The sequence below is a fragment of the Bubalus kerabau genome, chromosome X (assembly GCF_029407905.1).
Source record: "Bubalus kerabau isolate K-KA32 ecotype Philippines breed swamp buffalo chromosome X, PCC_UOA_SB_1v2, whole genome shotgun sequence".
NCBI classification, from domain to species: Eukaryota; Metazoa; Chordata; class Mammalia; order Artiodactyla; family Bovidae; genus Bubalus; species Bubalus kerabau.
This window is the reverse complement of record NC_073647.1, coordinates 77,783,789-77,855,877: the sequence shown is the minus strand read 5'-3', so window position 1 is coordinate 77,855,877 and position 72,089 is coordinate 77,783,789.

Here is a 72,089-nt window from a genome sequence, read left to right as displayed (position 1 = left end):
CTTTCAGGTGAATGTAACAATGGAAGGAGGAAATTTTCAAAGTTTAAGGAGAGTAGAAATATGAAATAGCAATTTATGAGAGTGGGAGAATGAATGGACTTGGGAAATGTAATATGATTCTTGAAGAACATTAAGGTTCTATTTGAAGTTGCAGAAAGTTAGATTTAACTGGAGTTGGGATTTTTTCCAAGTATGTACTATGTAGCAAGGAGGAATACAGTTGAGCTTAAATGTGAGAGGGTGATTATAATGACTAGCCACTGTGATGGAGAATTTGGGAAGTGGAACCATGAGGCAGTTGATGGAGTGTGAAGGTTGAAAGGCTGCCTCTGAATTCGGCAACACAATAAACTTTCCAAATCACAATACACTTACTGCCTGAGACCCATATTATTAATAAAAATTATATACTTATAGACAAATAAAGGAATTCCCACAGTGACTACTTTGACTATAACAACACTTACTTGAAAATATAAGTTCTAGCATGTGTATTGAAAAAAAAAAATCTAGTCACATCACTAAAGTAATGTCCCAGTCTCACCTCATTTATATGTTACTTTTCCTCTGAAGGGCTTTAGCTGCTGAACAAGAATCTGTCAAACACTAAACATGCCTCAGAGGTTGTAAGTCCTAAAAGAATGCAGATTTGAGTGAAAGCAGATGAGAGCCTAGAGATAGTAGGAAAGGGGATGAAGAAAAAGGTAGACTAGAAAGGAAGCAGCAGTCCCTGAAGATAAAAGTGCCATTGGCAAATCAAACTAGGCAAGAAATAATACATTAAAAGAATGAAGAGGATGAACAGGAATAACAAGGGAGCAGTGCAGCAAAAAAAAGTGTGAAAGCTACAGCAAGTATGGTAAAAGAATAAAACGCTATTACTGAGATTCTTCAATGATGCTTCTAATTGAATAGAGTTAAAATAAGGCATTTGGAAAGACTATTTATGTAGTGCTTAGTACATGCTAAGTATTTTACATGAATTTATTTGTACTACACTTTTGACATCTAAAGGATAGATGCCATTATATCGCCATTTTACAGACAAAGAAACAGAAGAATAGAGACTTACCTGAGTCCCACAGCTCATCTCTCTTATTTCAAAGCCAGCTTCCCGTCCATGTTTTCAAAACCAGTGCCCAGGTGGTTGAGACACTTAATATAAAAGTGTCCTTTTTAAAAAGTTATTCTTTGAATCCATATTTATTTTTAATTTTTATAATAATTTATAATTACCAAAAAGAACAGTGTGCTCACAATTGTGTCCATAAAGATAAATACTCTAGCTGAAAGCCACGCAATTGGAAAGGTGATGAGAAATCCAAACATAAGAGAAAATGTTATCTGAATTCGTGCATTTCAGTGACCATCAAAGTCCACTAATTACTCCTATTTGTGTGTATTATTCTTTATATTAATTTCATCTGGATGGATCTTCTCATTTTATTTCATTTTCATTTTTTTTTGTATGTTTGTGATTATTTCTTTTTTTTATTTTTTTTAACTTTACAATATTGTATTGGTTTTGCCATGTATCAACATGAATCTGCCACAGGTATACATGTGTTCCCCATCCTGAACCCTCCTCCCTCCCTGTACCATCCCTCTGGGTCATCCCAGTGCACTAGCCCCAAGCATCCAGTATTGTGCATCAAACCTGGACTAGTGACTCGTTTCATATATGATATTATACATGTTTCAATGCCATTCTCCCAAATCATCCCACCCTCTCCCTCTCCCACAGAGTCCATAAGACTGTTCTATACATCAGTGTCTCTTTTGCTGTCTCGTATACAGGGTTATTGTTACCATCTTTCTAAATTCCATATATATGCGTTAGTATACTGTATTGGTGTTTTTCTTTCTGGCTTACTTCACTCTGTATAATAGGCTCCAGTTTCATCCACCTCATTAGAACTGATTCAAATGTATTCTTTTTAATGGCTGAGTAGTACTCCATTGTGTATATGTACCATAGCTTTCTTATCCATTCATCTGCTGATGGACATCTAGATTGCTTCCATGTCCTGGCTATTATAAACAGTGCTGCGATGAACATTGGGGTACACGTGTCTCTTTCAATTCTGGTTTCCTCAGTGTGTATGGCCAGCAGTGGGATTGCTGGGTCATAAGGCAGTTCTATTTCCAGTTTTTTGAGGAATCTCCACACTGTTCTCCATAGTGGCCGTACTAGTTTGCATTCCCACCAACAGTGTAAGAGGGTTCGCTTTTCTCCACATCCTCTCCAGCATTTATTGCTTGTAGACTTTTGGATCGCAGCCATTCTGACTGGTGTGAAATGGTACCTGCAAGTGGCGCTGGGAAAACTGGTCAACCACTTGTAAAAGAATGAAACTAGAACACTTTCTAACATCATACAAAAAATAAACTCAAAATGGATTAAAGATCTAAATGTAAGACCAGAAACTATAAAACTCCTAGAGGAGAACATAGGCAAAACACTCTCTGACATAAATCACAGCAGGATCTTCTATGACCCATCTCCCAGAATATTGGAAATAAAAGCAAAAATAAACAAATGGGACCTAGTTAAACTTAGAAGCTTCTGCACAACAAAGGAAACTATAAGCAAGGTGAAAAGACAGCCTTCAGAATGGGAGGAAATAATAGCAAATGAAGCAACTGACAAACAACTAATCTCAAAAATATACAAGCAACTCCTACAGCTCAATTCCAGAAAATAAATGACCCAATCAAAAAATGGGCCAAAGAACTAAACAGACATTTCTCCAAAGAAGACATACATATGTCTAACAAACACATGAAAAGATTTATTTCATTTTCTATGTGACCTTCTCCATGGATTTTACCATATCATTAACTGCTGCTCTGGTGTTGAATATCTACTACTTAACATGGAGAACTTCCCAATCTCTTCTCCTAAATCAGCACACCACTCATACCCTTCAACTTGTTTTTCTAGATTGTAAACATTTACTGAATGGACAGAAAAAACAACCATTTGATTATATTTCCTACTACAATATGTCACATGAATAATATTTAAAATAAAAAGTGATTGATTTCTGAAACATTATTAGAAAAGTGAATAGTCAATTTAAGGCACTTTAGATGAAAGCTAATTTCAAAAATCTATACAAATGGCAACTGGTTCCATCACTTCATGGGAAATAGATGGGGAAACAGTGGAAACAGTGTTAGACTTTATTTTGGGGGGGCTCCAAAATCACTGCAGATGGTGATTGCAGCCATGAAATTAAAAGATGCTTACTCCTTGGAAGGAAAGTTGTGACCAACCTCAGTTCATTTCACTTCAGTTGCGCAGTTGTGTCCGACTCTTTGCGACCCCATGAATCGCAGCACGCCAGGCCTCCCTGTCCATTGCCAACTCCTGGAGTTCACTCAGACTCACGTCCATCCAGTCAGTGATGCCATCCAGCCATCTCATCCTCTGTCGTCCCCTTCTCCTCCTGCCCCCAATCCCTCCCAGCATCAGAATCTTTTCCGATGAGTCAGCTCTTTGCATGAGGTGGCCAAAGTATTGGAGTTTCAGCTTTAGCATAATTCCTTCCAAAGAAATCCCAGGGCTGATCTCCTTCAGAATGGACTGGTTGGATCTCCTTGCAGTCCAAGGGACTCTCAAGAGTCTTCTCCAACACCACAGTTCAAAACCATCAATTCTTCGGTGCTCAGCCTTCTTCACAGTCCAACTCTCACATCCCTACATGAACACAGGAAAAACCATAGCCTTGCCTAGATGGACCTTTGTTGGCAAAATGTCTCTGCTTTTGAATATGCTCTCTAGGTTGGTCATAACTTTCCTTCCAAAGAGTAAGCGTCTTTTAATTTCATGGCTGCAATCACCATCTGCAGTGATTTTGGAGCCCAAAAAAATAAAGTCTGACATTGTTTCCACTGTTTCCCCGTCTATTTCCCATGAAGTGATGGGACCAGATGCCATGATCTTCGTTTTCTGAATGTTGAGCTATAAGCCAACTTTTTCACTCTACACTTTCACTTTCATCAAGAGACTTTTTAGTTCCTCTTCACTTTCTGCCATAAGGGTGGTGTCATCTGCATATCTGAGGTTATTGGTATTTCTCCCGGCAATCTTGATTCCAGCTAGTGCTTCTTCCAGTCCAGCGTTTCTCATGATGTACTCTGCCTATAAGTTAAATAAGCAGGGTGACAATATACAGCCTTGAAGTGACCAACTAGATAACATATTAAAAAGCAGAGACATTACTTTGCCAACAAAGATCCATCTAGTCAAGGCTATGGTTTTTCCCGTGATCATGTATGGATATGAGAGTTGGATTGTGAAGAAAGCTGAACGTCGAAGAATTGATGCTTTTGAACTGTGGTGTTGGAGAAGACTCTTGCGAGTCCCTTGGACTGCAAGGAGATCCAACCAGTCCATCCTAAAGGAGACCAGTCCTGGGTGTTCATTGGCAGGACTGATGCTGAAGCTGAAACTTCAATAATTTGGCTACCTCATGCGAAGTGTTGACTCATTGGAAAAGCCCCTGATGCTGGGAGGGATTGGGGGCATGAAGAGAAGGGGATGACAGAGGATGAGATGGATGGATGGCATCACCGACTCGATGGACATGAGTTTGAGTGAACTCCGAGAGTTGGTGATGAACAAGGAGGCCTGGCGTGCTGTGATTCATGGGGTCGCAAAGAGTCAGACACAACTGATCGACTGAACTGTACCAAACTGATACAAAAGGAATCTTGTTTTAAATGTAGCAAGTCTACCTTTCACAGATTTTAGTCAAAATTTTGCTTTACTCCTTATAGAAGGGGAATTAGATCTTAAAGATGTAAGAGACAAATCAAGTATAAAGGCATTCATTCTTTTATTTTTATGGAAAGTTATTTTATGAGCTACAGATTGAATAGAATTAGTGTTTCCCTGGTCAGACAGCTACAAAGCAGGTCATCTTGATACCAGTCTTAATCATAGGAATCAGAGCATAAATGTATTTTGTCTGAGACCAGTTCAAGAACAGATGAAAAGATGATAAAAAGTCACCCAGATCTATCACTTCACCTTTATGTGGCATGTCGACATGTTTCAATTCCAAAAGCCTGTGGATGCCCCTTCCTGGCATTTGTTGACTGAATCTCACAACAGCAAGTGGAGCATGACATGCAGTCTAATGATTTTCCCTGTTGCAGACCATGCTAGGAAAAGCACTAGGTAACTGAAACATTTAAGCCAAGCAAGAAACTATTCACTAGTAAGTTAGAAAGGTCAAAGCAAGCTTGTTGAAAGCAATTCACTGGAAAAATAAAGATCTCAGTGTTCTGAACTTTAGGAATGAAAAAAAAAAAAATAAACCCCTATATCATTTACAACTTATCAATAATAAGTATATATTCACTTACAATTGCTGATACATGGAACGAGAAGATCACTTTGACTTTATCGTCTCATCATTCTTTTGATAAATGCTAAAGAATTTGTTGTCCTTGTTCCACATCAGGCTGCTTAATATTCATACTAACCAAGAAAGTAATGTAGAAAACGACCCATACACAGAATGCCATCAGGATCAGGTTATAAATCCTTCTTTGACCTCCTCAAACAGGAAATATTAAGACCTCATACAGGTGATAAAAGTTGAAAAATTGGAACCCTTATGTCTTACTTCATTCAGGCTGCCATAACAAGTAGACTTGGTGACTTTAAATACAGAACTTTTTTTTTTCCTCCTCATAGTTCTGGAGGCTGGGAAGTCTACCATCAAGATACTGAGAAGGTAGGTTTTGATCTGAGGCCCTGCACTTACCGTCTCACTGTGTGCTCACATGACCTCTCAGTGTTAAGAGTTGTGTAGTGGAGGGGAGGGCAACTTCTCTGATGTCTCTTTTTAAAAATTTTATTTATTTGGCTGCCTCAGATCTTAGTTGTGGCATGTGGGATCTAGTTCCTTTACCGGGAGTGGGACCCAGGCCCCTGCATTGGGAGCACAGTCTTAGCCACTGCACCACCAGGGAAGTCCTTGATGTCTCTTATAAGGGTGTAACCCCATCAGATCAAGGACCTGCCCTCATGACCTCATCTAATTACCTCCTAATTACTCTAGTTACCTCCCAAAGGGCCCATCTCCAAATACTATTACAGTGGAGATTAAGGCTTCAACATATGAACTTTCAGGGGACACAAATATTCAGCCCGAAATACTTTACAAACATATATGATATGGCTTTCAATACCAGTACTCATGAAAGTGTTTATTTTCTTCCGGGTACTAGGTCTGTAAATCAGATGCAGTGTTTTAGGAGATGTGATGGATCCTTGGTTATAGCTTCATTGTTTACTTAGCTAAGCTTCCCAGTAGTTTGGTGCATTAGTTGAGGTTGTCCAGTGAAACAGAACCAATAGGATATATATAGATATATAGAATGAGATTTATTATGAGGAATTGGCTCTTGGGATTTTGGAGGGTGAGAAGTTCCACAGTCTGTCATCTGCAAGCTAGAGACCCAGGAAAGCCAGTGGTGTGATTCAGTCAGAGTTTGAAGGCTTGAGAACGAGGAGAACCAATGGTGTAATTCCTAGTCTAAGGGCAGAAGACCCATATTTCAGCTCATGCAGTCAGGCAGAGATGGGACAAATGCTCTTTTCCTGTGCCTTTTGCTCTATTTCTCATCCAACAGATTGGATGATGCCCACCCATATTGGGGAGGGCAATCTGTTTTACTCATTCTACCAGTTCAAATGCTAATCTCACCAGGAAACACTTTCACAGACACACCCAGAAACAATGTTTAACCAGATATCTGGGTACCTGGTGACACCATCAGGTTGACACATAAAATTAACCATCACATTTGGTCATTAGAGATAAAGTGAGGGAAATACTTGTCTGTTGGTTGTTGACAGCTGGCATTGTACCTTATTGGTCAAAGTCCATGCTGTACAACTTGTTAAATATTTTGAATATCACTACTGGTTATACATATTTTTGTTTATTCTTTGTTAAAGCATATAAGTAAATAAAAGCATATAGAAATAGACTTAAAACTAATTAGCCTCTGTTCTCATTAATCTTTAAATGTTATTATTTTCTGATTTTGATGTCAAACTTTAAAAGAACTAAGTGACCTTGAGTATTGAAAGTTAGAGGTCCTTTGATTTGAATAAAACCTAATTTTTTTTTATTGAGATGAAGTTAACAGAAAAGTAACTAAAGTTAACAGTTCAGTGGTTCACAATATTGTACACCCATTATCATTGTCTAGTTCCAAAATTTTTCATCACCCCAAAAGGAAACCCCTACCCATGAAGTACTTACTTCCAAATTCCCCTTACCCAGCCTCTGGTTTCTGTTCATATGGAATTTTCTACTCTAGACATTTCATATAAACAGAATTATATAATATGTGACCTTTCATGTCTGGCTTCCTTTACTGAACTTAATGTTTTCAAGATTCATCCAGATTGTAGCATGTATCAGTACTTTGTTCCTTTCTTAATGTCTGAATCATATTCCATTATATGTATATGTCATAATTTGTTTATTCATTCATCTACTGATAAATATTTGGGCTGTTTTCATTTTTTGGCTATTGAGTTAGACTTCTAACAGTTCCATCCAGAGTTAAACCCCTGTGTATCTCCCTACCTTCCACATAAAGCTTAGCTACCCTAGAAGAAGCATCTTGACTGCTTCATGTATCTTGCGGCACTTGGCTCTGTTTCCTGGACCAGTCTTTCCTTGCCTGAGAGCCAAGGAAGAATCTATCTCATTCACTCAACCTCCATGACAGAAAAATTAATCAGTTCCTACAACATTAACTGCCCCTTCACTTCCTTCACCTCTTTGCTGACCAGTTCTTTCCTAAATAGAGTGCCTTTCAATCTCTTCTTTTGCTCTCCTGTTCTTTGCCATCTGTAATTGGCCATCCATGCACTGGCTCATCTTTGAGTGAGTTGACACATGCAAGAGCATTTATTTTAAGATCTACACCATCCTCTAAAAATAGTTTGATTTTATAAAATGCAGCTACACCTAAGCATAACTAAAAAACACGTTGAAATAGAATTAAAACATGAACCACATTTCAGCTTTATTTTCCTCTCATTGCCATCCTGCTCCATCGCAGTTGACCAGTCTTGCACATATCGTTGGATTGAGCTTGACTGGGTGGCAAAAGAATGTACTTTAGTTTAATAAACCAATTCATGAAGATGTTATTCCTCTGATATAACAGAATGCCTCAATCCAGATAAGCAGTTCATTTCTCATTAAGAAGAGCCATGAGGATTGAGTTCATGGTGAGTAATACAGGTCAGTAAGATCAGATTGCCCCAAGATTGCCCTCAAATCACACTATGTCAGCACCTGGCTTCTCTGCATCTCAGAAAGCCTGTACTGGTAGCCAGTATAAGACCTATATCTTTCACACATCTGCTCAAGGCAAGCTTATTTTTTGATGTTCCTCAGCTCTGAATTGCACTAAAGAAATATTGTCCTTAGGATTCTAAATCTAGAGGAGGCAATGTGAGTGTCTTCTTACAAAGTGCTAATAGGTAGTCTGAGCACATGTTTATAAACCTGGGTCACAAATTTCAGGGTGGCAGAACTTGGTTTTTATCACTTTATACAAGACATCCAGATAGTCACTATGGGAAAAATAGAATGTCTTTAGTTAGTTGATATTACATCATTCATTATTTTTCAGGCTATCATGTAGTAAAACTGACTTTTTTTTTTTTTTTTTGACTTTCTTTTTTTTTTTTAATTTTATTTTATTTTTAAACTTTACAAAATTGTATTAGTTTTGCCAAATATCGAAATGAATTCGCCACAGGTATACCTGTGTTCCCCATCCTGAACCCTCCTCCCTCCTCCCTCCCCATACCATCCCTCTGGGTCGTCCCAGTGCACCAGCCCCAAGCATCCAGTATTGTGCATCAAACCTGGACTGGCGACTCGTTTCATACATGATATTATACATGTTTCAATGCCATTCTCCCAAATCTCCCCACCCTCTCCCTCTCCCACAGAGTCCATAAGACTGATCTATACATCAGTGTCTCTTTTGCTGTCTCGTACAAAGGGTTATTGTTACCATCTTTCTAAATTCCATATATATGCGTTAGTATACTGTATTGGTGTTTTACTTTCTGGCTTACTTCACTCTGTATAATAGGTTCCAGTTTCATCCACCTCATTAGAACAGTTCAGTGAATTGTATTTTAAATTTTATATTATATGTAAAGTGAAGTCACTGTAATCTTTTCAGGGCCAAATGCCTCTAAGGGGTTTAATCCAGCCCTGTACCTCACATATTTATAGGTTAAAATAAGTACTGAAGTTGGAGAACATTCAAGATATCACTCTACCAACGGTCACTTTACATTAAAATAAATTTAGAAATTGAGTACTGAACTGTGAGCCTCCATTTTCCTTCTTGTGTCACATGGTAACCTATGGTAATGAGCCCATTACATGATAAATGAATAAAAGAAATAATTTCCAGGAATTCTCTGGCAGTCCAAGGGTTAGGACAAGGCACTTTCAGTCTCGTGGGCTGGGTTTGATCCCTGGTTGAGGAACTGGGATCCTGAAAGCCATGCCAGGACAGCCAAATTAAAGGAAAGAAAGAATTTCCAGAATTTTCAAAGATAACTGGCTCTGAGATGTGGAATATTTCCTATTTGCCTTTAATCCAAGAAAATTTGTTTTAAAATGGTGGAGGTGAGAACACATAGTTTTGGTGATGCTGTGATATATTAATATATATCTTACTTGAAACTTTGCATCATAAGTAGTTATTACCTTATTTTTCAATTTCCATTTTAGTGTAGCAATTTTCACATAGGGCTAAAATGATCTTTTTTTTTTTCAATGTTATTTTGACCTAGCACTTGAAATTAATGTGTACAAGCTTCCAGTGTTCCACATACCCTATAGCAAGCCTTTATTGAACAAAGAATATTTATTCCAAGGTGGAATTTGAATTCATGCCTTCTACTTTGGAAATTTGAATTTAGTTCAATTTCATGAATCTTTATTAAGCATCTGTTATGTACAAGACATTGTTAGAAATTGAGACAGAGGCAAAGAGGAATAAGATGATATGTTCCTAAGCATATTGCATTTTATTATGTATCTCATTTATTATATTTGTTAGTTCATGTGCTTTTTTTTACCCCTATGGCAGGAAATGTGCCTTATTTGACTTTGTATACAAGTGTTAAAAATATTTGTTGAACTATGTTTTTGGCTAACCCAGTGACACAGATGTAACCCATTATATCTACTACTGTGGGCAAAAATCCCTTAGAAGAAATGGAGTAGCCATCATACGCAACAAAAGAGTCGGAAATGCAGTACTTGGATGCAGTTTCAAAAACGACAGAATGATCTCTGTTCTTTTCCAAGGCAAACTATTCAATATCAAAATAATCCATGTCCATGCCCCAAGCAGTAATGCTGAAGAAGCTGAAGTTGAACAGTTCTATGAAGACCTAAAGACTTTCTAGAATTAACAACCAAAAAAGATGTACTTTTCATTATAAGGGACTAGAATGCAAAAATGGGAAGTCAAGAAACATCTAGAGTTACAGGCAAACTTGGCCTTGGAGTACAGAATGCAGCAGGACAAAGGCTAATAGAGTTTTGCCAAGAGAATGCACTGGTCATAGCAAACACCCTCTTCCAACAACGCAAGAGAAGACTCTACACATGGACATCACCAGATGGTCGACACCAAAATAGGATTGATTATATTCTTTGAAGCCAGAGATGGAGAAGCTCTATACAGTCAGTAAAAACAAGACTGGGAGCTGACTGTGGCTCAGATCATGAACTCGTTATTGCCAAATTCAGACTGAAACTGAAGAAAGTAGGGAAAACCACTCGACCATTCAGTTCAGTTCAGTTCAGTCACTCAGTCATGTCCGACTCTTTGTGACCACATGAATGGCAGCACGCCAGGCCTCCCTGTCCATCACCGACTCCCGGAGTTCACTCGGACTCACGTCCATCGAGTCAGTGATGCCATCCAGCCATCTCATCCTCTGTCCTCCCCTTCTCCTGCCCCCAATCCCTCCCAGCATCAGAGTCTTTTCCAATGAGTCAACTCTTCGCATGAGGTGGTCAAAGTACTGGAGTTTCAGCTTTAGCATCATTCCTTCCAAAGAAATCCCAGGGCTGATCTCCTTCAGAATGGACTGGTTGGATCTCCTTGCAGTCCAAGGGACTCGCAAGAGTCTTCTCCAACACCACAATTCAAAAGCATCAATTCTTCGGCAGTCAGCTTTCTTCACAGTCCAACTCTCACATCCATACAGGACCACAGGAAAAACCATAGCCTTGACTAGACGTACCTTTGCTGGCAAAATAATGTCTCTGCTTTTGAATATGCTCTCTAGGTTGGTCATAACTTTCCTTCTAAGGAGTAAGCGTCTTTTAATTTCATGGCTGCAGTCACCATCTGCAGTGATGTGGAGCCCCCAAAAATAAAGTCTGACAATGTTTCCACTGTTTCCCCATCTATTTAAAATGAAGTGATGGGACCAGATGACATGATCTTTGTTTTCTGAATGTTGAGCTTTAAGCTAACTTTTTCACTCTCCACTTGCACTTTCATCAAGAGGCTCTTTGGTTCCTCCTCACTTTTTGCCATAAGGGTGGTGTCATCGGCATATCTGAGGTTATTGATAATTCTCCCGGAAATCTTGATTCCAGCTAGTCTTCTTCCAGCCAAGCATTTCTCATGATGTACTCTGCATAGAAGTTAAATAAGCAGGGTGACAATATACAGCCTTGATGTACTCCTTTTCCTATTTGGAACCAGTCTGTTGTTCCATGTCCACTTCTAACTGTTGCTTCCTGACCTGCATACAAATTTCTCAGGAGGCAGATCAGGTGGTCTGGTATTCCCATCTCTTTCAGAATTTTCTACAGTTTATTGTGATCCACATAGTCAAAGGCTTTGGCATAGTCAATGAAGCAGAAATATATGCTTTTCTGGAACTCTCTTGCTTTTTTGATGTTCCAGCGGATGTTGGCAATTTGGTCTCTGGTTCCTCTGCCTTTTCTAAAACCAGCTTGAACATCTGGAAGTTCACAGTTCACATACTGCTGAAGCCTGTCTTGGAGAATTTTGAGCATTACTTTACTAGTGTGTAAGATAAGTGCAATTGTGCGGTAGTTTGAGCATTCTTTGGCACTGCCTTTCTTTGGGATTGGAATGAAAACTGACCTTTTCCAGTCCTGTGGCCACTGCTGAGTTGTCCAAATTTGTTGGCATATTGAGTGCAGCACTTTCACAGCATCATCTTTCGGGATTTGAAATAGCTCAAATGGAATTCCATCACCTCCACTAGCTTTGTTCGTAGTCATGCTTCTTAAGGCCCAATTGGCTTCAGATTCCACGATGTCTGGCTCTACATGAGTGATCACACCATCGTGATTATCTTCATCATGAAGATCTTTTTTGTACAGTTCTTCTGTGTATTCCTGCCACCTCTTCTTAACATCTTCTGCTTCTGTTAGGTCCATACCATTTCTGTCCTTTATCGAGCCCATCTTTCCATGAAATGTTCCCTTGGTATCTCTAGTTTTCTTGAAGAGATTTCTAGTCTTTCCCATTCTATTGTTTTCCTCTATTTCTTTGCATTGATCGCTGAGGAAGGCTTTCTTATCTCTTCCTGATATTCTTTGGAACTCGGCATTCAGATACTTATATCTTTCCTTTGCTCCTTTGCTTTTCACTTCTCTTCTTTTCACACCTATTTTTAAGGCCTCCCCAGACAGATATTTTGCTTTTTTGCATTTCTTTACCATGAGGATGGTCTTGATCTCTATCTCCTGAAAATGTCAGGAACCTCCACCCATAGTTCATAAGGCACTTTATCTATCAGATCTAGTCCCTTAAATCTATTTCACACTTCCTCTGTATAATCATAAGGGATTTGATTCAGGTCATACCTGAATGGTCTAGTGGTTTTCCCTACTTTCTTCAATTTAAGTCTGAATTTGGCAATAAGGAGTTCATTATCTGAGCCACAGTCAGCTCTTGGTCTTGTTTTTGTTGACTGTATAGAGCTTCCCCATCTTTGGTTGCAAAGAATATAATCAATCTGATTTTGGTGTTGACCATCTGGTGATATCCATGTGTAGAGTCTTCTCTTGTGTAGTTGGAAGAAGGTGTTTGCTATGGCCAGTGCATTTTCTTGGCAAAACTCTATTGGTCTTTGCCCTGATTCATTCTGTATTCCAAGGCCAAATTTGCCTGTTATCCAGGTGTTTTTTGACTTCCTACTTTTGCATTCCAGTCCCCTATAATGAAAAGGACATCTTTTAAGGGTGTTAGTTCTAAAAGCTCTTGTAGATCTTCATAGAACCATTCAACTTCAGCTTCTTCTGCATTACTGGTTGGGGCATAGACTTGGATTACTGTGATATTGAATGGTTTGCTTTGGAAATGAACAGAGATCATTCTGTCGTTTTTGAGATTGCATCAAAGTACCGCATTTCAGACTCTTGTTGACCATGATGGCTACTGCATTTCTTCTAATGAATTCCTGCCCACAGTAGTAGATATAATTGTCATCTGAGTTAAATTCACCCATTCTAGTCCATTTTAGTTTGCTGATTCCTAGAATGTCGACGTGATTCGATTATATGATTATACAGTGGAAGTGAGAAATAGAGTCAAGGTATTAGATCTGATAGTCAGAGTGCCTGAAGAACTATGGAAGCAGGTTCATGACACTGTACAGGAGGCAGGGATCAAGACAATCCCCAAGAAAAGGAAATGCAAAAAGGCAAAATGGTTGTCTCAGGAGGCCTTACAAATAGCTGAGAAAAGAAGAGAAGTTAAAGACAAAGAAGAAAAGGAAAGATATATCCATTTGAATGCAGAGTTCTAAAGAATAGCAAGGAGAGACAAGAAAGTCTTCCTCAGTGATCATTGCAAAGAAATAGAGGAAAACAATAGAATGGAAAAGACTTGAGGTCTCTTCAAGAAAATTAGAGATACCAAGGGAATATTTCGTGCAAAGATGGGCACAGTAAAAGACAGAAATGGAGTGGACCTAACAGAAGCAGAAGATATTAAGAAGAGGTGTCAAGAATACACAGAAGAACTTACAAAAAAGATCTTCAAGACCCAGATAATTACGATGGTGTGATCAGTCATCTAGAGCCAGATGTCCTGAAATGCAAAGTCAACTGGGCCTTAGGAAGCATCACTACGAATAAAGTTAGTGGAGGTGATGGAATTCCTGTTGACCTATTTCAAATCTTAAAAGATGATGCTGTGAAAGTGCTGCACTCAATACGCCAGCAAATTTGGAAAACACAGCAGTGGCGACCAGACTAGAAAAGGTCAGTTTTCATTTCAAATCCAAAGAAAGGCAATGCTAAAGAATGCTCAGACTGCTGCACAATTGCACACACCTCACACACTAGCAACATAATGCTCAAAATTCTCCAAGCCAGAGTTCAACAGTATGTGAACTGTGAACTTACAGATGTTCAAGCTGGATATAGAAGAGGCAGAGGAACCAGAGATCATATTGCCAACATCCTATGGATCATCGAAAAAGCAAGAGAGTTCCAGAAAAACATCTATTTCTGCTTTATTGACTATGCCAAAGCCTTTGACTATGGGGATCACAACAAACTGTGACAAATTCTGAAAGAGATGGGAATACCAGACCACCTGACCTGCCTCCTGAGAAATCTGTATGCAAGTCAGGAAGCAACAATTAGAAGTGGACATGGAACAACAGACTGGTTCCAAATAGGAAAAGGAGTACATCAAGGCTGTATATTGTAACCCTGCTTATTTAACTTATATGCAGAGTACATCATGAGAAATGCTGGGCTGGAAGAAGCACAAGCTGGAATCAAGATTGCCAGGAGAAATATCAATAACGTCAGATATGCAGATGACATCACCGTTATGGCAGAAAGGGAAGAAGGAATAAAGAGCCGCTTGATGAAAGTGAAAGAGGAGAGTGAATTAGTTGGCTTAAAATTCAACATTCAGAAAACTAAGATCATGGCTTCTGGTCCCATCACTTCATTTTAAATAGATGGGGAAACAGTGGAAACAGTGACAGACTTTATTTTGGGGGGCTCCAAAATCATTGCAGATGGTGACTGCAGCCATGAAATTCAGACACTTGCTCCTTGGAAGGAAGGCTATGACCAACCTAGACAGCATATTGAAAAGCAGAGACATTACATTGCCAACATACGTCCATTTAGTCAAGGCTATGGTTTTTCCAGTAGTCATGTATAGATGTGAGATTTGGACTATAAAGAAAACTGTGGGGCAGGTAGAAGATAGCGGAGGAATATGATGGGGAAACCACTTTCTCCCCCACAAATTCATCAGAAGAACATTTGAACGCTGAGGAAATTCCACAAATCAACTCCTGAACGCTTTCAGAGGACACCTGGCACCAAGAAAGGCAGCCCGTTGTTTTCAAAAGGAGAGAGAAGAAATACAGATCCACCCACTAGAACACTGATGCAAGCTTCCCTAACCAGAAAACCTTGCAAAGCTATGTCCAACCTCACCCACAGGGAGGAACTTCCACAATAAAGAGGAACCACAAACTGCCAGAATACAGAAAGGCAACCCCAAACACAGCAATCTAAACAATGTGAAAAGACATAGAAATACTCACAGGTAAAGGAGCATGATAAATGCCCACCAAACCAAACAAAAGAAGAGGAGATAGAGATTCTACCTGAAAAGAAATTCAGAATAATTATAGTAAAAATGATCCAAAATCTTGAAAACAAAATGGAGTTATAGATAAATAGCCTTGAGACAAGGATTGAGAAGATGCAAGAAATGTTTAACAGGGACCTATAAGAAATAAATAGGAATCAATCAATAATGAATAATGCAATAAATGAGATTAAAAAAACACTCTGAAGGGAACAAACAGTAGAATAAGAGAGGCAGAAGATAGGATAGATGAATTAGAAGATAGAATGGTGGAAATCAATGAAGCAGAGAGGAAAAAAGAAAAAAGTATTAAAAGAAATGAGGTAAACCTCAGAGACCTCTGGGACAATGTCACATGTCCCGATGTCACATGTCGATGTCACATGTCAATGTCACATGTCCCGATTCGACATTCAAATCATAGGAGTCCCAGAAGAAGAAGAAGACAAAAAGAAAGCCATGAGAAAATATTTGAGGATATAATAGTTGAAAACTTCCCTAAAATGGGGAAGGAAATAGTCACCCAAGTCCAAGAAGCCCAGAAAGTCCCAAACAGGATAAACCCAAGGCTAAACACCCCAAGACACATATTAGTCAAATTAACAAAGATCAAACACAAAGAACAAATATTAAAAGCAGTAAGGGAAAAACAACAAATAACACATGAGGGGATTCCCATAAGGATAAACAGCTGATCTTTCAATAGAAACTCTTCACACCAGGAGGGATTGGCAGGACATACTTAAAGTGATGAAAGAGAAAAACCTACAACCCAGATTACTGTACCCAGCAAGGACCTCATTCACATATGAAGGAGAAATCAAAGGCTTTACAGACAAGCAAAACCTGAGACAATTCAGCACCACCAAACCAGCTCTTCAACAAATGCTAAAGAATCTTCTCTAGAGAGGAAACACAGAAAAGGTGTATAAACTTGAACCCAAAACAACAAAGTAAATGGCAATGGGATCATACTTATTAATAATTACCTTAAATGTAAATGAGTTGAATGCCCCAACCAAAAGACAAACACTAGCTGAATGGATACAAAAACAAGACCCATATATATGTTGTCTACAAGAGATGCACTGCAAAACAAGGGACACATACAGACTGAAAGTGAAGGGCTGGAAAAAGTTATTTCACACAAATGGAAACCAAAAGAAAGCAGGAGTAGTAATACTCATCTCTGATAAAATAGACTTTGAAATAAAGGCTGTGAAAAGAGACAAAGAAGGACACTCCATAATGATCAAAGGATCACTCCAAGAGGAAGATATAATAATTATAAATATATATGCACCCAACATAGGATCACCGCAATATGTAAGGTAAACGCTAACAAGTATGAAGAGGGAAATTAACAATAACACAATAATAATGGGAGACTTTAATACCCCACTCACACCTATGGATAGAACAACTAAACAGAAAATTAACAAGGAAACACAAACTTTAAATGATACAATGGAACAGTTAGACCTAACTGATATCTATAGGATATCTCACCCCAAAAGAATGAATTTCACCTTTTTCTCAAGTGCACATGGAACCTTTTCCAGGATAGATCACATCCTGGGCCATAAATCTAGCCTTGGTAAATTCAAAAAATTGAAATCATTCCAAGCATCTTTTCTGATCACAATGCAGTAAGATTAGATCTCAATTACAGGAAAAAAACTATTTAAAATTTCAACATATGGAAGCTAAACAACACGCTTCTGAATAACCAACAAATCACAAAAGAAATCAAAAAAGAAATCAAAATATGCATAGAAACGAATGAAAATGAAAAGACAACAACCCAAATCCTTTGGGAGACTGTAAAAGCAGTGCTAAGGGGAAGGTTCATAGAAATACAAGCTTACCTCAAGAAACAAGAAAAAAGTCAAATAAATAACCTAACTCAACACCTAAAGCAACTAGAAAAGGAAGAAATGAAGAACCCCAGGGTTAGTAGAAGGAAAGAAATCTTAAAAATTAGGGCAGAAATAAATGCAAAACAAACAAAAGAGACCATAGCAAAAATCAACAAAGCTAAAAGCTGGTTCTTTGAGAAGATAAATAAAATTAACAAACCCATTAGCCAGACGCATCAAGAAACAAAGGGAGAAGAATCATATAAACATAATTAGAAATGAAAATGGAGAGATTACAACAGACAACACAGAAATACAAAGGATCATAAGAGACTACTATCAGGAACCATATGCCAATAAAATGGACAACTTGGAAGAAATGGGCAAATTTTTTAAAAAGTATAACTTTTCAAAACTGAATCAGGACGAAATAGAAAATCTTAACAGACTCATCACAAGCATGGAAATCAAAACTGTAATCAGAAATCTTCCAGCAAACAAAAGCCAAGGACCAGATGGCTTCACAGCTGAATTCTACCAAAAGTTTAGAGAAGAGCTATCTTACTCAGACTCTTCCAGAAAATTGCAGAGGAAGGTAAACTGCCAAACTCATTCTATGAGGCCACCATTACCCTAATACCAAAAGCAGACAAAGATGCCACAAAAAAAGAAAAACTACAGGCCAATATCACTGATGAACATAGATACAAAAATCCTTAGCAAAATCCCAGCAAACAGAATCCAACAACATATTTAAAAGGTCATGCATCATGTCCAAGTGGGCTTTATCCCAGGGATGCAAGAATTCTTTGATATCTGCAAATCAATCAATGTAACACACCACATTAACAAATTGAAAGATTAAAATCATATGATTATCTCAATAGATGCAGAGACAGCCTTTGACAAAATTCAACATCCATTTATGATAAATACCCTTCAGAAAGCAGGCATAGAAGGAACATAACCTCAACATAATAAAAGCTATAAATGACAAAGCCACAGCAAACATTATCCTCAATGATGAAAAATTGAAAGCATTTCCCCTAAAGTCAGGAACAAGACAAAGGTGCCCACTCCCACCACTACTATCCAGCATAGTTTTGGAAGTTTTAGCCACAGCAATCAGAGAAGAGAAAGAAATAAAAGGAATCCAGAATGGAAAAGAAGAAGTGAAACTCTGAGTGTTTGCAGATGACACGATGCTCTACATAGAAAACCCTAAAGACTCCACCAGAAAAGTACTACAGCTCATCAATGAATATAGTAAAGTTATGGGATATAAAATTAACACACAGAAATCCCTGGCATTCCCACACACTACCAATGAGAAAACAAAAAGAGAAATTAAGGAAACAATCCCACTCACCATTGCAATGAAAAGAATAAAATACTTAGGAATATATCTACCTAAAGAAACAAAAGACCTGTATATAGAAAAGTATAAAACACTGGTGAAAGAAATCAAAGATGACACAAATGGATGGAGAAATAAACTATGTTCATGGATCAGAAGACTCAATATAGTGAAAATGAGTATACTACCCAAAGCAATCTATAGATTCAATGCAATCCCTATCAAGCTACCAACGGTATTTTTCACAGAACTAGAACAAAAATTTCACAGTTTGGAAATACATAAACCCTCGAATAGCCAAAGCAATCTTGAGAAAAAAGAATGGACCTGGAGAAATGAACCTGCCTGACTTCAGGCTATGCTACAAAGCTACAGTCATCAAGACAGTATGGTACTGGCATAAAGACAGAAATATAGATCAGTGGAACAAAATAGAAAGCCCAGAGATAAACCCACACACCTATGGACACCTTATCTTTGAAAAAGGAGGCAAGAATATACAATGGATAAAAGACAATCTCTTTAACAAGTGGTGCTGGGAAAACTGGACAACAGCTTGTAAAAGAATGAAGCTGGAATATTTTCTAACACCATACACAAAAATAAACTCAAATGGATTAAAGATTTAAATTTAAGACCAGAAACTATAAAACTCCTAGAGGAAAACATAGGCAAAACACTCTCTGACATAAATCACAGCAGAATCCTCTATGACCCACCTCCCAGAGTAATGGAAATAAAAGCAAAAATAAACAAATGGGACCTAATTAAACTTAAAAGCTTTTGCACAAAGAAGGAAACTATAAGCAAGGTGAAAAGACAGCCTTCAGAATGGGAGAAAATAACAGCAAATGAAGCAACTGATAAAGAATTAATCTCAAAAATATAAAAGCTACCCCTGCAGCTCAATTCCAGAAAAATAAATGACCCAAAAAAAAAAAAAAAGGGCCAAAGAACTAAATAGACATTTCTCCAAAGAAGACATACAGATGGGTAACAAACACATGAAAAGATGCTCAATATTATCAGAGAAATGCAAATCAAAACCACAATGAGGTACCATCTCAGGCCAGCCTGAATGGCTGCTATCCAAAAGTCTACAAGCAATAAATGCTGGATAGGGTGTGGAGAAAAGCGAACCCTCTTACACTGTTGGTGGGAATGCAAACTAGTACAGCCACTATGGAGAAGAGTGTGGAGATTCCTTAAAAAACTGGAAATAGAACTGCCTTATGACCCTGCAATCCCACTGCTGGGCATACACACTGAGGAAACCAGAATTGAAAGAGACATGTGTTCCCCACTGTTCATCAGCTCAGTTCAGTTCAGTTCAGTCACTTAGTCATGTCCAACTCTTTGCAACCCCATGAATTGCAGCACACCAGGCCTCCCTGTCCATCACCAACTCCCAGAGTTCACTCAAACTCATGCCCATCGAGTCAGTGATGCCATCCAGCCATCTCATCCTTTGTCGTCCCCTTCTTCTCCTGCCCCCAGTTCCTCCAAGCATCAGAGTCTTTTCCAATGAGTCAACTCTTCGCATGAGGTGGCCAAAGTACTGGAGTTTCAGCTTTAGCATCATTCCTTCCAAAGAACACCCAGGACTGATCTCCTTCAGAATGGACTGGTTGGATCTCCTTGCAGTCCAAGGGACTCGCAAGAGTCTTCTCCAACACCACAGTTCAAAAGCATCAATTCTTTGGCGGTCAGCTTTCTTCACAGTCCAACTCTCACATCCATACAGGACCACTGGAAAAACCATAGCCTTGCCTGGACGGACCTTTGTTGGCAAAGTAATATCTCAGCTTTTCAATATGCTATCTAGGTTGGTCATAACTTTCCTTCTAAGGAGTAAGCCTCTTTTAATTTCATGGCTGCAGTCACTATCTGCAGTGATTTTGGAGCCCCCCAAAATAAAGTCTGACACTGTTTCCACTGTTTCCCCATCTATTTCCCATGAAGTGATGGGCCCAGATGCCATGATCTTCGTTTTCTGAATGTTGAGCTTTAAGCCAACTTTTTCATGCTCCTCTTTCACTTTCATCAAGAAGCTTTTTAGTTCCTCTTCACTGTCTGCCATAAGGGTGGTATCATCTGCATATCTGAGGTTATTGATATTTCTCCTGGTAATCTTGATTCCAGTTTGTGCTTCTTCCAGCCCAGCGTTTCTCATGATGTACTCTCCATATTAGTTAAATAAGCAGGGTGACAATATACAGCCTTGATGAACTCCTTTTCCTATTTAGAACCAGTCTTTTGTTCCATGTACAGTTCTAACTGTTGCATCCTGACCTGCATATCGGTTTTTCAAGAGGCAGTTCAGGCGGTCTGGTATTCCCATCTCTTTCGAAATTTTCCACAGTTCTTCGCAACACTGTTTATAATAGCCAGGACATGGAAGCAACCTAGATGTCCATCGGCAGACGAATGTATAAGAAAGCAGTGGTACATATACACAATGGAGTATTACTCAGCCATTAAAAAGAATGCATTTGAATCAGTTCTAATGAGGTGGATGAGACTGGAGCCTATTATACAGAGTGAAGTAAGTCAGAATGAAAAACAACCAATACAGTATACTAACGCATATAAATGGAATTTAGAAAGGTGGTAATGATTACCCCATATATGAGACAGCAAAAGAGACACAGATGTATAGAACTTTTGGACTCTGTGGGAGAAGGCAAGGGTGGGATGATTTGAGAGAATAGCATTGAAACGTGTATATTATCATATGTGAAACAAATCGCCAGTCCAGGTTCAATGCATGAGACAAAGTTCTCAGGGCTGGTGCACTGGGATGACCCTTAAGGATAGGATGGGGATCGTGGTGGGAGTGGGATTCAGGATGGGGAACACATGTACAGCCATGGCTGATTCATGTGAATGTATGGCAAAACCCACTAGAATATTGTAAATCCTCCAATTAAAATAAATAAATAAATAAAAAGAAAGGTGAGCACTGAAGAATCGATGCTTTTGAACTGTGGTGTTGGAGAAGACTCTTGAGAATCCTTTGGACAGCAAAAAAATCTAACCAGCCCATTCTAAAGGAGATCAGTCCTGGGTGTTCATTGGAAAGCCTGATGCTGAAGCTGAAACTCCAATACTTTGGCCACCTGATGTGAAGAACAGACTCATTTGAAAAGACCCTTATGCTGGGAAAGATTGAAGGCAGGAGGAGAAGGGGACTACAGAGAATGAGATGGTTAGATAGCATCACCGACTCAATGGACACGAGTTTGAGTATAGTCTGGGAGTTGGTGATGGACAGGGAGGCCTGGCATGCTGCAGTCCATAGGGTCACAAGGAGTTGGGCATGACTGAGTGACTGGACTGAACTGAACTGAGTGACACAGAACTATGTCACTCTGATCTCACATACTGGAGATGGACCCTCATGGAATTTGACTGTCAGCCCAAGACTCTCAGTGGCTAGATTTGTCATAAAAAATTCCTACTACTGTACATCTACTACAAGTTTTAGCCGTGAAATCTTCTGATCAGATCTTTAGATGTATTTTCTTTTCCTTTTTGATGTGATGTTGACCTTCTGTGAATGGTTGGGCCTATAGTTGACAAGAAGATGTTGTTGCTGCTGCTGCTGTGGCTGCTGCTAAGTCACTTCAGTCATGTCCCACTCTGTGCGACCCCATAGACGGCAGCCCACCAGGCTCCCCCGTCCTTGGAATTCTCCAGGCAAGATCACTGGAGTGAGTAGAAGACATATGTTAGATACATTAAAAAGAAACAAACAATAGTAGAAGATAGGGAACAATTGGAGCACAGGTATTAAGGCAGAAAACCACAGGGAATAATCAACAAAGAGGAGTAATGTAATATGACCAGAGTAGAATACGTAATGCCAAAAGGGAGTTGTTGTTCAATCACTCAGTGGTGTCCAACTCTTTGCAACCGCATGGCCTGCAGCATGCCAGGCTTCCCTGTCCTTCACTGTCTCCCAGAGCTTGCTCAGACTCATGTCAATTGAGTTGGTGATGCCATAAAACCCAAAAGGGAGTAATGTAAAATAATGCAGGAAATATTTGTTCAATTAGGTACCTACATAGTAGAGCTAATAATGGTGTTACTGTTTACACTTGACTGAGCTGTTGACCTTTATTAATACAGATAAAGTCTTCATTCCATGGCCCTAGATTGCATCCAGAATCTTCCAACTTTCTCTCTAAGGTGCTCCCGAATAAGTGTGTGGATTAATTCAGTTCATCATACCAATTCCATAAACAATAGCGAGTGCTGATTAAAAGTGTCCTATGGATTAAGTGACAAGCCACTCCAAGTGAAAGAGTATGCAGTTATATAGCACTAAATGGGGATAATAAATTGAGGCTTGACTCGAGTAATTATGTCTGCTCTTTCTGGGATTCTTCTGAACAAAAGAAATTTAAATCATTCTCTAGCCTTGCCAAAATAGGGTTTTTGGATATTCTGACACCAATAATTGGCATTATACCAACCTTATGCCTTGCTACTGAAGAGGAACCAAGCTTAAATGATTTCATGTAGGATGAAATCAAAACACGAGTTAAATTGTGGAATGATAAAGGACACTTAAGGAATCAACTTTTCCAGAAGTATTTAAAATTTGATTGTCCTATGTTTGACTGTTTCAGATATTTGATGTCTACTAGTAAAGCTGAAACTCCAGTACTTTGGCCACCTCATGCGAAGAGTTGACTCATTGGAAAAGGCTCTGATGCTGGGAGGGATTGGGGGCAGGAGGAGAAGGGGACGACAGAGGATGAAATGGCTGGATGGCATCACTGACTTGATGGACGTGAGTTTGAGTGAACTCCAGGAGATGGTGATGGACAGGGAAGCCTGGCGTGCTGCGATTCATGGGGTCACAAAGAGTCGGACATGACTGAGTGACTGAACTGAACTGAACAGTCTGGAAGCAAAATTTCTATACAAGCTGATTTCATTTGAATATCTGTTTAAAATTCATTTATCCATTCAATAAATATCAGCTGAGTACCCAGTATATGTCAGTCCCTCTTCTAAGCCTCAGGGGTAAAGACTGAATAAAACCAAGTTCCTGCCCTCATGGAGCTTGTAATCTGGTGAGGGAGAGATAAATTAATCAATAAATAGGTATTCTATGATTACATGATGATAATTATTGGAAGGAAAATAAAAGCAGGATGAGGTGATATGAAGTAAATGGGGGGTAAATTTTATATCAAGGACAGCCACTCTTAGGTGGTGATGTTTGAATAGAGACATTAATGTACTAAGGTAATAAACTGTGTAAAGGTCCAAGGAACTAGCACTCCAGGCCACAGGAGCAGCAAATCTGAAGGTTCTGAGGTAAGAATGAGTTTGTCATGTTCTAAAAATAGCAAGAAGATTTTGGCTGTAGTGGGGTATTTAAGCAGTAAGACCTGAGGTCAGAGAGGTGGCCAGAATAAAAAAGCATGTAGGGCCATACTGGTCCATGATTAGGATTTCAGATTGATTCTGAAAGTGACTGGAACCCACTGAAAGTGTTGAACAGCAGGTTAACATGATCTGATTTACAATTAAAAAGTCCTCTGCTTGCTCCTGTCTGTGTATAAGTTAAAATTGCCCCAATTCCTGATGATCAGTTGACATGGCCTCCTATAAAGACCAAAGTCTTTTTATTTGGGACAAAATGAAATTTACCATAATGGCACACCCCAAGAAAACTCAGTAATATTCCTATTCTCTGGCTTTAGTGTTTCAGTTTTCATGTCTTCCTCACTGGTGGTCCAAGGCCCCTCATCAGTGGCTGGCTGCTCAGCTTTAAGGACACAAGCCCATTTTGCAACTGCCTAATCCTGTGGGTAGATGTATCACTATATTGCTGTTAACCTAGTGGCATTTCATTACTTGGACTCTCCTAAATAATTACTGACCCTATAGGGAGACTTCTGGTGTGCTGGAACTTGTCCTGTTGCCCTTCACTAACACCTCTCTGTCAAAGTATATTTGCAAATGGCCCCCAGGGAATGAGGTAAAAGCTTCCTTTCTTTTCTTCCAAAAGAATTAGCATATATTTGGATACACTTATAACACAATTTAGAATTTAAAGTCCTCAAATCACCATATTATTCTAGGAATAGCTTTCATTCTGTTTTTTTTTTTTTTTTCCCCCTCTCACAGAGAAAAACTGAGAAGTGAAAGTTTTTGCCATCAAATGGCAGAACCAGATAGAGAACTGAGTAAGAGCTATCTGAAATATATGAAACTATATCATTATATGTTGCTCTGTTGCTAAAGATACACTAATTTGCCATTTAAAATTTCCCTCTGCTCAGTAGCCATACTATAAACTTTTCTGGCATTTATTTTGATTCTATTTTTAAAAAGAAGCTCCCCCCACCACATTGGTTTGGAAAATATATTTCAAACTTGCAACTTATTGTGAAGAATATGGCAAATGCTTTGCTTTTGTTGTAGGCATGATAAAACTAACCAAGACTAACATTAATTTGAACTTTATTTTGGAATATGTCCATGAAGAACAAAGAAAGCCAGACTAATCTTCTCGACTTTCTCTCCTCCAGATTCTTATATCAAAGACCCTTTGACACATGTAAGTTATAGCGTTTGAATTACTCGTAGCATGACTCCATCTTGAAGTCTTGCATACTCAGAATGGAGATTTTGCCCCGATTCCTGTCTTCTGCTGTTTTTTCAGCCACTATTTTACTTAATTTGCATACCTTATCTTTCAAATCACATTATTTGGTAGGATGAGCTGTGGGTTGAATCAGACTGTCAATGGTGATTTGGGAGGAAGTTTTATGAAGCTCGCCAGTGCTGGAGCTCATTGCTCGGTATTCCAAGAAATATCATTGCTGTGATTTGCGAAGTTTTCAAAACCTTATAAAGAATGTGACACAGTTAATGTGTTGCAGCCAAATTATTTCAGAGCAATTCTAAGGGACTGGTAGATCCCTGAAAAGCTGACTTTGGCTGTACTAAGGTTTGTTTAAATAAAATAATGAAATAAAGGCAGCTACTTTCAGATTAGCTTCCACATGCCTCTATTGTAATGCAAAGTCTACAGTCACACTAAATTCAAAATGTGGCAAACTTTCCAATGTAGGGTGCCACATCACTGACTTCTTTTATGTTGGAAAGGGAATAAGCATGGGTAAAATGCACAAGGAGGCCTCTTTCTCTGCTCAAAAATTTTAGCCCAGTCAATCAACAAGTAGAGTTAATATGGCCATCTTTTAAAATGAAAATATCCCATGGATAGGTTAAATATATTACCTTTGATTTTAGGTAGCAAGTGAGTTGTTAGGGGTTAGAGCAGGAGTTGGCACATTTTTTTCTGTAAAGGTACAGATAGTAAATATTTTGGTCTTTTGTGGGCCATGTGGTCTCTGTCACAACTCCTTAACTCTATTCCCCCACTTATATATTTATTTACTTATTTTTTATTTGGAGTATAATTGCTTTACAATGTTATGTTGGTTTCTGCCATACAACAACATGAATCAGCTATAAGTGTACATGTATGTTCACCCTCTTGAAATTCCCTCCCACCCCTGACTCCATCCCAATCATTTAGGTCATCACAGAGCAACAAGCTGGTCTCCCTGTGCTATACAGCAACTTCTCACTAGCTATCTATTTTACACACGGTAGTGTATATATATCAGTGCTACTCTCTCAGTTTGATAGTGCAAAACCAGCCATAACAACACGTAGCTGAATGAAGATGGCTGTATTTCAATAAAACTTTATTTACAAAAACACAGCAGCCCAAATATGACCCATGTGCCATAGTTTGCCCCCTAGGTTATAACATTTATAGTAGAGCATGGGTTTCTTGGGAATATTATTTCAACACAAAGAACATCATGAAGTTTTTGGACAACTAAGAGAATGCCTTGAGTTGGGTGAATACCTTATAATTTTGCCATCAACCTTAGTGTCTTCTTCCACTAAGAGTCACCTCATTTGCTGCTTTTGGACTCGAGCTGATGTTTTATCATGGCTAAAAGGATAGAAATAACCCATATTTTTTATTACTCTCTTTCTCATAATTCCTTTAGAAATAGCAACACCTGGCATTTAAAAAAAAAACAATAGACTGTTTAGATGTCCCACTCATAGCAAATTTCATAAAGCAACTAGTGACTTTAAAAGGGATTTTTATAGGAGCAGTTTAAAGTAGAATAAGTAGAATTTATTTCAATGTATCTTGCTCTAGTTATAATTTTGCATTTGGCCAAATATCACTTTATATTGTTTTGCTCTGTTCAGAGCCTTTCAGAACTTATCTAAATAGTTTTGTGTGCATACTAAGGAATGCATGTATTTATTACTTTGTACATAATAACCATGTATAACTATTCTGTTTTTCCATTGTGGCCTAGAAGGGGAAATATCCTTCAATGAGCACTTTCACATATGTTTTCTCATTTAATATAATTTAATTATTTTTACAGATGAATCATAGGGAAGATAAAGTTACTTGCCCAAGGTCACCCAACTAGTTAAGAGTGCAGCCAAGCTTCACAAACAGGTCTCTCCAACTCCAGAGGCTTTGCTTTTTCCACTACATCACAATGGCTACAGGAAGCTGCTTGCAATTCTTGGCAGGCTTTGTCTATTTTTTTTTTCTTAACCTGAGCTGTTTTCAAGTAAATCATAGAACTGAGTAGCATAGTATTCAATCCTTTTCATATATTTTGGAAGCACATATTTTCTAAAGGAGATATGGTAGATGAATTTGTTTAAACAACCATGGTTCTATGACTTGAATATTTCCAAATAAGGGTGACTTTCAAAAATTATTTGCTTTCTTGGCAGTCTCCATACATTCTTTGTGAATACAACTACATTTCCCATCTTCCTTGTTTAGCAAAAAAAAAAAAATCATATGTTAATAACATTTTTGAAAGGTGTGGTTTGGCAATATTCTTTTCAGATTTCAAATAACTAGACTTCCTGGCATCATAACTTCAAATTATGGTGGAGCTAGCTGATAATAAGTTGAACATTCTGAAACTGACTTCTGTTTGGGTATAGCTTTGTGTCACCCTGAATGTGGATATGAGTTAGGGGTAAAAGTTAATGCCAAAATCTTAAGATACAGATATTCAAGCCTTTTATAAGTATGAGATAAATTCCCTTCTGTCACAAATTTTTTTTTCTTGAACAGAGCAGAAAACATCAAAGTGAACTACTACATGATAAAAAAAGTGGGGTTTGGAGAATTGACCCTTAAAGGTGTTATAGTGTGTATGACCCTCAGACCTCCATCTCTATTGTGCAAAAATATAACTATTTTAAAATAATACCTATCTTTCAGACTTTGAACCCCAAGGGCTCAATGGTGGGGGACTGGTGGAAAGAAACTAACCTCAGTCAGTTCTTATGGTCTTTTCCCCAAGATTTGTCAATATCACACTGTCAATATTTTATGTGGTGTCTGGATGTTGGAGGTAATTGGGGTGAATAATAGTGATGAGAGGACAAACATACAGTTATTAGTTATTAATCAGAGGTCTATATCGATTATTACTGAGATGCTCACTCTCCTGGCCCCTTCAAATCAAAGGTCCTTAGCTGCTTTCCCACTGCTCTTGGGACTCAGGAATCTTTGCCAACTCTGCATACAGAATTGCCTGCCAAGAAACACCTCACAGCCTTTGCTTTCTAGGGTCTTAATCCTTCCCTGCTACAACTGCTACAAAATGAAGTAAAAGATCCTTGTTTCTATTCAAGAATCTTATGTTTTGGCTCCACTCTTCTCCCCCAGCTTAGAAGAATCCATTTCTAGTGTGAGAAAAAAACTTCTCTTTCTATATTTTGAAAGTCCTGTCTGCCTGTGCAATTATTTTCTCTATGAGCTTAATTTTTTATACTTTATTATTTTTAATTACAAGATAATTATTTTTCAGGGCTTCCCTGGTGGCTCAGATGGTAAAGAATCTGCCTGCAATGCATAAGACCTGGGTTTGATTCCTGGGTTGGGAAGATCCCCTGGAGAAGGGAATGGCTACCCAATCCAGTATCCTGACCTGGAGAATTTCATGGACAGAGGAGTCTGGCAGGTTATAGTCCAAGGTCACAAAGAGTTACAATATTGTGATGATTTTTGCCATACATCAACATGAATCAGTATTAAATATACATATGCCCCCTCTCTATTGAACCCCCTCCCATCTCCCTCCCCATCCCACCTCTCTGGGTTGTCACAGAACACTGGCTTTCAGTTCCCTGAGTCACACATCAAACTTCCATTGGCTATCTATCCATTTTACATATGGTAATGTATATGTTTCAATGCTATTCTCTCATACCATGCCACCCTCTCCTTCCCCTACTGTGTCCAAAATGTCTGTGTCTCCTTTGCTACCCTGCAAATAGGATCATAAGCACTATCTTTCTAGATTCCATATATATGTGTTAATATATAATATTTGTCTTTCTTTCTAACTTCATTCTGTATAATAGGCTGTAGGTTTATCCACCTTATTAGAACTGTATATGTACCACAACTTTCTTATCCATTCATCTGTCAATGGACATCAAGGTTGCTTCCAACTCTTAGAGGAAAACAGGGAGAACACTCTCTGACATAAACCACTATGACCCACCTCCTAGAATAATGGGAATATAAACAAAAACAAATAAATGAGACCTAATTAAACTTAAAAGATTTTGAGTAATGAAGGAAACTATAAGCAAGGTGAACAGACAACCCTCAGCATGGGAAAAATTAATAGCAAATGAAACAAGTGACAAAGACTTAATCTCAAAAATATACAGGCAGCTCATGTAGCTCAATACCAGAAAAACAAACAACCCAATCAAAATCAAAAAGTGGACAGAAGACCTAAATGGACGTTTTTCCAAAGAAGGAATGTGAAAGTCACTCAGTAGTGTCCGACTCTTTGCTACCCCATGGACTGTAGTCCATGGAATTTTCCAGGCCAGAATACTGGAGTGGTAGCCTTTCCCTTCTCCAGGGGATCTTCCCAACCCAGGGATCGAACCCAGGTCTCCCACCTTACAGAAAGATGCTTTAACCTCTGAGCCACCAGGGTATCCTTTCCCTTCTCCAGGGGGTCTTCCCAACCCGGGAATTGAACCCAGGTCTCCTGCATTGCAGGCAGATTCTTTACCAGCTGAGCCACAAGGGACGCACAGGAATGCTGGCATGGGTAGCTTCCCTGGTGGCTCAGATGGTAAAGAATCCGCCTGCAATGCAGGAGACCTGGGTTCAGTCCATGGGTTGGGAAGACCTCCTGGAGAAGGGAAAAGCTACACACTGAAGTATTCTGACCTGGTGAATTCCATAGACAGAGAAGCCTGGCAGGGTACAGTCCATGGGGTCACAAGGAGTGGGATATGACTATGTGACACAAAAGAGAGACATACTATATACCAAAATGTTTACAATGTTTGTATTTTAGTGGTAGGATTCCAGGTGTTTTTAAACTTAGTTTATAATTTTCTGTATTCTACAAATTGGCTATAGTGAACACATATTACTCTTGAAATTAGATAAACAGCAATCCTTAAACAAAAGTTTACAGGCATTTCATTGCTGCAATGGTTATAACATACCTTGCAAAAACAAAAACAAAAACAAAAACAAAAACAAAAACAAAACATAAGTTTTCACTAATAGAGAGCTGGTTAAATAAATTAGTTCTAGAAGATCTTGTAGGTCTTCATAGAACAGTTCAACTTCAGCTTTTTCAGCATTACTGGTTGGGGCATAGACTTGGTTTATTGTGATATTGAATGGTTTCCCTTGGAAACCAACAGAGATTATTCTCTCATTTTTGAGTTTGCATCCAAGTACTACATTTTGGACTCTTTTGTTGACTATGATGGTTGCTCCATTTCTTCCAAGGGATCTTGCCTACAGTAGTAGGTATAATGGTCATCTGAGTTAAATTCACCCATTCCAGTCCATTTTAGTTCGTTGATTCCTAAAATGTAGACATTCACTCTTGCCATCTCCTGTTTGACCACTTTCAATTTGCCTTGATTCATGGACCTAACATTCCAGGTTCCTATGCAATATTTCTCTTTACAGCATCAGACTTTACTTCCATCACCAGTCACATCCACAACTGGGTGTTGTTTTTCCTTTGGCTCTGTCTCTTCATTCTTTCTGGAGTTATTTCTCCACTGATCTCCAGTGGGCACCTACCGACCTGGGGAGTTCATTTTTCCTGTCCTATCTTTTTGCCTTTTCATACTGTTCATGGGGTTCTCAAGGCAAGAATACTGAAGTGGTTTGCCATTCCCTTTTCCAGTGGACCACGGTTTGTCAGAACTCTCCACCATGACCCGTCCATCTTGGGTGGCCCTACATGGCATGGCTCATAGTTTCATTGAGTTAGACAAGGCTATGGTCCATGCGATCAGACTGGTTAGTTTTCTGTGATTGTGGTTTTCAGCCTGTCTGCCCTCTGATGGGGAAGGAAAAGAGGCTTACAGAAGCTTCCTGATGGAAGGGAATGACTGAGGGGAAAACTGGGTTTTGTTCTGATGGGTGGGGACCATGCTCAGTAAATCTTTACAAAGCTAGTGGTGGAATTCCAGTTGAGCTATTTCAAATCCTAAGAGATGATGCTGTGAAAGTGCTGCACTCAATATGAAAGCAAATTTGGAAAACTCAGCTGTGACCATAGGCCTGGAAAAGGTCAGTTTTCATTCCAATCCCAAAGAAAGTCAATGCCAAGGAATGCTCAAACTACTGCACAATTGCCCTCATCTCACACGCTAGCAAAGTAATGCTCAAAATTCTTAAAGCCAGGCTTCAACAGTACATGAACCATGAACTTCCAGATGTTCAAGCTGGATTTGAAAAGGCAGAGTAACCAGAGATCAAATTTCCAACATCCGTGGATCATCAAAAAAGCAAGAGAGTTCCAGAAAAACATCTATTTCTGCTTTATTGACTATGCCAAAGCCTTTGACTGTGTGGATCACAATAAACTGTGTCAAATTCTTTAAGAGATGGGAATGCCAGACCAGCTGACCTGCCTCTTGAGAAATTTGTATGCAGGTCAAGAAGCAACAGTTAGAACTGGACATGAAACAACAGAGTGGTTCCAAATCGAGAAAAGAGTACATCAAGGCTGTATATTGTCACCCTGCTTATTTAACTTATATGCAGAGTACATCGTGAGAAACGCTGGGCTGGAAGAAGCACAAGCTGGAATCAAGATTGTCGGGAGAAATATCAATAACCTCAGATATGCAGATGACACCACCCTTATTGCAGAAAGTGAAGAAGAACTAAAGAGCCGCTTGATGAAAGTGAAATAGGAGAGTGAATTAGTTGGCTTAAATCTCAACATTCAGAAAACTAAGGTCATGGCATCTGGTCACATTACTTCATGGCAAATAGATGGGGAAACAGTGGAAACAGTGAGAGACTTTATTTTTTGGGGGCTCAAAAATCACTGCAGATGGTGACTGCAGCCATGAAATTCAGACACTTGCACCTTGGAAGAAAAGTTATGACCAAAGTAGACAACATATTAAAAAGCAGAGACATTACTTTGCCAAAAAGGTCCATCTAGTCAAAGCTATCGTTTTTCCACTAGTCATGTATGGATGTGAGAGTTGGACTATAAAGAAAACTGAGCACCGAAGAATCAATGCTTTTGAACTGTGGTGTTGGAGAAGACTCTTGAGAGTCCCTTGGACAGCAAAGAGATCCAACCAGTCCACCCTAAAGGAAATCAGCCCTGAATATTCATTGGAAGGCCTGATGCTGAAGCTCCAATACTTTGGCCACCTGAAAAGACCCTGATGCTGGGAAAGATTGAAGGCGGGAGGAGAAGGGGAAGACAGAGGATGAGATGGCTGGATGGCAACACCAACTCAATGGACATGAGTTTGAGTATACTCTGGGTGTTGGTGATGGACAGGGAGGCCTGACAAGCTGCAGTCCATGGGGTCACAAAGAGCTGGATACAACTGAGCGACTGAACTGAACTCAACTAAGTAAGCTATGGTATGTTCATTCAATGTGACATTATAAAAGCTTAAAAAACAAAGTACTTGTAAATGCACTGACATAAAATCTTCAAGTAATATGAAGTGGAATAAAGCAAGTTTCAGAACACCATGGTCCTATTTATTCTCTTAAAATATAGAGAAATTTGGACAAGCCAGATATAAGCATTGAAGGTGGTCTGCAAGATTATTTTCAAAACTGTTATTAGTTTTTTTGGGGGAGCAACATTGAGGGAAGGGAGTGTTCTTTCTTTTTATTAAGTTATACTTGACATATCAGTTCAGTTCAGTCGCTCAATAATGTCCAACTCTTTGCTACCCCATGGACTGGAGCACACCAGGCCTCCCTGATCATTACCAATTCCCAGAGCTTGTTCAAACTCATGTCCATTGAGTCGATGATCTCATCCAACCATCTCATACTCTGTTGTCCCCTTCTCCTCCTGCCTTCAATCTTTCCCAGCATCAGGGTTTTTTCCAATGAGTCACTTCTTCCTATCAGGTGGCCAAAGTATTGGAGTTTCAGCTTCAACTTCACTCCTTCCAATGAATGTTCAGGACTGATTTCCTTTAGGATGGACTTGTTTGACCTCCTTGTAGTCTAAGGGACTCTCAATAGTCTTCCCCAACACCACTTGACATATAGTATTATATGAGTTTCATGTGTCTAACATAGTGATTCAATATTTTTATACATTATGAAATAATAATCACTATAAGTCCAGTTACCATCCATCAGCATACAAAGTTATTACAATATTATTGACTATATCCCCTATGTGTACTTTACATCCCCATGATTTATTTTATAACTGAAAGTTTGTATATCTTAACTCCTTTAACCTATATTGTGCATTCTCCAACTCTCCTCTTCTCTGAAAACCACTAATTCTATATATCTGAGTCTGTTTCTGTCCTGTTTTGTTTGTTCTTTTGTTTTTCAGATTTTGCATATAGTGAAATTCTATGGTATTTATCTCTCTCTGTCTGACTTACCATTTCACTTAGCATTATACCCTCAAAGATACATACATATTGTCACAAATGGCAAGGTTTCTGCTTTTATGGCTGAGTAATATTGCATTATACACACTGTTACACACACATACCACAACTTCTTTATCCATTCACCTATGGATGGACACTTAGGTTGCTCCCATATCTTCGCTATTGTAAGTGGTACTACAGTGAAAGTAGGGGTACATAATCTTTTTGAACTAGCATTTTTGTTTTCCACTCATAAATAGAAGTAGAATTGCTAAATCATATGTTCATTCTATATTTAGTTTTGTGAGGAACCTCCTTAATGTTTTCCATAGTGACTGTACCAATTTACATTCCTACCAACAATACACAAGGATTCCTTTTTCTAGAGGGAAGGGAGTATTCTCTATTATTTTTAAAACTGATATATTTGTTATTAACAGAACTCTTTTGCTAACAAGAATATAATGTTTATTGTTTCATCTGAAGATATTCAAAAGAAACAAAAAATTTAAACTGGCCCAATAAAGGGTTGTGGACCAAGGCTTCAAAGTTCTGGTTTTGAGACAAGAACCTTTGCTGGGTATAGCAAAGCATGAGATGTTGCCCTCCACAAGTTCAGAAATTTGCTGCTGAATAGTCGAGATGATATAACATATGTATAATCAGTGGGGAAAAGGACTGGAGACCCTAGCAGCATAGGAAGTGTGAAAGCAGACCAAAAAATGGATTGCATTCAAAAAGCAACTGCAAGCTTTAAACACCCTAAGGCAAGCCTTCAGGAAGCAACAGTTAAACCCTTGTACTTGGTGGTCTTGGATATCACATGAATATTTGCTTCAGCTCTTGATTGCCAAAAAAGCTTCTATTAGAGTTGTACAAGCTGTTTATAGCTTTCCACAGGCTATCTTTCTTTCTCAGAAGATAGTGACAGATGACATTTTGGAGCACAAGGCACATGGTCCCTGTTCTCTTTCTGTAATCAGAAGGCCTATGATTACTCCTCAGATATAGCTGCAATCTTAATGTACATGTCACAGGAAAGGCTCATGATCGGGGGAAATGGGACCATGGTTCCAAAAAGGGGAATTTTTCCCCACTCCTTGAGTGTAAAGATGCCCAAGAAGCTGAAGAATGCAAGATAACATAAAATGCATAAAAGCTACTGTTGGGGGGTGGTGCTGGGGAAAAAAAATCTCCAACTAAAAACACTGAACTTTTAGCATTTCTGCCAAACAAGCTCTGTGTTTTTCTGCTTTATTTATTTATTTATTTATTTATTTTTGTCTTTTGTAAGACAACAAAGTTAAACAAACAGCTTCTACTTCCAAGACTAGACATTCTCCTTTTGGCAGCTCTATTTGTACTTCTGATTTATGTTGTTTGTTTAATTAAAAGTAGGAAGAATTTTCCTTCTCAAATTCTTTCCCACATTCTGATTCCCAAAGTCTGGGCCTCAAGGATTTCTCCAGCTGCTTCTTCTAATCTCCCACAGCAATCTAAAAGAGCCCCCCTTAACTTCTTCCTATAATACTAGCCTGCAATGTGAGAGTGAGGAAAAAGTCTATTGTTTCAGTTTCTGTTTTCTTCTCTGGCCACCACAGAATCACATATGAAAATTAATGAATATATATGCAAAGTGAATGGGAAGCCATTGAAAATACAGGCAATGAAGTGTAAATTGTCCTAATATTATTTCTGTACACATTCTGTTGGAAATCATCTCAGGGCTTCTGGGACTGTAGTCAGTACTGAAACACCTTGCCTTTCGATTCAATAATAGGAATGAAAAATTCACAGCATGGAGTGGAAACACCAGCAAGGTGGATGCTTTTCTTTCTGTCTTGCAGGGCATGGCAGAGGACCTGTTCTTCTAGGACCACCTGAGAAAGATCAGTGGGGTCCTTGGAATGGAGCTTCTCTACTGCTACCAGCAGTATGTGGCTACACACTTTGTCCTCCAGGCCACCATCTAGCCCCACTACCTCTGGAAGAAAAGGTTCTCCTACACGGGGCATGTGCATGTGTGCTAAGTCCTTTCAGTCGTGTCCAACTCTTTGCGACCCCATGGACTGTAGCCCGCCTGGCTCTTCTGTCCATGGAATTTCCAGACAAGAATATTGGAGTAGGTTGCCTTTTCCTACTCCAAGGAATATTCCTGATTCAAGGATTGAACCTGTGTCTCCTGTATTGCAGGCAGATTCTTTATCACTGAGCCACCAGGGAAGCACTCCACACTGGGTAAACCTTCACCAACTGGAATGCAGCCAAACAGGAAGGCAAAGCTGTGTGGTTGGAGGACTCACAGCCACCAATGAGCACAAGGTGGTTGCATTTTGTGACAATGATGAGAACAAGATTGAGGAGTGTTTCTACAGCTGGGGACTCTTGGGAACAGTCCAAGCCTGGGATTCTCATCCTGGCAACTTTTGTCATCTACCTGAAGCTGAACCTGGGTGGGGGTGAGGTGGGGGTCAAGGGGAGGATCTATTGAGGACAACCTGAAACTTCTGCACCAGCAGGAGGGTGGTGACTGCCTTCACTTCAGGTGACAGACCCATGGCAACCTCTCCTAGTCTAGGATCCAGACACCACTCTACAATGCACCTCACCTCCCTGCTGTCTGATCAGGAGCTTTCTGTAACTTCTATCTGTGAAGCACCCCTCCACAACATTCATTTTTTGAAGTGCCCCAGCTCCCTGGACCTGGCGAGTATGACAGTGGAAATCTTGCCTCTGCAGTCCTGTGGGAGATGAGCCTTGTCCACCAGTGTGGCAGGGATGTCAGTGGCTAACCTTGAACACAGGCTACCTGGTTGTCTTGGACCTCAGACCCTGGCTGTTTAACCTCAGCCACTCTCCACTACTCTTACTCATCTGAATTGGGACACTGTCTATTTCAGGAGGGAGGCACATTTAAAGTCTTAAATGAAAGTTAATCTATAAAGTTAAAAAAAATAATGTAGTTTAGTAATATTGGCTTCTCAACCTTTAAAAATGTGTTTCGTGAAAATTTCCACCCATTGAAAACCAGCAATATTCATTTTATGTTTCCTAAATGAATAGCACTATGAATATTTTCATAGGTTGTCAAACAAATAGACCAGTTTATAGCAGCCTTCAGAAAGCAGAGCAAGCCGAGCCATGAAACCACACCCTGTGTCATTTGGGATGCTGGTATACCTGACTTGTTAAACCAAGCTGCATAGCTGTTCTCATAAGCTCTTTCCTGGCTTGTGAGTAACCATCTTCCTTCTTGGTCCCCTCCGCTTTCTGACATCTTTGAATAATTATCATTTTCAGACGTTTGAACAAAGGGGAAAATGCCTTGGCTCAATAGCAGTTCCATTCATAGCAGTGAACATGTGATAACTCTAAAGTCTTGTCCTTTTCTCCCTGAGGGCATAGGTACTGAAAAGAGAATCGGCTCAAGCTAACTGGTCTTCAGTTCAGTTCAGTTCAGTCACTCAGTCGTGTCTGACTCTTTGTGATCCCATGGACTGCAGCACGCCAGGCTTCCCTGTCCATTACCGACTCCCAGAGCTTGCTCAAACTCATGTCCATCGAGTCAGTGTGCCATCTAACCATCTCATCCTCTGTTGTCCCCTTCTTCTCCTGCCTTCAAACTGGCCTTACCCATATGATATATGGTTGCTAATGTGATATGATTAGCAAGACAGCTTGGGTATGATGCTGTGGCAGTGTGGCCACAGATTTTTTATTTAATCCAAAGGCCCTTTTGCTATTTTACTTTTTTCCCCACTCAAGTCGAGTTTTTAATTCATGAGAAAAAAATGTTACAGTTACATTATGGCCATATGTCACTACTATATTAGCAATTTTCTATTCATTTTTAATTTTTGACTATCATAAAGTCCAAGCTTTAAAGCACTGATATGAATCATTCTGAGTTGTTTTGCTCCTTAAGACAGTATAATAGCCAAGCCTGAGTTCCCAGTCTGGTTATTAATGTAATTCATCCAGCCAGGCAGTGATCCAGTCCATTGCTCAGCCATTGAAACCCAACAAAAAGCTAATTTCATCAGTTGTAGCAATCTTGTCTAAAGGTTTATAATTTGAGTAATGTTCTTTTAACAGACTAGTTTTCCAGAGTGCATCTGGAAAGTGTGTCTGGAAAATAGAGATACTATGGAAAATACAGAAATAATAGTAGGGAAAAGGAGGATCATCTTTAGATGTGTTCACCGTTGTTTCCCTCCAGGTCTGTTTTTAGCATTTGACTACACAGCCTGTTCAAGCCCAGATAAATTATTGCTTCCCACAAGTCAACATTCTTTCCATTCATCCCCAAACCATTCATCATCATCTCCAAAGTATGTTCTGACTTATGCCGTGCTTTGAAAGGATACACCCAAGGTTGGAGGTGAAATACTGTCAGACACTCTGACAGTAGAGTGACTGTAGAGTGACTACAATGTACAGTGACTACAAAAATTAAATGTTTAGCTTTGATCATGGATGTTCCCCAAGTTTGATTATGTACATTCATGCTTCTGCTACATGCCATCCTATACCTTTTGTATAAAACACTCTTTGATTCCCTTGCACAACTGGTTAATCCTTTAAGGCCCTTTGCCAGTCAAATCAAGTATCACTTCCTCTAGAATGTCTTCCTTTACCTCTCCCTGTAGGTAATAAATGATTCAATAACAACTCTCATTTTCACTACTTCCTTCTACCAGAAAATATACTTTCTTGAAGTCATTATCCTTCATGACTATCCCTAAGTCATTATTTAACTCTCACAACTATGAGGTAGTCTCCAATCAACCAAAGAGAAAACTACCACTTAAAGAGAGGAACTGACTTTATTAAGTCTACATAGCTAGTACATGGTAGAGCAAGATTTGAACCCCAATTCTGTGGTCTATATTCTAAGTCACACAGCACTGTCTTCCAAAGAGTGGCATATAAACCACTGCTGAGAGATTATTTGAGATAGAAAATGATGTAAAGATATTCATTTTTTGTGAAACATACAGAGAATAAGAAAACAAATCAATTCTTAGTATTTTGCCAAATGTGCTAAATTTAATGGTTATCATTCCTTTGCAAGTTTTTTTTTAACTACTGGTAAGAGCACATTTATCAATAAACAATATGTGGTATTCTTTTGCTTGTGTTCAAACTTTATATAAATAGCGCACCATATGTATTTTTGCATCTTGTATTGTTCCCTCAACATTTTCTTATTGATATTTATTGCTTTGATACACATGCTTTTTGTTCCTGCCTTTAAATACTATATAGATCCACCCATTATATCAATAGAGTGAAGTCGCTTAGTTGTGTCTGACTCTTTGTGACCCCATGGACTGTAACCTACCAGGCTTCTTGGTCCATGGGATTTCCCGGGCCAGAATACTGAGAGTGGAGGACCAGATGGCTTCACAGAAGAATTCTATCAAACGTTTAGAGAAGAACTAATGCCTATCCTTCTAAAACTCTTTCAAAAAATTGCAGAGGAAGGAACACTTCCAAATTCATTCTACGAGGCCACCATCATCCTGATACCAAAACCAGACAAAGACAACACACAAAAAGGAAAACTACAGGCCAATATCACTGATGAACATAGATGCAAAACTACTTATCAAAATTTAGCAAACAGATTTCAGCAACACATCAAAAAGCTCATACACCATGATCAAGTTGGGTTTATTCCAGGAATGCAAGGATTCTTTAATATATCCAAATCAATCATTGTGATACACCTTATTAACAAATTAAAAGATAAAAACCATATGATCATCTCAATAGATGCAGAAAAGATCTTTGAAAAAATTCAGCACCCATTTATAATTAAAACTCTTCAAAAAATGGGCATGGAAGGAACCTACCTCAACATAGTAAAGACCATATATGATAAGCCTACAGCAAACATTATTCTCAATGGTGAAAAACTGAAAGCATTCCCCCTAAGATCAGGAACAAGACAAGGGTGTCCACTATCACCACTATTATTCAACATAGTTCTGGAAGTCCTAGCCACAGCAATCAGAGAAGAAAAAGAAATAAAAGGAATCCAGATCGGAAAAGAAGTAAAGCTCTCATTGTTTGCAGATGACATGATACTGTTTGCAGATGACATGATACTGTACATGGAAAACCCTAAAGATAGAATCAGAAAATTACTAGAGCTAATCAGTGAATTTAGCAAAGTTGCAGGATACAAAATCAATACACAGAAACCACTCTCATTTCTATATATTAACAATGAAAAATCAGAGAAATTAAGGAATCAATCCCATTCACCATTGCAACAAAAAGAATCTAGGAATAAACTTACCTAAAGAGACAAAAAAAAAAAAAAAAAAAACAAACACACACACACACACACACACACAAAACTGTACACAGAAAATTATAAGACACTAATGAAAGAAATCAAAGATGACATAAACAAGTGGAGAGATATTCCATGTTCCTGGATAGGAAGAATCAATATTGTGAAAATGACTGTACTACCAAATGCAATCTATGTATTCAATGCGACCCCTATGAAATTACCAATGGCATTTTTCACAGAACTATAACAAAAAATTTCACAATTAATATGGAAGCAGAAAATATGCCAAATAGCCAAAGCAGTCTTGAGAAAGAAGAATGGAGCTGGAGGAGTCAACCTTCCTAACTTCAGATTATACTACCAACTACAGTCATCAATACAGTATGGTTCTAGCACAAAAAACAAAAATAGAGACCAATGGAACAAGATAGAAAGCCCAGAAATAAACCCATGCACCTATGGGTATCTTATTTTTGACATAGGAGGCAAGAACATACAATGGGGCAAAGACAGCCTCTTCAATAAATAGTGCTGGGAAAACTGGACAGCTACATGTGAAAGAATGAAATTAGAACACTTCCTAACACCATACACAAAAATAAACTCAAAATGTATTAAAGACCTAAATATATGACCAGAAACTATAAAACCCTTAGAGGAAAAAAAAGGCAGAACACTCAATTACATAAATCAAAGCAAGATCCTCTATGACCCACCTCCTAGAGTTAACAGAAATAAAAACAAAAGTAAACAAGTGGGATGTGATTAAACTTAAAAGCTTTTGCACAGCAAAGGAAACTATAAGCGAGGTGAAAAGACAACCCTCAGAATGGGAGAAAATAACAGCAAATGAAAGAAATGACAAAGGATTAATTTCCAAAATATACAAGCAGCACATACCACTCAATACCAGAAAAACAAACAAGCCAATCAAAAAGTGGTAAAGTGAGGTGAAGTCGCTCAGTTGTGTCTGACTCTTTGCGACCCCATGGACTGTAGCCTACCAGGCTCTTCCATCCATGGGATTTTCCAGGCAAGAGTACTGGAGTGGGTTGCCATCTCCTTCTCCAGAGGATCTTCCCATCCCAGGGATCGAACCCAGGTCTCCCACATTGTAGACAAATGCTTTGGAAAAAGACCTAAACAGACATTTCTCCAAAGAAGACATACAAATGGCTAACAAACACATGAAAAGTTGTTCAACATCACTCATTATTAAAGAAATGCAAATAAAAACTACAGTGAGATATCACCTCACACCAGCCAGAATGACCATCATCAAAAAGTCTACAGACAATAAATGCTGGAGAGGGTGTGGAGAAAAGGGAACTCTCTTGCACTATAAAAATAGACACATAGAAATGCAAAGTCTTCTGTAGCCTCTATAAAGTGATCAATTTCAAATACCCAGTAAATAGCTACTTCTGTTACTAATAGTACTAATACACTGCTACTACTACTACTACTACCACCAACATTGGGCTTCCCTGATAGCTCAGTTGGTAAAGAATCTGCCTGCAATACAGGAGACCTGGGTTCGAACCCTCGGTTGGGAAGATGCCATGAAGAAGGGAAAGGCTACCCACTCCAGTATTCTGGCCTGAGAGAATTCCATGGACTACAGTCCATGGGGTCGCAAAGACATGGACATGACTGAGCGACTTTCACGTGCCTTCTTTGGTAGCTCTGTGCCATGCTGTGCTTAGTCACTCAGTCATATCAGATGGACTATAGCCCGCAAGTCTCCTCTGTTCGTGGGATTCTCCAGGCAAGAATACTTGAGGGGATCTTCCCAACCCAAGGACTGAACCCACATCTCTTGTCTCCCCTGCATTGCAGGCGGATTCTTTACCACTGAGACACCAGGGAAGCAATCCCGCTACTGGGTATATACCCTGAGGAAACCAGAATTGAAAAAGACACATGTACCCCAACGTTCAGAGCTTAGATTTCCACAGTTTGTTGTGATCCACACAGTCAAAGGCTTTGGTGTAGAAGACAAGCAAAAGGCAAAGGAGAAAAGAAAAGATATATCCATTTGAATGCAAAGTTCCAAAGAATAGCAAGGGGAGATAAGAAAGCCTTCCTCAGTGATCCCCTGGAGAAGGAAATGGCAACCCACTTTGGTACTCTTGCCTGGAAGAGCCCATGGATGGAGGAGCCTGGTAGGCTACATTCCATGGGGTCGCAAAGAGTCAGACACGACTGAGCGACTTCACTTTCACTTTCTTTTCCTCAATGATCAATGCAAAGAAATAGAGGAAAACAATATAATGGGAAAGACTAGACCTCTCTTCAAGAAAATTAGGGATACCAAGGGAACATTTAATGCAAAAGATGGCACAATAAAGGACAGAAAAGGTGTGCACCTAACAGAAACAGCAGATATTAAGAAGAGGTGACATGAATACACAGAAGAACTATACAAAAAAATCTTAATGACCCAGATAACCACAATGGTGTGATCACTCACCTAGAGCCAGACATCCTGGAGTACAAAGTCAAGTGGGCCTTAGAAAGCATCACTATGAACAAAGCTAGTGGAGGTGATGGAATTCCAGCTGAGTTATTTCAAATCCTAAAAGATGATGCTGTTAAAGTGCTGCACTCAATATGCCAACAAATTTGGAAAACTCAGCAGTGGCCACAGGACTGGAAAAGTCAGGTTTCATTCCAATCCCAAAGAAAGGCATGCCTAAGAATGTTCAACCCACCACACAATTTCACTCATCTCACATGCTAGCAAAGTAATGCTCAAAATTTTCCAAGCTAGGCTACAACAGTAAATGAACCAAGAACTCCCAGATGTTCAAGCTGGTTTTAGAAAAGGCAGAGGAACCAGAGATCAACTTGTCATATCTGTTGGATCATAGAAAAAGCAAAAGAGTTCCAGAAGAGCATCTATTTCTGCATGTCTCCTTGTGTATATATGATGGATTTTCTCTAGGAAAGAAACCAAAAGGCAGAATTCCTAGGTTATAATATAGGTATCCTCAACTTTAAAAAATATTAGAGTTGCTCTCCAAAATGTATCAATTTACACATCCATTTGATATTTGGCAAAACTAATACAATTATGTAAAGTTTAAAAAATAAAATAAAATTAAAAAAATTAAACAACAAAAACAATAGCCACCAAAAAAAAAAAAAATTTACACATCCATCAGCAGCTTATAAGAGTTTCATTTTCTCAAAATCATCAACAGACTTCTTAGTTTTTGCCAACCCTGAAAGTCGGAAATTTTATTTCACAAGGTTTTTTATTTGTACTGCCTAATATTAGTAAATTTGAAGATCTTTTCATAGATGTATTGGCCTTTTGGATTCTTCTCTTGTGACTTGCCCTTTTTTCCATTTTAGAAATTATTTTAAAACATATGTCTAGTAAATTCATTCTTTTTGATGTACAGTTTTATGAGTTTTGACAAACACCTGGAGTTGCATAATCAGCACCAAAAGAGAAGATACAGGACACGATGCCTCTTTTTAGTCTCTCCCCCACAGTCTCCAAGATCCCTGGAAACTTATTTTCTAAACCAACAGTTTTGTTTTATCCAGAATTTCATGTAAATGGGACTATACTGTATGTAGATATTTGGTGTTTGGCTTCTTTCACTAAGAATAATGTGTTTAAGATTCATTCATGTTGTTTCTTTTTGTTGCTGACTGGCATTCCATTATATGAATGTACTATAGTGTGTTTATTTACTATTTGAAGGATTATTTCTAAATTTTGGCAATTATGAATAAAGCTGCTATGAAAATTTCCATACAGGTTTTTGTGAGGCCTTTGTCTTCATTTCTTGTGGGGAGAAACTTAGGATTGGGATTGCTGGGGCATATGATCAGTATGTAAGTCTTCCCTGGTGGCTCAGATGGTAAAGAATCTGCCTGTAATTCAGGAGATCTGAATTTAATCCCTAAATTGGGAAGATCCCCTGAAAAAGGCAACCCACTCTATTATTCCTGCCTGTAAAATTCCATGGAGAGTTCCCTGGTGGGCTACAGTCCATGGGGTCTCAAAGAGTCAGACACGACTGAGCAACTGAGCAGGCAGCACATTAGAATACAGAGGTATCTCACTGTGGTTTTAATTTGCATTTAACTACTAATAATGTTGAGCAACTTTTCATGTGCATATTTGTTATCCACACATCTTCTTTGGAGAAGCATCTGTTCAAATTTTGTCCATTTAAAAACTCAGTCTATTCTCTATGTCTGTTTCTCCATTGCTGCCCTGTAAATAAATTCTTCAGTAGGACGTGGGGAGAGGGGAGGAGAAGGTGAGATGTATGGAAAGAGTAACATGGAAACTTACATTAACATATGTAAAATAGATAGCCAACGGGAATTTGCTGTATGGCTCAGGAAACTCAAACAGGGGCTCTGTATCAATCTAGAGGGGTGGGAAGGGGTGGGAGATGAGGGAGGTTCAAAATGGAGGGAATATATGTATACCTATGGCTGCTGATTCATGTTTTGGTTTGACTGAAAACAACAAAATTCTGTAAAGTAATTATCCTTCAACAAACAAAATAAATTAAAAAAAAAATCAGTCAGGCTTCCCTGGTGGCTTAGTGGTAAAGAATCTGCCTGCCACTGCAGGAGACACAGATTCGATCCCCTATCTGGGAAAATCCCACATGCCATGGGGCAACTAAGCCCATGCACCATAACTATTGAGCCCGTGCTCTAGAGTCTGTGCTCCACAAAAAGAGAAACCGCCACAATGAGAAGCCAGTGCTCTGCAACTAGAGAGTAACCCCTGCTCACCGCAACTAGAGAAAAGCCACACTGCAACAAGGACGTAGCATAGCCAAAATAATTAATTAATTAAAAACCGGGTCATTTGTTTCCTTATTGTTGATAAAATAATATTGTTAATAGAAGTCCATTATCAGAAATATGATTTGCAACATTTTCTTCCAGTCTCTAGTGAGCTCTTCTTTCCACCTCTGATCTTCCCATCAGTGAAGGAGCTTTAACCATCTGCACATTAATTGATAAGATGGCATTAAATCACCTTCTTAATTTGCCTCAATTTGCCTCAATCTGGGCAGGATCCAAGTTTTCAAATCAGATTTTTTTTTTTTTTTGCTTAAAATCTATATTTTTTAAAGTTTTCTATTTTCACAGAGAGTTAGGAAAAAAAATAGTGCACAGAGAAGTCCTATATATCTTTTACCCAGTTTCTCCCAGTGGTTAACATCCTGAATAACTATAATATCAAACCAGAACCTGAAAATGGTACAATCCATAGAAATTATTCAGATTTCACCAGTTTTCTATGTACTCATTTGTGTGTGTGTGAATTCATGTTTGTGTGTATAACCACGCAACTTTATCACACATATGAATTTGCATGATCACCACCATAGTCAAGATGCAGAACTGTTCCCAGAGTCCCCTTATGAAACATCTTTATAGCTATATTTATCACTCTTTTAACCTCTATCCTTAAGCCCTAGAAATCATTAATCTGGTCTCCATCTCTAATTTTGTTATTTCTGTATTATTATTTAAATGCATTCACAGAGTATGTAACCTTTTGGATTGACTTTTTTTCACTGAGCATAATTCTCTGGAGATTTATCTAGGTTGTGACATGCATAAGTAGTTCATTTCTTTTTATTGCTGACTGTTATCTCATGGCATGGATGCACCACAGTTTAACCATTCACTTGTTGAAGGATATCTAGATTCTTTCCAGTTTTTAGCTACTTATGAAGAAAACTGCTGTGAATATCAACACACAGGTTTTTGTGTGAACATACGTTTTCATTTCTGTGGGAAAAATGATTTAAGTTGGGTTTCTTTTTCTATACATTAGTATTGAAACTTAGCAAATATTTTCTTGAAATGCCTCAAATAAACAATGTTTCTCATTAATCTATTAATTTGGAGAATTACATTGATATATTTTCTGTTTTTAAACTATACTAGAAAGGTAGTTTGCTCTAATTCTGTGAAAATGCCATTGGTAATTTGGTATGGATTGCATTGAATCTGTAGATTGCTATGGGTAGTATATTCACTTTCAAAATACTGATTTTTCTAATCCAAGAACATCTCTTTTTCTGTGTTGTCTTTGATTTCTTTCATCAGTATCTTGCAGGTTTCTGAGTACAGGTTTTTTGCCTCCTTAGGTAAGTTTATTCCTAGGTATTTATTCTTTTTGTTGTGATGGTAAATGGGACTGGTTCTTTAATTTCTCTTTCTGATCTTTCATTGTTAGTGTATATTAATGAATGAGATCTCTGTGTATTAATTTTGTATCCTACAACTTTACCAAATTCACTGATGAGCTCTAGTAGTTCTCTGGTGACATCTTTAGGAATTTTCTATGTATAGTATCATATAAGACTCTGAATAGCCAAAGCAACCTTTAGAAAGAAAAATGGGGCTGGAAGAACCAGGCTCCCCGACGTCAGACTACAAAGCTACAGTAATCAAAACAGTATGGTACTGGAACAAAAACAGAAATATAGATCAATGGAACAGTATAGGAAGTCCAGAGATAAACCCACGCACCTATGGTCACCTAATCTATGACAAAGGAGGCAAGAATATGCAATGGAGAAAAGATGGTCTCTTCATTAAGTGGTGCTGGGAAAACTGGACAGCTACATGTAAAATAAATGAAATTAGAATACTCCCTAACATTGTGCACAAAAATAAACTCAAAATGTATTAAAGACTTAAATGTAAAGACAGACATTATAAAACACCTAGAGGAAAACATAGGCAGAACACTCCTTGACATAAATTTCAGCAAGAACTTTTCTGATCCACCTCCTAAGAGTAATGAAAATAAAACCAAAAATAAACAAATGGGACCTAATTAGACTTAAAAGCTTTTGCAAACCAAAGAAAATCATAAACAAAATGAAAAGATGGCCCTCAGAATGGGAGAAAATATTTGCAAATGAAGCCAACTGACAAGGGATTAATTTTCAAAACATACAAACAGTTCATGCAGTTCAATAACAAACAAAACAAAACAAAAACAAACAACCCAGTGAAAAAAATGGGTGGAAGACCTAAATAGACTTTTCTACAAAGAAGGTATACAGATGGCCAAGAAATACATGGAAAGATACTCGACACCACTAATTATTAGAGAAAGAAATCCAGTCTACAATGAAGTATCACCTCACACTGACCAGAATGGCCATTATCAAAAAAATCTACAAACAATAAATGCTGGAGAGGGTGAGAGGAAAAAAAGGAACCCTCTTACACTATTGGTAGGAATGTAAAAGGGTACAGCCACTATGGAGAACAGTATGGAGGTACCTTAAAAAGCTAAAAAGAGAAATATTCCTTTGAAAAAAAAAAAAGAACAATCCCTGGGCATATACCTGGAGAAAACTGTAATTCAAAAAGATGCATCCACCCCAGTGTTCATCAAAGCACTATTTACAACAGCCAATACATGGAAACAACCTAAATATTCATCAACAATAGATAAAGATATGGTATAGATAAGATAAGATAAAGATGTGGAACAGATAAAGATGTGGTATAATGGAATATTACTCAAACATAAAAAGGAGTGAAATAGTGTCATTTGCAGAGACTTGGATGGAACTAGAGACTGTCATAGAAAGCGAAGTAAGTCAGAAAGAGAAAAACAAATATTGTATAATATAGCTTATACGTGGAATCTAGGAAAATAGTACAGATTTGCAAAGCAGAAAGGGCCACGGATGTAGAGAACAAACTTATCGATCCCAAGTGGACTGGGGAGGTGGGATAAATTAGAAAATTGGGATTGACATCTATCTATCTATCTATATCTATATCTATATCTATATCTATATCTATACTATGTATAAAATAGATAGCCAATGAGAACCTACTGTGTAGTACGGGGAACTCTACTCAATGCTCTGTAATGACCTAAATGGGAAGGAAATCTAAAAAAGAGGGAATATTTGTACACATATAGTTGACTCACTTTGCTGTACAGCAGAAACAAATACAACATTGTAAATTAGGAACTATACTCCAATAAAAATTAATTTAAAAAAGAAAGTAGTCTGCATCTACATTGTTTCATTAAAGCATTTGTGCTTCATAAAATTATGTGGAACAAAAAACATTTAAAAAGAAAAGTAATACTTTTATATATAGACTAATCTGGTCAAAGAGTGTAGGATGGATTGAAGTGGGGAGAGACAGAAAACAGATGAGGGGGACAGGTGGGAAAAAATAATAATAATTTTATAATGAAAGGATTGGAGGCATGAGAACTAGGAGATTCCTACTCTAATTCCATTTCTGTCACTAAACTAGTTAGGTACACAACCTTCAGCAAGTCATTTCCCTTTACTTAACTTGTTACCTCATCTCTAAGAGTGATTTGGCCTGGATCTGCAACATCATTATTGTTTTCAAATGTGCAGCTCTACAATTCTAAACAATGAGGGAATGGTCAGGTTTTTCGATGTGAGAAAAACAGAAGATGGATCTGACAGTAGCCTTGAAAATCAATTTGGTGCAGTCACTGATAGAATGTAGAGCACAAGAGGAGTTGTCAAAAAGATCTCTAAACTTCAAAACTAAGTGATAGAAAAAAGGCAGTGCTACTAGTTCAGTGGAAATGGAATTTAGCAAGATAAGGTCATTTTGGTGGAAGGACTTGCAAGTTTAATTTCGGATGTGCTTTGTCTGAAGACAAGGCAGGTGTGCTGTAAAACTCCAAGAGACAATATTTTATATGGTAGTCTCTGTAAATTGAATAGTACACAGTCTGCATAGCCATCCCTAAGTCTTAACTATGAATACCTAAGTGGAAATGCCCCAAATGCAACTGGATAGGAGTCTGGTATTTGGAAGGAGAATGTCTGGGAAATGTTGGCTTGGAGTTAAGTGATTAGGGATGGATAGTATATAGACAATCTACATTGAGAAAGAAATGCATCCTATGAATAGAATCAAACACTCAGCTGTAACCAAATATATGGTTCAATTGGATTCTTTCAATATATCAATACTCAAGTACTGCAAATGTTTGTTTTGTAGTAATTAGGCTATTCTCTATCTCATTCTGTGCATAATGTTGCATTAAAATAATCTATACTCTAATTTTTATAACCTAATTACAGACTACTCACTTCTCTAACAATCAGATAATTCTAAAATCAGCAAGAAGTAATATGTCTACAGATAAAGCATTTGGTTGAAAATGAAGAAAGAAATTTATTTCTGAACAGATTCATCCAAAAGCTGTATTCTTACCAAAAGAGACTAGGTTATAAAAATGGGCAAACATGCAGAGGTTCTTATCTTTTTCAGATAAAACAAAGAACTCCTCCTAAATTGTATTTATTCTTATGTATGCAGTCTGCACATTGCTGTCATGAATCTTTCTGGTTGATGGTTAGCCTGTTTTAAGAAAGTTTTGTCTCTAGGGAAGATGCCAGACTGAAACTAAATTATGAGACATAAAATTGAAGCTTACTTTTTAGAGGACCACCTCTGTTATTTTTGAGTTAACCCAACTGATCGTTGTGAACTCTTGCTAGGGAACACATGGTATATCTGTTTTGTTTTGTAGTAGTTAGGCTATTCTCTATCTCAAAGAGATAGAGATTCAGGTACCTGTATTTTCTAATGAGTGTTGACCTTCAAAATTAAAGTGATTCTTTTGGGAGATGTATTTATGTATCTGCTCATCAATTTATGAAGTCTCTAGGTATTGAGCTGGTGTATGAATCAGGCAAGGGAATAAACACAATTATATGTGCTATGTTATAAATACAACTTATTTCTGCTCAAATTGTATTATCCAGCTTAATCATATTTAAATCAATAAAATGACTATTGTCAGTTTCCAAAAATCAATCCCTCTCAAAGAACTAAAATTTGCCACCATTGAGAAGAATCAAACCAATGATTCATAGTCTGTGAAGACAGTTTTGAAGAAAAGTCCCACAAAATTTTCAAATAATCAGAATACAGCAGAGTTGGCCAAGATGATTCCTTTAAAGGATTATTATGTTTATAAATAAATCCAGCCACATTATTTGATTATAGTATTTTCATGGTTTCGTGAAAAGAACATGGATTTTATCAGGCATATCTAACTTCAATTATTGATTTTACCTCTTAAACAGATGTATGACCATGGGTTACTTTTTTTTCAGGTTTTCTCCAACTTTTTGTGGTAAAATATATGTAACAGAAAATTTACTATCTTCACCATTTTTTTAATTTTATTTTTAATTGGAGAATATTGCTTTACAATGTTGTGTTGGTTTCTGCTGTACAACAACATGAATCAGCCATAAGTATACATATAGCCCCTTCCTCTTGCCCCTATCCCACCCCTCTAGGCTGTCACAGAACACTGGGTTTAGCTCCCTGTGTTTTATATCAACTTCCTACTAGCTATTTTATACATGGCAGTGTATATATGTCAATGCTACTCTCTCAATTCATCCCACTCTCCTTTCCCTGCTGTGTCCACAAGTCCATCTCTACTGCTGCATCTCTATTCCTGCCCTGCAAATAGGTTCATCTGTACCATTTTTCTAGATTTCATATTATGCGTTAATATACAATATTTGTTTTTCTCTTTCTGACTTACTTCACTCTGTATAACAGGCTCTAGGTTCATTCACCTCACTTCAACTGATTCAAATTTGTTCCTTTTTATAGTGAGTGATATTCCATTGTGGGCTTCCATGGTGGTTCAGCGGTTAAGAATTCACTTACCAATGTAGGAGATGCAGGTTTGATCCCTAGGTAAGGAAGATCCTTTGGAGAAGGAAATGGCAACCCACTCCAGTATTCTTGCCTGGGAAATTCTATGGGCAGAGGAGACTGGTGGGCTATAGCCCATGGGGATCACAAAAGAATCAGACATGACTTAGCAAATAAGCAATATTCCATTGTATATATGTACCACAACTTCTTTATCCATTCATCTGCTAATGGACATCTAGTCGGCTTCCATGTCCAGGCTACTGTAAATAGTGCTGCAATGAACATTGGGGTCTTCATCATTTTTAAGTGTATAGTTTTGTGGTACTGAGTACATTCATATTATACTCTTGCTTTTTTGATGATCCAATAGATGTTGGCAATTTGATCTCTGGTTCCTCTGCCTTTTCTAAATCCAGCTTGAATAACTGGAAGTTCATGGTTCACATACTGTTGAAGCCTGGCTTGGAGAATTTTGAACATTACTTTGCTAGCATGTGGGATGAGTGCAATTGTGCAGCAGTTTGAACTTTCTTTGACATTGCCTTTCTTTGGGATTGGAATGAAAACTGACCTTTTCCAGTCTTGTGGTCACTGCTGAGTTTTCCAAATTTGCCTGCATATTGAGTGCAACACTTTCACAGCATCATCTTTTAGGATTTGGAATAGTTCAACTGGAATTCTCACCTCCACTAGCTTTGTTTGTAGTGATACTTCTAAGGCCCACTTGACTTCACATTCCAGGATGTCTGGCTCTAGTGAATGATCACACTATTGTGGTTATCCGGGTCACAAAAATCTTTTTTGTATCATTCTTCTGTGTATCTTTGCCACCTCTTTTTAATATCTTCTGCTTCTGTTACGTCCATACCATTTCTGACCTTCATTGTGCTCATCTTTGCATGAAATGTCCCCTTGGTATCACTAATTTTCTTGAAGAGATCTCTAGTCTTTCCCATTCTGTTGTTTTCCTCTATTTCTTTGCACTGATAACTGAGGAAGGCTTTCTTATCTCTCCTTGCTGTTCTTTGGAACTTTGCATTCAAATGAGTTTATCTTTCTTTTTCTCCTTGTTTTTCACTTCTTTTCTTTTCTCAGCTATTTGTAAGGCCTCCTCAGACAATCCTTTTGCTTTTTTGCATTTCTTTTTCTTGGGAATGGTCTTGAACACTATCTCCTGTACAATATCACACCTCTGTCCACAGTTCTTCAGGCCCTCTATCAGATCTAATCCCTTGAATCTAGTTGTCACTTACACTGTATAATTGTAAGGATTTGATTAAGGCCAGACCTGAAGGTCTAGTGGTTTTCCCTACTTTCTTCAACTTAAGTCTGACTTATGCCGTAAGGAGTTCATGATCTGAGCCACAGTCAGCTCCCAGTCTTGTTTTTGCTGACTGTATAGAGCTTCTCCATCTTTGACTGCAAAGAATATAATAAATCTGATTTTGGTATTGACCACCTGGTGATGTCCATGTGTAGAGTTTTCTCTTGTGTTGTTTGAAGAGGGTGTTTGCTATGACAAGTGTGTTCTCTTGGTAAAACTCTGTTAGCCTTTTCCCTCCTTCATTTTGTACTCCAAGACCAAATTTGCCTTTTATTCCAGGTGTCTCTTGACTTCCCACTTTTGCATTCCAGTCCCCTATAATGAAAAGGGCATCTTTTGGGGGTGTTAGTTCGAAAAGGTCTTGTAGGTCTTCATATAACCGTTCAACTTCAGCTTCTTCAGCATTACTGATCACATGGACCACACCCTTGTCTAACTCAATGAAACTATGAGCCATGCTATGTAGGGCCATTCAAGATGGATGGGTCATGGTAGAGAGTTTTGACAAAACATGGTCCACTGGAGAAGGCACTGGCAAACGACTTCAATATTCTTGCCTTGAGACTCCCATGAACAGTGTGAAAAGGCAAAAACTATACATTTATACAGACATACAATGGAATACTACTCAGCCATAAAAATAATGAAATAATGCCATTTTCAGCAACATGGATGGACCTAGAGATGATTATACTAAGTGAAGTAAGTCAGACAAATACCATATGATATCACTTACATGTGGAATCTAAAAAATGATATAAATGCACTTATTTACAAAACATAAATAGACTCACAGACAGAGAAAACAAACATCATTACAAAAGGAGATAGTAGTGTTGGGGGGGGGGCATAAATAAGGAATTTGGGATTAGCATACACACACTACTATCTATAAAATAGATTAACGACAAGGGCCTACTGTATAGCACAGTGAAGTATATTCAATGTCTTATAATAATCTATAATGGAAAATAATCTTAAAAAGAATATGTATATATGTGTATAACTTAATCACTTGGCTGTACTTGAAGCTAACACAACATTGTAAATTAACTGTACTTAAAGAAAGGGGAGGAAATTAAGGAATTTTTAAAGAAGTATTTTTGTGGGTTATCTTAGTTCCTTTAAATAGTTTTCTGAGTTTCAACCTTCCCCTGGACAAGCCATGGCCACATCAACCATTTCTATGTCCTTATTCCTCAAGGTGGTGACTGAGAAGGAGCAACCAGCTGATATGGGTGTCCTTGTGTGGTTCTTCATTGGCTTCTACAGTAATATCCTCAAGAATGCTCCCCCCGACACACACACATAACATTGGTGCCCTTCTGGTATTTAATGATGAAATCTGGGCTTGTGGAACATAGTGTCTATGATTTCAGCCCATGTAAGGGCCAGGGTTTTTCATCTTGGTACTATTTCTTCTCCTACCTGCCTTTCAGGTCTTCTGAATCTCAGCCACATTCTCCATCCCTTTGATGAGGCTGTCTTTCTGAAATCTCTGCCGTTGGGTCTTGGTACTATTTCTTCTCCTACCTGCCTTTCAGATCTTCTGAATCTCAGCCACATTCTCCATCCCTTTGATGAAGCTGTCTTTCTGAAATCTCTGCCATTGGGTCACTTTGCTTCTCATGACAGTGGCCCCATGGAAGGCATGCTGGCTTTCAACATTCAGCTATTTTCCATGTCCTCCATTGGGAACATGTAGGATCTTCTGGATCAGCATATGCCAGGTAGGAGCTGAGGGAGACAGGACTCAGTCTCTGCCTAGATATGTCTTGTATCCATTTCTTTTCTGTTATCATCACCCCTTGTTTGTAAGGGGACACAGAGGTGGTACCTCTGAGTTTCAAAGACCAAATTGGGTAAAAATTCCACCCTATTTTCAATTTTCCCTCAAACTTCGTTGGAAAATGTTTGTCAAACTTTCATTCATCCCCTCGGATTCTGTTCTCATTATGGTCAGATGGATGGGAGGTAGTGAGCTTTCATGTCTGGCTTCTTACTCTACCTTCTTTCTCTCTCCCACCTCTCAAAATGCTCCATTTTTTGTTCCTGGATAGTGTACTCTTCACTTGCATCATATACTGTGTTCTCCTATTCTAGTAAAGCTCTAGAATGTCAGAACTGACTCAAAAAAATCAGCTTCATTGAGGTAGAATTTAGGTACCATCTGATGTCTTTTCAGTAAATTTATAGAATTGCATAGCAATTATATTATATTTCCAGTTTTAGAATATTTTCATTATCCCAATAAAATAATTCATGCTCATGTATAGTTAATCTGTTTTTCTACCCCTAGCCCCAGGTAACCACTAATCTGATTTCTGTGTCTATGGATTTGCCTATTTTGGACATTTCATGTAAATGGAATCATACACTACATGGTCTTTTGTGTTTGGCTGCTTTTATTTAGCATATTATTTATAAGGGTATTTCTCATTGTAGTATGTATTTGCATTTCATCCTTTTGTAGGGCTGAATAATATTCCACTGTATGGATACACCAAATTTTATTTATCTACTAATTTGTTGATAGAAATTTGGATTATTTCCATCATTTGGCTATTGTGAATAGTGCTGCTTCCAATGTTGATGTATGGTGAAAGGAGAAGGATCTTAGGTTTAAAGCCCAACTCTACCATTTAGTGCCTTATAATGTTAAGCACGGTGTTCATCCTCACTAAGCCTCAGGATCCTCAACTGTAAAATGAACTCAGTATCTTCATTTGCTTCACGGGGTTGTTGGGTGATCAAATTATACAACATTAGTAAGGTATCTAGCACATGGCAGGTATGCAACATATGATAGCTCTCATTATTGTGTATAATATCATGCTTTTAAAATGGAGATAAGATGTTAGAAACTGGATACCATTCATTGGCATTAATTTCACAAAGTTAGTGGGGAACTTACACCTAAGATGAGCAGTGTGCATCATCCAGAAGATGACTAGTAGACTTGAACTTAAGATACAGCAGAAAATGCTCATGGAAGGAGGTAGGAAGGATATTTATCACAGGTAAATGAGGAAAAGTCATTTGATCCCAAACAAATCATGACCTTCTCTTTCAGCCATGGTAGGGCATATTAAAGGTACCGTGCAATTGCATGTGGGCATTCATGGTGTCCTCTCCCCACTTCTTTACAGATACACTGACTTTGCTATCTCTTAAAAATCCTCATCCTGCTCTCAGCTCAGGGAGTGTTCACTTGCTCATCTTTTCACCTGAAACTGTCTTCCCTGGGATACTGTGTGACTTGCATCCTCATTTCCTTCAAGATTGTTCCTTAAATGTTACCTTTTCAGTGATGTTTTCACTAATCACCCATTGAAAGTAGCCCCTAGCACTCCTTGTTTTGATTTTTTGCTTCTTCTATTTCTTCCACATCACTTTTCACCATCTAACATACTGTCTAATGGTAACTCCAGGGGAGTTTTTACCTCCATTGTTCAGTTCTATATCTCCAGTGCCCCTACCTGGCATATTGTAGGTGCCCAAAACATTTTTTGTTTTTTGAAGAACAACTGATGTTACTCAATGTCAGTACATTCACATATCCAAAATCAATGGTCAATGAAATTACAACAAAGGGGATGGGGACAAGAAATTAATTTGAATGGAGGAGTGGGGTAAAGACTCCCATAGAGCTCCTGCCTCTATGTGTTATCCTAGAGACCTAATGATAAGATCTACAGATCGATGGAAATAAGAAAAGGAACAATTGATTTCCAGTTACAAGAGGCAAATTCAGAAAGTCTGAGTCCCATTCAAGGTCACTTGCACTTTGGCTTACATTCAAAGTAGGTCAGCAGCTCAAAGGATACAAATGAGATAAAGGTATCAGGGTTGACCTTTCTGTCCATGGTTTCCCTTGCATTTTTCAGAGGCATTTCCTAAATTCTGATGACTAGGCATCCCACACAGAGAGAAACACCAGCCAGATTAGAGGAGTGTGAACTTTTAGCTTTGCTGTATTTTACACCTTCCTTGGCCCCATATTCAGCACCCAGAGACAATTCATACTGCTAGAGAAGGCAGTAATTCCTCTGCTAAGGAAGTCATATTACCCAGGCCCAATTTCTGTGCTGGGGCTTTGAAGTCTTTTCTATACCAGTACTAGGATAATCTCTGATTTCCTCTACATGTATTATACTACAAGATCTAAGAGTTTTCCATTTTTGTCCTCACTAGGGCTTCCTCTGGTCATGTCCAGTCATGGCAAATTACACCAGTTGCAGCTGATGTGTGATATCATATTGGCAAGAGCAAAAGAAGAAAGGCAGCACGTGATCAAAATATATAATGAACATGCTTAAGAGGCAGGAGCCAACACTGGTAAAACAAAGCATGAAGCTATAAATATGGTGGTTCAACTGAGAAATGTCACTATCAAAGATGGAAAGGTGGAAGAAGAGCTAGAGTTCTTGACTACTGTTTGTGGGGAAATATGATGCTAAAAGAAATTGGTTTGTGGGAATAAAGGTAACAGAAGATGAAAGGACCTCTGGAGTTTGGGAAGTTTTCAATAAGAAATGATAGGACTGATTGAGAAATTTCGGGTGCCAGTTCCCTGTTCACTGCATGGTTCCCCTCACAGTATCATATCTGCTGGGGTGGCGGGGGTGGGGGGACCTTTGGCATGACCCTCAGGAATTATAGTGAGAAGGCAGGTTGTCATCAGAGAAAGAAAAGTTGGACATGATCAATAAAGAATTATGTGACTTCTGAATTTTAGTGCTTCAGGTTTAAGAAAGTAGAAAACTGAATTTCCCTGTTGGTCCAGTGAGTGGATAATACTCCATGCTCCCAATGCAGAGGGCCCAGGTTCAATCCCTGGTCAGGGAACTAGATCCCACATGCTATAACTAAAAACAAAAGATCCTGCATGCTGCAGCTAAGACCCAGCACAGCCAAATAAAATAAATAAATAAATGTTTTTCCTTAAGAAAAAGGAAAGCAGAAAACAGTAATTGGAGGTTTGCTTCTAACGTACCAGTCCATGAAGAACATAGGCTCAGAAAATGTCACAAGAATCTTTCAGCCAATATTATGAGAGAAAAAAATATAGAGGAAGTGAAGGACAATAAAGAGTTGTGGGGTCCTGTTAAGCAGAGTGGAGTTATGAAGGTCAAAGACAAAAAGTCATAATTTGAGAGATGAAAGAGTTGAGCACCTGCATGGGTAACTCATATCCCAGGAACAATGATGAATAATGATAACAGTGAGTACTGCATGGTACTGACTTCATGAGGAATTTATAAACACTCTCTACGAGCATATGTAGTATAAATCTAAGATAAATGAAGTTAGTTAAAAACCTTATAGACCTAAGTCTGAATGTTAGAGTAAAAAATTATTACTCTCTAGACTGAAGAGTTGAAGAAAGGGAAGAGTTCCTATTTCTTTGTTATAGTTTCAAGCTCCAAGCAATGAACAACAACAATAACAACAGGGAAAAAATCGCATAGATATTGTTTGAAACCAATGAAAGCAGTGTCAAAGTTGGAAGCTGAAGTTAGTTAGATTAGCACTTTCCTTGCTTTCCTCCCTATTTTCCCATGTTTCTTTTGTGACTCCTTTGTTCTGTGTTATTAAGAATTGTGTGGTTCTTGGGAAAATAGAATCATGAGACTCACTTTCCCATGGAACAAATATATTCATTAAGGAATTTATATATTTTTTTCTGAGGTAATATTTGTATAACAAAGAGTCTAGAGTGGTTCCCAAAGTGTTAGTTTGTTAGTCTGTGCCAAATATGATAATGGAATAAACATAACCAAAGTAATCCAAACAAGCCAATTTGATGGCATGTTCTGGTTGTGGAGAATAACAGGTGATTGTAACTCCACACTTCTATTTAGAAATTAGGGCTTTGTCTAGATCCCTGATCTTCAGAATTATATACAAATAAGGTCTTTAATAATGGACACTTTAAATACTTATGTCACGCTGTCTCCATCATCAAGTGTCGCTGAATTGCAGATAATGCAGAGTTTTTGTGAATAACCTCATTTGAAAATCCTTGTAGAAATTTCCTCTTGATGAAAGGTCGGGTACAAAACTTAGGTCAGAAATACACATTCCCATGGGCTTCACTGGTGGCTCAGTGGTAAAAAATTCACATGCCCAATGCAGGAGACATGGGTTCCATCCCTGATCTGGGAATATCTCACATACTGCAGAGAAACTAAGCCCATGTGGCACAACTTTTGAGCCTTTACTCTAGAGCCCATGTGCCCTAGACACTGTCTGCACAACAAGAGAAGCCTGTGTAATGAGAACCTCATGCATTTCAACTAGAGAGTAGCCCTCAATTGCCACAACTAGAGAAAAGCCTGCACAGCAACAAGGACACAGCACAGCCAAAAATAAATAAATGAAATTATATTTTAAAAGAAATACATTCCTAGGTGTCATTCTCCAAAATAAATGAGCTCATAATTTGTTGTTGTTCAGTGGCTAAGTTGAGTCCAGCTCTTTGTAACCCCATAGACTACAGTATGCCAGTTTTCCTGTCCTTCACTATCTCCCAGAGTTTGCTCAAACTCATGTGCATTCAGTCAGTGATACCATCCAACCATCTCATTCTCTGTCATTCCCTTCTCCTGCCTTCAATCTTTCCCAGAATCAGGGTCTTTTCCAATGAGTTGGCTCTTCACATCAGATGGCCAAAGTATTGGAGCTTCAACTTCAGCATCAGTCTTTCCAGTGAATATTCGGGACTGATTTCCTTTTGGATTGACTGGTTTGATTTCCTTGCTGTCCAAGGGACTCCCATGAGTCTTCTTCAGCACTGCAGTTGGAAAGCATCAGTTCTTTGGTTCTCAGCCTTCTTTATGGTCCAACTCTCACTTCCATACATGACTACTGGAAAAACCATAGCTTTGACTATATGGAACTTTTTCAGCAAAGTGATGTCTCTGCATTTTAATATGCTATTGAGGTTTGTTATAGCTTTTCTTCCAAGGAGAAAACATCTTTTAATTTCATTTGAAACCTGATTGATTATATTCTTTGCATCCAAAGATGGAAAAGCTCTATACAGTCAGCAAAAACAAGACCTGGAGCTGACTGTGGCTCAGATCATCAGCTCCTCATTTCAAAATTCAGGCTTGAATTGAAGAAAGTAGGATAAGGGGATGACAGAGGATGAAATGGTTAGATGGCATCATCAACTTGATGGACATGAGCTTGAGCAGGCTCCAGGCATTAGTGATGCACACAACACACAGGGAAGCCTGGTGTGCTACACAGTCCATGGAATTGCAAATAATTGGATATGACTGAGCAACTGAACTGAACTGTGGGAAGTCTGGTGTGCTACACAGTCCATGGAGTTGCAAATAATTGGATATGACTGAGCAACTGAACTGAACTGAGGGAAAGTCACTAGGCCATTCAGGTATGACCTAAATCAAATCCCTTATGATTATACACTGGAGGTGATGAATAGATTCAAGGGATTAAGTCTGGTAGACAGAGTGCCTGAAGAACTATGAACAGAGGTTCATAACATTGTACAGGAGGCAGTGATGAAAACCGTCCCTAAGAAAAACAAATGCAAGGAGGCAAAGTGGTAGTCTGAGGAGGCCTTACAAATAGCTGAGAAAATAAGAGAAGTGAAAAGCAAGGGACAAATAGAAAGATATATCCAACTGAATTCAGAGCTCCAGAGAATAGCAAGCAGAGATAAGAAAGCCTTCTTAAGTGAACAATGCAAAGAAATAGGGGACAACAATATGGGAAATACTAGAGCTTTCTTCAAGAAAATTAGAGATGCCAAGGGAGCGTCTCATGCAAAAATGGGCACAATAAAGGACAGAAATGGCCAGGACCTAACAGAAACAGAAGAGATTAAGAAGAGGAGGCAAGAATACACAGAAGAACTATACAAAATAAAGTTCTTAATGGCCCAGATAACCACGAAGATGTGGTCACTCACGTAAAGCCAGACATCCTGGAATGTGAAGTCAAGTGGGCCCTAGGAAGCATTACTATGAACAAAACTAGTGGAGGTCATGTAATTCCAGCTGAGCTATTTAAAATCCTAAAAGATGATGCTGTTAAAGAGTTCATAATAGAGTGCTATCAATACAGTTTTCCAATTGCCTTTGCAAAGGAGATATGACATATTGATGAAAAGTTGAAATGTAGCATCATCTACATTATAATGTTTAGTTTCATCTTGAAGAAGTGGTTTATACATTGGCATATGAGGATAACCATCTATCATAGTATAGAATTAGTTACATGTGAAAGAATTACAAGAAATACTAAAGTTATGCAATTGAATCACATAACATATCCCACTAAATTCTGAAACACTTTTAATTAATCAAGAATGAGCCCATACCATGAAGAGACTTGAACGTTAGAATTGTAAAGACCAAAAATAAATATTTTTTTTTATTGTACCTTGCTATAGTTACTAAGACTTTTACTGTGGATACATTTTATTTCCAAATGAACACGTGAGAGTTGGACTATGAAGAAAGCTGAGCACAGAAGAATTGATGTTTTTGAACTGTGGTGTTGGAGAAGACTCTTGAGAGTCCCTTGGACAGCAAGGAGATCCAACAAGTCCATCCTAAAAGAGATCAGTCCTGGGTGTTCATTGGAAAGACTGATGTTGAAGCTGAAACTCCAATACTTTGGCCACCTGATGTGAAGAGGTGACTCATTTGAAAAGACCCTGATGCTGGGAAAGATTGAGGGCAGGAGGAGGAGGGGACGACAGAGGATGAGATGGTTGGATGACATCACCAATTCAATGGACATGGGTTTGGGTGGACTCCAGGAGTTGGTGATGGACAGGGAGGCCTGGTGCGCTGCGGTTCATGGGATCTCAAAGAGTCGGACACGACTGAGCGACTGAACTGAACTGAACACACATTGTGGCAGAAAGAAATTTAATTCTCAACACTTGTGCTTTCTAAAGGATAGAACATGACAAAGAGATTGCACCATCTTGGTTTTGGATTATAATGAAATTTATTTAAAGAAGACAGTCTTTGGATGATTAATATTTTCCATCTTCGTCTCCCATGTGCCTTTCTGTTAATGATATTAACTGCCTCTGTCAATGGCAACCCACTCCAGTACTCTTTCCTGGAAAATCCCATGGACGGAGGAGCCTGGTAGGCTGCAGTCCATGGGGTCGCTAAGAGTCGGACACGACTGAGCAACTTCACTTTTACTGTTCACTTTCATGCATTGGAGAAGGAAATGGCAACCCACTCCAGTACTCTTGCCTGGAGAATCCCAGGGACGGGGGAGCCTGGTGGGCTGCCATCTATGGGGTCGCACAGAGTCAGACATGACTGAAGTGACTTAGCAGCAGCAGCAGCAGCCTCTGTCAGGCTTGGTGAAATTGGTCAGGTCAGCATGAACTAGAAATGGACCAACCACAGGAGGGTGATTCAGGCAGGTAAAGGGTTAACATCAGGAAGATCACAGGAATCCAGCCATAAGCACTAAGATTAATATACAGCACTTCCATCTCCAGGAGGACTTTGGGTTGAGAGTCATGGCAAGACACCAGTTTTGTAGGAAATGAGTGCCAAGCAGAAGCACAGACATACAGGAAAATATGTTTGTAAGAACTGGAGGGCAACTCAAATGGCTTTATCAACAACCACCACATCAGAGAACTATTATGAGAAGAAAGTGTAGAAATAGAGCAGCAGCTTCCAACAGACTGACAACTGGACAATATGTAGAATTTCTTATATTCTCCTTGTCTGTGGTCTGACTTTCACCGGAGATGGACCAAGCCTAATTCTATCAGTGGGATTTTGTGGCCCTGATTGTGGTGTTGATGTCCTGCTAAGCAGAAGTAGGTAATGCACTTCTCACTAAATAAGCAATTTCTTTTAGTACAGGAGTTGCAAACTATGGCCTGCTGCCTATTTTTCTATGGCCCACAAGCTGAGAATGATTTTTACATTTTTAAGTTGAAAAAAATCAAAACATTATTTTTATGACACATGAAAATTTATGAAATTCAAATTTCAAGATTCCTAAAGATTTATTGGAATGGAGTCACACCTATTTGTTTACATACTGTCTATGGCTGCTTTCATTCTATAGTGACAGAGCTAAGGATTCATGACAGACACTGTATGGCCAACAAAGCCTCAAAGATGTGCTATCTGGACCTTACAGAAAGAAATTTGTCAGCACTGGTGTAATGTGTAAATTCCACTAATATACAGAAGTCTCATAGCCCATAATCAGAGCTGGATCACATTTAATTCCTTAGGAAGTTGCAGTCAATTCTGATCTAAGTAAAAGTCATAGAGAAGTTAGCAATCAATGAGTATGATGTTCTTGTTAACTATTTAAGCATTGGAAAATACAAGAGTTGAATGAAATGAAGTACATAATACTTCTGTTAATCTCTTCTGTTAATCCCTGCCTTTGCTAGCTTTGCTCTGACAGAGGCTAAGAGTATTCTGCCTCCAACATCTGGTGAGCCAAATCCTGCCTAAGAGAGCAGGATGTTAGGGATCCCATCCTGCCAATAGGGGTAATAGAATATATATTGCTACCCAAGGTCTCTATGTCTGATGTGTGCTCACTGAATTACCTCCTCTCCCCCAACAGTGTTGGGCTAACCTCTGTGGTTGGCTTTTGGTCTTGGTTTTCTGCTTAGAGCTATAATTCTCAGTTTGAGGCTAGACCTTCCCCTGAGTTCCCACCTGATTGGCTAGAGCACTGATTCTTGAAGAAGTCCTTTCTACTCTATTGCCCCTAGGAGCTGGATCCTGCTCTGCATGGCTTCATCTTTTAGTTGGTCTCCTTCTCTAATCCTGATAGATGACCTGATAGCAGGCCTTGCCATCAAATGTTTAGTCCTGCTGCTTTCTCTTACTCCAAGTTCAGGACCTGATCATGCCTTTAATAAAGTTAGCCTCAATCTTTGAACCCTCATGTGATGGACTAAATTCAATCTTGAGGGAATAGTCCTACAAACAAGTTAGTCATGAAATTTTAGTTAAGCTCTCTCCAGGATTCTTTCCTACACCTTTCCTCTGGTTCCTTTTGCTGAGGTCCCAGCATGCATTGTGGCCCAGTCTATATTAATTACAATGGCCAATGGATCAGAGACAATTAGAGCTGGAAGGAATCTTACAAGTTACTTACAGATGAGAAGATCAATTGGGAGGTCCACAAAGGGAGATATACATATATGTATTAATTTAGTCTAAGAACTAAGGAACCATGCATGCATGTAAGACTCTTCAGTTGTCTCTGACTCTGCGATCCCATGAATTGTAGTCCACCAGGCTCCTCTGTTCATGGGATTCTCCAAGCAAGAATATTGGAGTGGGTTGCCATGCCCTCCATCAGGGGATCTTCCTGACCCAGGTTTCAAACCCTTGTCTCTTACCTCTCCTGCATTGGCAGGTGGGTTCTTTACCACTAACTAAGGAATAAGGTAAAGAAGCAAATGGCAACCCACTCTAGTATTCTTGCCTGGAGAATTCCATGGCAGAGGAGCTTGGCGGGCTATAGTTCATGGGATTGCAAAGAGTTGGAGATGACTGAAGTGACTTAGCCCAAGGAATAAGGATCCCCATATCCTCCAAGAAGCATCTTGGAAATAAAAACTAAATTAAATGTAGTAAACTGTTTTTAATGAGTCGATTCTGAATTTATTTGTTTTTGGTCCATCATAAAAAGCCAAATAAACAAAAGTGAGGAGAAATCAAAATGAGTGTAATAGGTCTGCCCCCAAGAAGGAGGAAACCCATAATTTGAGACCATTGTGCAAATAGGATTAGTTTTGCTAAGATAGCCCATAGCTTACCACTTCAATTCCCTTTTTAGTTTTTGGCAATTATGTCATAAATTAAACGACTGCTTTAATGCCTAAATCTTTACAAGGAAAATCTCCAAATAAAATCTTAAATTGTCCTTGCTCACTTGCATTCCAATTTAACAACCAGAACAGCAGAGAAACTGACTGAATCAGAAAGGATTCCAGCTTCCCATTAGTCCATCTCTATATACAGAGGCTGGATGAAAGGAGGATTGAGGTATTTATGACAATTGTCCATGAAAATTAGGCAAAAATTCTGTTTTCATGGAAACGTGGTGGTGGAGGTAGAATGGGAGTAGAGATTTGCATAGAGTCCACCTTTCCTGGCTAGTTATTTAGAACTGTTTCTCTGTAGGGACACAGTCCATATCTTGTGTGTGACTCCTAAACCAGATCACAGCACAGCAGGTCCAATCAGTTAAGCAATCTTAAAGATCAATCAGTGCATTTTCCCTTCCATTCATGCTGCTGTGAATAGTCACAAGATCATGAAGATGGTTTACCTGATTTGATTAATCATGTCTCAATGCTTAATGTAGCTACCATGCATAGATTTATATATAATTACATGTATGGTAAGAGCTCATTATCTGTCCTGACACTTCTAGTATTTGAAACGTTTAACAGCTCTTAGCAGGCTATGGCCAAACACAAAGTATGCAGAGTAAATATCTGTAGACTGCCATTTAATGACTAACTGTACAAATTGTAATAGAATAATATAGACATGATCTTGCAAGTAGAAGTAGGCCTTGGATTAGGTGAGTGGTTCATAACAAGGGACAGTTTTGCCACCCACTCCCAGGGGGCATTTGACAACATCTTGAGACATTTGGGGCTGGCCCAACTAAGAATGGCAGGGTTTCTGGCATGTCTTGCTTGGGTAGAGGCCAGGGATGCTGCTAAACATTCCACAGTACACAAGATATGCCCTTAAAAATATTGGTCCAAAATGTTCAGAGTCCCTGGGCAAGAAACTCTGTATCAGGCAGATAAGAGATATGGAATAGTCTAGCTTTTAAAAAGATAAGGAGGGATGAATGGGTAGAAAACAAAGGATTTTTAGAGCAGTGAAACTGTTACGTATGCCATTATAATGGTGGATACATGCCATTATAATTTGTCAAAACCCATAGAATTCACAACACTTAGAGTGAATACTAATATAAACTATGGACCTTGGGTGATCAAGATGTGTCAGTGTAGGTTCTGTAACAAATGGTACAGGATGTTGACAGTCAGGGGAGGCTAAGCATGTGTGTAAGCAGTGGGTACATAGGAACTCTCTGTACTTTCTGCTCAGTTTTCCTGTGAACCTAAAAATGCTGTAAAAATCATTCAGTTTTTAAAACAAGCAGATAAGTAGTTGCAAATAGGATTCTGGTTTTCAAAAATTAGTCAGGCTGTCATTATCCTAAAGTATTTGGGAGGAAATTGAAGATTTATAAGATTTACTTTATGCTTCAAAATGACAGATGTTATCATGTAACCTATTTTTCTTGTTTAACCTTTCCTTTCCATGTAGTTTGTAAGGTTTTTTTTTTTTTTTAAGGAAATTATTTCCATTAGCCACCTTAATTAAGATCGATTTCAAACTGTACTTGTGGCACTATCAAATATATGTTTTTCCCAGCACAGAACAGGGCCTGATCCCATTACTGGTTTCTGAAGTTGAGTTTCTGAATCAATTTAGGAAAATTTACTTATAATTTTCCTCCTTTATTACAAGCAATAAAGAACTGAAAAGGAGCTTCCAATAGACCGCTTTTTTGCAATGCACCTGAGAACAATTATAAATTCACCTAAATCTAATATCAGGATCTAAAAATTTTTGATGCAAGAGGAAAAAAGAGTACTAGTAAAAGAAACTGCAGTCTGCAGCCTGCTACACTTACTAGGAAAGATAGTACTGTCTGCCATATCTAAAATCCCATTCAGAGAGCAGCATGATCTACAAAAGTTATTTCTAGTAGACTCTAAAAAAGATCTCTCAAATGAATCTTATTTTCAGACTTCTTGAATTACTAAAATATGAGCATTTTGAGGATTTTTAACATTTTGCTGGTATTGTCCTTATATTTTTAAGGCTTCAGTAATTAAATGTCAAGCACTGTAATAACAAAGTGCTAATATTATAAGTTTAAAACTCATGAAAATGCAGGAAATATGCAGAAGTCTCAAAGAGTAACAAGACATATCTCAAGCTGTATGTCCAACTATTAAAACTATAGGAAATAGTTTAATTAAGAATCATTATTGCAATTATACTCTAATTTAAAAAAAAAGAAATCAGAAAAAAAATCAACATCATTTACTACATAGCATTTGAAATTTCATGCTATTATCATGGCCTATATATCACTGTGACTTTTATGAAAGATAAGATTTTTAGTTTTTCCATTTTGCCAAGTTCAAATACCTAAACTAATATTTCATATTCAGATTTTTTTTCAGTACCTGGAACCATAGTCTATTATTACAGATACAGTTTATGAAAAAGTAAGACTCCCTACGTTCTTCCACTGAACTTCTCAAGGTCAGGAACTATGTCTTATTCATCTAATAGCATAATACCTATATAGCATACTTCCTGACATCAGAGTTTTATCAAAGAATATTTATTGAATTTTCTTGACTTTATGAACATTAACAGCTTCTAATTATTCACATGTGAAAATCAAACTTCAGGTAATGACACTGCATTAAACCCTAGCCTTTGTTCATTTAAATTTCATTATATTTAGATTTATAGGATATAACTAATGGCTTTCTCATATATGAGTAAAGCTTCCTAAACTGTGCTTAACAGATACTTTTTATTTGAAAAACAATTATGATAAAGAAATCACTTAACATTTTTAGCTCATGAATTATTAGTTAGCTAATAGCACAGTAACTCCATCAATGGAAAACATGCAAGATTTATAAATTCATATTATATTTACCAAATACTTCCCTAAATTGGTTCTGTATTATTATTAAGATTTATCCCATTGTCAGCTGCCCATCAATTGTTGTTCCAGCTTGCTCAGTTACTTCTAGTAATAAGATCACCAAGATCAGCTGGAATTGTCAAATAAGAAAGGATTTTTCCAAAATGATAGTCAAAGGATTCATTTAGCCCCCAGATCTGATAGTACTGATTGATCTACTATTTTGAATATTATACAGAAATTTTTTCTTCTTCTTTTTGGGTAGTCTTAATATGAGTGAGAGCTTTAATTCCTTAAATGGTAGAGGAAAAAGAGGTTTTCCTTTAGAGGTAGAATGTGGTATATGGTTATTTTTGCTTTTTTTAAGGAAATGAATACTACAGACTGATATGCATTTCAAAACTTTGATGACAACTGAATAAAAAAAGCCACTCAAGACAGAATTTAAGTTCTAGCTTCATTCAGTTCTAACTTGCTGTATAATGTTGAATCTCATTTTTCTCCCATTAGCTGTGGAAGGAAGAAAAACTTGAACTATTTTTTGTTTAAATAATCCCTTCAAAAATGAGAGTGATAACAACTCTGACTTTACTTAGTAGGGAATAGAGTATTAGTGCTTCCTGTGTTTTCACCATTCCTCTCAGAGGTCTAAAAGAAACTTGATCTGAAAATTGAAAGTGGATACATAAGAAAGATTCACCAAAAACTTAAATACACAAACTACAACAATAATAACAGAAAATTAAAGTAAGCCAGAAAGAAAAACATCAATACAGTATACTAACGCATATATATGGAATTTAGAAAGATGGTAACGATAACCCTGTATGCAAGACAGCAAAAGAGACACAGATGTATAGAACAGTCTTTTGGACTCTGTGGGAGAGGGAGGGGGGGATGATTTGGGAGAATGGCATTGAAACATGTATAATATCATATAAGAAATGAATCACCAGTCCAGGTTTGATGCAGGATACAGGATGCTTGGGGCTGGTGCACTGGGATGACCCAGAGGGATGGTTTGGGGAGGGAGGTGGGAGGGGGGGTTCAGGATTGGGAACACGTGTACACCCGTGGCGAATTCATGTTGATGTATGGCAAAACCAATACAATATTGTAAAGCAATTAGCCTCTAATTAAAATAAATTAATTAAAAAAATAAAAAAAGAAGTTGAATATTATTCACTTGAGAGTAGTTACAATCTCTCCATGAGTGGAAACATATATAGTTAGATCTCAGGAAGACAGTGCAAAGTTTATATCTTTTAATTCAGTGATCCTCAAACTTTAGTTGTGTATCACAATCACCCAGGAATTTGTCACAGTGTACATTCCAGATCCTCACCTCTGGAGATTCTGATGCAAAACTAGTGTCTGAAATGGGATCTAGTGTAGTCCTCAATAGGAGTGTTCTAAGTTTTTCTTTTTTAATTGAGATATAATTTACATACCATACAAACTCACCCAATTAAAATATACAATTCAAAGGTTTTCTTAGTAGAGTGAAGTTATGCAAACATCATCACAATCTCATTTGAAAATTTTCACATCCCTAAATACCCATTACCTATTAGCTGTTTTTGTTTAGTCACAAAGTCGTGTCCAACTCTTTTGCAACCCCATGGACTGTAGCCCACAGCTACAGTCTCCTCTGTCCATGGGATTTCTCATGCAAGAATACTGACGTGGGTTGCCATTTCCTCCTTCAGGAGATCTTCCTAATCCAGGGATGGAACCTGCATCTCCTGCATTGCCGGCAAATTTTTTACCATTGCACCACCTGGGAAGCCCTTACCTATTAGTGAAGTGAAGTGAAGTGAAGTTGCTCAGTCGTGTCCGACTCTTTGAGACCCCGTGGACTGTAGCCGGCCAGACTCCACCATCCGTGGGATTCTCCAGGCAAGAATACTGGAGTGGGTTGTCATTTCCTTCTCCAGGGGATCTTCCTGACCCAGGGATCGAACCCACGTCTCGTGCATTGCAGGCAGACGCTTTAACCTCTGAGCCACCAGGGAATAAGCCTTTACCTGTTAGTAGTCACTGTTTATTCACTCTTTCCCCAAGGCCTTGGCAAACACTGCTGTCTGTCTCTTTAATTTGCCTATTCTGTACATTTCATATATGTCCTTTGTGTCTGGCTTCTGTCATTTAGCATTATGTTTTCAAGGTTCATGCATATTGTAGCATCTATCAGTACTTCATTATTTTAACTGCCAAGTAATATTCCACTGTGTGGATATACCATATTTTGTTTATCCATTCATCAATTAATGGATGTTTGGGTTGTTTCCATTTTTCAAATATTATGAATAATGCTACTACAAGCATTCATGTTCAAATTTCTGTATTACCGTATTTTCTAAGTGTTTTCATTTTTAAAATAGAAAGTTTTATTAAATTGGGGAACATTTCTAATCAAATACTCCTGTAACTAGCTATTGCTGGGCCATAAGAAAATGATGACTGAAGTGACCCATTAAAGCACTGACAAGTGACTGGTGAGGGTTAAAGGCTTTCAGAGGGACTTTGAGGATAAAGCAGTTCACATTCTGTGGCAGCTGGGAAAGACAAAACAGAAACCAAAGAAAGAATGCAACTTTTTACCCTCATTAATATAAAAAGTATAGAAATGAATGATTGTGAGAAGCAAACCAGACCTCTATAAAAATGTCTCATCTCATCAGTCTTCTGACATAATCAATAGCATAGTTTATTATAGTGGTTTTAAAGCAACAGTAGGAAAATTCAAATGCAGTTAACTTAACCAGTTCATTGGTTTGAAAAATATCAAAATCCTTACGAGGAAGTTGATTCCTTACACATGTATACCTGTGGCAGATTCATTTTGATATTTGGCAAAACTAATACAGTTATGTAAAGTTTAAAAATAAAGTAAAATTAAAAAAAAAAAAGAAATGAACCTGAAAATAAAGAAATAAGAAGAGAAATGCTGTTATTTTTTCTCCCTGCCCATCCTGAAAATACAGAAGGCAATTCACACAGCGTCTAAGCTACACTGTACCTTTTTTCCAGCTTTGCCTTCCAGCTGTTCCTTGTGTTGGAGAAGGAAATGGCAACCCACTCCAATATTCTTGCCTGGAGAATTCCATGGACAGAGGAGCCTGGGAGGCTACAGTCCATGTGTTCACAAAGAGTTGGATACCACTGAGACACTATCACTTACTCTTCCTTGTGTCAGCTGTGGAGTATATGCAGACTTCTGTGGGTCAAACCAGGCCTAGTCATGCATCCTTTTAAACATCCCTTTAAATGCATGAATGGACTAAATCTATGATGGGAGTCCAAATATCGTCGACATGGATTTTAGTCCTAGAATGATCTAATCACCTGGAATCTAGGCTTTATTATTTCTACTATCATTAAAAATGATAATGAGTTTAATTTATTAGGGCCTTGTACAACCATGTCTCATATGTAAACACAGAGGTCAACCATTTTTAATTCACATTCTCCCAGCTTCCTTAACCTATTGCAAGACAGCCAGCTAGATTAACTGCTAACAAACTCTGATTTAGCTGTTAAAAAATTAATTTTAATACTCTTGAGTAATATTGACTCACCTTTAGGTTTTCTCACAAACCTAGTTATATAGTTTTTTTTATAAGCAAAAGTAGGCCTTGGGGATCTAAGTTTGTTTCAACGAATGAGAAATTAATAATAAGAAAGAAAATAGCCCTGTTGATTTATCAATTTAATAATCAGTCACACTATAGCAAAGGAGATTAAGATATGCTCTTTGGCCCAAAGAGTCAATATTCTTGCTGAGGAAAGCAAGACAGATGCATGAAGGAATTTGAGAATCCCATAATATGTTATATTATCTCTGCCAAAGGAATTCAGACACAGAAGAGATAAACATGGGCTCAAATAGTTAAAAATTACATTATAGATAAAGTAAGACTTAAACCGGGTCTGAAGTTCGGGGAGGATTTGATCAAAATAAGAGAAGATTATTTCTGATATAGATAACAGTGTGATCAAAGGGGAGTTGAAATATTTAACATAATGTGGAGTGAAGGACACTTGCTTAGAAACAAATGAGAAGCAAAACTATGTAAATTGTTTGGCCAGATTATGGTGAGTCTTAGAAATTAGGCAGACATCCAAAAGCTGCATCTGCTGAAACTAGGAGTGTCTTACCAGAGCTGGGTGTGCCCAGCTGGATTTTATTCAAAGAGAGCTGCATGACTGGCCATTAAAGAAGAGTGGGGATATAGGGAACAGGGTGGGTAAAAAACTTCCAGACTCGGCCAAATCAATTTAAACAATAATTACCAAATGCCTACTGTGCACATTCCAGGCACTGATTCCAGTGCTCTAGGGGTTATGAGAATGAATAAAAGTTCCTGATTTCATGGAGTTTACAGCCCAGACACACATATTACTATGATACCAGGAAGAAAGTAATGTTTCAAATACCAACAAAAAACAACAGGGGCACAGAATAAGCATTAATACTACAGGAACAAGTGACACTTTAATTTGATGTTAAAAATGTTAGGCTTTTGGCACTAATTAGGGGAGTGTTCTTGCTCAAGGTAGAGGAACCAACAGGGGCAATGGAGTGAAGTAGGTTGTTTTGGGAAAGGCAAGGAGTTCAACAAGTCAGGAAAGCAGAGTGCCTAGAGCAGTATAGGCTTCTGTCAAAGCTGAAATGGTTGGTTAGGGCCATAGGGATGGGAAAAAAGAAAGAGGAATTTGAGGTTAGCAGATGATTTGTAGCCATTGTAAATTCTTTAAAAAAAATTATTTATGTCTGCATTGGGTCTTTTTTTTAAATTGGAGGATAATTGCTTTACAATGTTGTGTTGGTTTCTGCCTTAAACAATTTGAATCAGCCGTATTATGTATATGTCCCCTCCCTCTTGAGCCTCCCTCCCTCTTCCCATCCCACCCCTCTACATCTTCACAGAGTGCCAGGCTGGGCTTCCTGTTTTATATGGCAACTTCTTACCAGCTATCTATCTTACACATGGTAGTGTATATATGTCAATGCTACCTTCTCACTTCTTAGTTGTGGTGTGCAGGCTCTTTGTAGTGGCATTCAGGCTTCTCTCTAGTTGTAGC